This window comes from Eublepharis macularius, chromosome 15 (genome assembly GCF_028583425.1).
Source record: "Eublepharis macularius isolate TG4126 chromosome 15, MPM_Emac_v1.0, whole genome shotgun sequence".
NCBI classification, from domain to species: domain Eukaryota; kingdom Metazoa; phylum Chordata; class Lepidosauria; order Squamata; family Eublepharidae; genus Eublepharis; species Eublepharis macularius.
Window position 1 is genome coordinate 31,522,055 of NC_072804.1, and position 60,519 is coordinate 31,582,573.

At 45.2% G+C, this 60,519-nt stretch overlaps 3 protein-coding genes across 6 annotated transcripts in view; all 3 read right to left on the reverse strand.

Annotated features, from left to right (window-relative positions):
• Window positions 1-265: 265 nt before the first annotated feature.
• Window positions 266-15,870, reverse strand: HMGCL (3-hydroxy-3-methylglutaryl-CoA lyase). 2 transcript variants are annotated; one of them, XM_054999675.1, is made up of 9 exons: window positions 15,798-15,870; window positions 12,567-12,647; window positions 9,657-9,764; window positions 7,821-7,916; window positions 6,369-6,517; window positions 6,068-6,131; window positions 4,680-4,868; window positions 4,086-4,211; window positions 266-1,251 (listed from the first exon to the last, which is right to left on the reverse strand). In XM_054999675.1, exons 1-9 carry the CDS (start codon window positions 15,831-15,833, stop codon window positions 1,150-1,152), a joined length of 951 nt encoding a protein of 316 aa, XP_054855650.1. In that variant the 5' UTR covers window positions 15,834-15,870; the 3' UTR covers window positions 266-1,149. The 2 variants fall into 2 exon arrangements, with proteins under 2 accessions (XP_054855650.1, XP_054855651.1); XM_054999676.1 differs by lacking the exon at window positions 15,798-15,870 and adding an exon at window positions 14,177-14,263.
• Window positions 15,871-19,759: 3,889 nt separating this feature from the next.
• On the reverse strand, window positions 19,760-45,647 carry FUCA1 (alpha-L-fucosidase 1). Its single transcript, XM_054999106.1, has 8 exons — window positions 45,261-45,647; window positions 30,510-30,644; window positions 30,247-30,384; window positions 29,203-29,308; window positions 27,041-27,241; window positions 25,415-25,605; window positions 23,920-24,019; window positions 19,760-21,723 (listed from the first exon to the last, which is right to left on the reverse strand). Exons 1-8 carry the CDS (start codon window positions 45,623-45,625, stop codon window positions 21,583-21,585), a joined length of 1,377 nt encoding a protein of 458 aa, XP_054855081.1. The 5' UTR covers window positions 45,626-45,647; the 3' UTR covers window positions 19,760-21,582.
• A 4,549-nt stretch (window positions 45,648-50,196) lies between these two features.
• CNR2 (cannabinoid receptor 2) overlaps window positions 50,197-60,519 on the reverse strand; it is a 15,000-nt gene continuing 4,677 nt past the window's right edge. The window contains exons 2-3 of one of the 3 annotated variants that reach the window (XM_054999107.1): window positions 57,376-57,469; window positions 50,197-52,360 (exon numbers count right to left, since the gene is read on the reverse strand). In XM_054999107.1, coding sequence (XP_054855082.1) covers window positions 51,203-52,288 — 1,086 coding nt within the window. In that variant the 5' untranslated portion in view covers window positions 52,289-52,360; window positions 57,376-57,469 and the 3' untranslated portion in view covers window positions 50,197-51,202. Of the gene's footprint in view, window positions 52,361-57,375; window positions 57,509-60,519 lie in introns of those variants that run through there. The other 2 variants (XM_054999110.1, XM_054999108.1) reach the window with 2 other exon arrangements.

Consider the following 60,519-nt stretch of genomic DNA (forward strand, 5'->3'; position numbering starts at 1 on the left):
TAGGACACTGTCCCTGAGTTGAAACTTTTAAAAATTAAAGTAAAAATCCCTGCATAGGATCTGCAATAGGGCACTGCTACCCTGGGGCAGGGCGGGGTGTGAGGAGAGCTCCCTATTAAATTATGAACCAGCCCTTCTGGCAGTCATGGGACACAACATTATTTTTGTTAAATCAAAATTTTTTGTCAAAAAGCATTCAAGATACAGAGAACATTTTTAACAGATGGTTTTTGTCTTAGTATCAATATGAAAGAAAAGAGCCAGCTGAAACAGAAACCTCCTTTATTAGGGAACTAAATATTTCTTAAATAGATTTAAAGAAAAAAATAGGTTTTAATAAAAAAGCCTAAATAAGAAGGAAAATTTCCTTTCCATTTAACTGGCTGCCAATGAGCGAGGTTCCAGGAGTAATTCTGTCTGGAAAAGGCACAAGGTCTACATGCCTGGCTGAACTCTCTCTCCCAAACAAATGTGTACTTGCACCACAGGCACAGAAGTGGCTGGAGTTCTCCCTGGGAAACTGGTGATCAGCTAGAGAAAATTGCCAGTACTCTCCCCATCCTTCAGGGAAACCAAACAGTTTTTGCAGCACGGCTGTACTTGAAGGACCTCAAAGGAACATCAATTAAAGCAGTTCCATTCAACAATTGTCCACCCATTTCTGACTCACTGCTGAGATTGCTGTTGCCTGGATTTGACACAGTTGTGCTAGCGTGTGCTGAAACCCCAGGTTGAGGGGGAGATGCTGGACGCAATGACCCTTCGTGGCTGAGGACTACCAGCTTGATAAGCAATTCAGCCCAAGAGCATGTCTTCTTCCATGTAGTGTACCATAAACTCCAAAGACGGCTCAGAAGAGGCAGGTGAAGAAGTCAGAACCGTTTCCCCAGCAACACCTTTGCTCCTCAGAGGCCAGCGGCAACCAGCGGAAACAGACCTTCTTCTCAAAGATGCCAGAGGGATCCGGTGAGGTTCAAGTGCACACAGTGTCCCAGATACATTTCACTGTCAAAGTTGAGTGCCTTATCACCTAGCCCCAAGGCTGGCAAAGAGTGCTTCAATAAAACGAGGCGAGTCAGCCCAGCCTGGCAGATGCTGGCTGCTGTAGGCCTTCTGCTACCAGCAAGTCCGGTACAGGCACTGCCCGTTTCACAGTTTGCAAGATGCCTGAGCCACTTTTGAACTGGTCCTCCTGTTCAAAGCTTTGCAGATAAAGGATCCGGCTTCAAGGAGCTTCGGTAGGTCCACACCCTTCAAAGGAAAGCGGGGGAGGAGGGGAAGAGAGAAGCGTTACTGATTTTGCACGTGAACCCAAATCCTGAGAACAGGACCACTTCCGTCAGCCAATCGTTGCAACGGTGGCAGTAAACACAGACTCAGCGATCCTCAAGGTGGGGCCCAGTGACGCGTTGCCTAGCGCTCGCTTGCTTCTGCTCCAAAGGAAAGAGCCAGTTCTGACTTTTCTAACACTTCACCTGAGCAGGAGATAACTGCAGAAGAGTCTAAGAGGCATCACCAGGAGTGCCTATTGGGAAACTGCCTCCTCCATCACAGACGGCACTTGGCTTGCAACGTTCCAACATTCTGTAATTGGTCCTGCCTGCCACGGCCACCATTTTGTGATGATTCCCCCTTCCTACTCTCAACATTCCAAGGCAGCTCACAGGCTCAACAAGAGTGAGGACTCCTGTGCTAGGGAATAAAGCTATGCTTGCATGTTTTAATGGGTAACTCTATCAGCTTCAGCTGTAGTTGATAAGTCAACTATTGCAATCTGAACCAGAAGGGATGACAACAAGAGGATCAGGTGTCTGCAGTTGTCTCGGCTCTGGTGTGTTAGTTTAAAGTTTAAAGATAGTTTAAAGTGATAATGACGAGTTATGTCTATGTGAATTGGGTATGTTCAAGTGTACAGTTCATATTTTGTTGGTATTTGTATGGCTTATGGCTTCGGCCAGAAAAGCAATAAACATATTATTATTATTATTATTATTATTATTATTATTATTAAGTCAACTATTGCAATCTGAACCAGAAGGGATGACAACAAGAGGATCAGGCGTCTGCAGTTGTCTCGGCTCTGGTGTGTTACCAGAAACGGGAATGATTAAAATGGCCTTCATTTCTAACAATAAGACGTAGCTTCTATTAATTTGGAAACACTGACATTTTTTTCCATTTCTCAGAAAAATAAATGTGGTGTGGTTTTAGTAGCATGCAAATGTTAACTGGTTAAAAGGCAAATCAATGCCATTTTATTTTAATATCCTGCCTCCTTCCAATAGACAGGCTTGCCAACTTTTAAACGGTCCCCTCCCATTGTCCCTTTAATATCAGTCTGCTCTGCAAGAAAGAGCAGGTGATGTTCTTGAGCCCTCCCTGCCAGGAGAAGTTTCAGCTGCCCATTTCCATACATTAACATGCTATTCAAGACTCTCCCGACCAGCTGGTAGCCCAACCAACAAAAAAACTCAAAATGACAGAGCTTGAAAAAAAAATTGTCCAGCATCCATTGCCTGGCAGTTTATGAAAGTATGTATTATTTTACATGCCGCCTGTCAATTCTCAAGGGACCCAGAACAAATATTTTAAAATATGGTAAGATTTACCACTACAACTAAACTGGGAATGCATCTATTGCCTAGACTCCTTAGTGGTGGCTCCCCACTTGTAGAATACTCTCCCTGGGATATCCAGTTGGCACCTATTTTGACCATTTCAGGTGCCAGGTGAAGATGAGTTTACTCTCCCAATCATTTAATGACTGTCACATAATGACTGTCACCCTCCCCCACCCCTGTGTTTATGGCTATGTTTTTGAATGTTGGTTTTGCTGATTTAAGTTTTGTTTAAATTTGAGGGATTTTAATTTTTCATGAGTTTCTGCTATTAGTTGATCTGGGAGCTTTTCAGAAAGGCAGAGCAGAAAGTGTTAATTCAACAAATAAAGACAGACGTCCTGCCTGTGGAACAGACTCCCGGAGGAGGCCATGAGGGCTTCTACCTTCCAGGATTTTATGCTGAGGCTGTAAAACAGAGTTATTCCAGAGAGTTTTCAGGACAGTCTGTTTCTCCTTGGCAAAAGGGAACGTTCTCCTGGCTGTAGACAGGGTGTTTTAAAAGACTGGTTATTTTAATGTATTGTTTAATGTTTTTAAATGTTTGGATACAGTTTTAACGTGTTGTACATTTAGTGTCGTTATCCACCTTGGGTCCTGAGCTGTCAGAAGAAAGGTGGGCATATACATAACGTTCTGCCATGTAAACATTTTTGTGTTTTATTTCTGCTAATTAATATGGTATTTTGAATGTATGCTTGCTAGGGCTTAAAATGCAGGCCTCTGAAGGAAAAAAGAGATGGCTGGATGGGTGAGCAGCGTGTTATAATGGATGGCAGCTGTATCCTGAGGCCAGAGTGAACTGCAGTTTAGGGAGGGTGTTTCCGAGGGATATCTGTTTTTATAATTGATTTTAAGTTGTATTTTAATCAATGTTGTACCTCACCCTGAGCCCGCTTGTGGGGAGGGCGGGTTAAAAATAAAATAAATAAATAATATAAATAAATAAATATGCAGGAGAAGTCATGAAGGGCTGTAGTCTGAGGGAAGCAAGTCTTCCTTCTGTGTGGATAGTATTAGCATAACTGGCAACTGAGGGAAGTAAGTCTTTGTGACCAGGTCTGTTTAGAAAATTATGAAGGAAACCTGTACTTATCTCACAACCTGGAAACTAGTAATCATTCTACCAAATATAACTAAAGCCTTCCTACAGTCAAACAGAGAGAACTAAGGCAAGAGCCTTTGGTGGCAGTAAAAATCTGGGAACACTACAGAAGTCAGGGCGGCAATATAATACAGGTCTAACAGAAGGAATAAAATGCTAAACATATTTTAAAAAACAAATAATTAAAATACAATAAACAGCGCAACGGGCTTAAGCTTCAAGCCTTCAGCATCCGAAAGACTGACAACACAGACACGCCGTCACACTGCCCTCAAAACAATATATTTAGCTCCGGCAGAAAGATCCACTTCCTGTTACTGCTCATGGCTTGAAACCAGCAAAAATTAAAACAGAAGACTTACGGTATGGATCCCAAGACCGTGAAGCATATAAACCATGTCTTCAGTTGCCACATTCCCAGATGCTCCTTGGGCATAAGGGCAGCCCCCAAGGCCAGCCACTGAGGAATCGACCACACTCACTCCCATCTGCAAGAGGAGAGTAAAACTTTCCAGGAACCGCTTGCCAAGCGTCTGTTCAAGAGCTTAAGAGTGACACAGGCTGATCAACTCGACTTTGGAAGATTGGGATCCAGGAAAATGGGTCTCTCCCCATCTCCATGCTTTCCCCCCACAAAACCTTGTTGTTTACTTTGAGCGTAAAATGTTGCCAGGACTGTAAGACACAACTCTGAAGAGTGAAGCTACGCTGGCCTGGGGCACAAACACTCTTTCTGGAAGAGTTTTGTTGGTGGATTCTGTTTATATGCAGGACTGAAATGGGGGCTGTGTATTTGGTGGGGGGTGATCTCCCACCCACCCCACCCCACCCGTTAGAATGGCCAACAACCTGCTTAGGTTATTTTCTTAATGCAGGTTGGCTGCATTGCTTGAGCCACCTATTTTAGCAAACGATGCCTACACCTCTGCAGCCCTAAACACTGGAGAGAAACCCACCTGGAGCGCCACCAGCGTGTTGGCAAGGGCCTGCCCGTAAGTGTCGTGGCAATGGACAGCAAGAGCCCCAACAGGCACCTCTTTCATGACCGCAGACAGCATCTCCCTCATGTTGCCAGGCGTCCCAACACCGATGGTGTCACCCAGAGAAATCTCGTAGCACCCCATGGCATACATTTTCTTTGACACCTGCAACAGAGAACAGAAGAATTACAGAATGGGAGCCTTACTTTCAGGATCCTGTTCCCTCAAAGAAATCTGAGACCATCCTTTGTTACTTTCCCCCTATTCATCTTCTGTTGCTAAGCTGCAAATTTAATCTAGTATTGTTACAACTGGAACCAGCATTCATTCACTTGCTAAAACTACTGTTCCAAGCGTTGCTAATCCGAATGGGAAACACGCCTGTTAAATCCCCTTCTCCGCACACAGCACCAGTACCTGGCTTAGTCCCAATCAGACCTACTCTAGCGACCCCTAATGTCAGACACTGAAACTGCTACTGTGTTAATCAAATAAAAGGTTTTTTTTACAGGACACTAAGAGTATCATGACAGCACAAGGTGAACAACAGGCCGGTGACACCACCTCCCCACAACACATCCATACAGAGTTCCAGAATCTAGAGCAACTTATCCTATGCCCAAACATTAAGCCATGCATTTTCCAATTCCTCATGTCATGTTACTGGCTGTCACTGGGGGAAGGGGGAAGGAAAGCAGAATATTTATATTAAATTTATATCCTGCATTTCTGCCCTGATCAGGGCTATCAAGGCAGCTTACTGGTTGAAAACGTACATAACAAAAACACATCTTAACAACCACTGAAACCAACAAAAACACATCACTAAAACAATTAAAAGCAGCTAAAATACATATCCAGAAACATAAAAACAACAATTAAAACATTGGTCAGAAAGGAGGAATCATTGAGGAATGCCAAAGAAAACAAAAAAGTTTTCAGTCGTTGCTGGAAGCTGGCAACAGAAGGGGACGGGTGAATTTCCCTGGGTAGAGAGTTCCAGAGTTTTGGTGCCACTGCTGAGAAGGCCCTCGCCTTGGTTGCCATACGCCTAAGCTCAAAAGTCATGGGCACCCAAACCAGAGCCTCGGAAGATGACTTAGCAGTTGGGTAGGTTTGAATGGGAGTAGCAGATGTGGGGTAAGCAGATACAACTCCATGCAGGGCAGTCTGCAACACACATTTCTACAAACACAACTTCCTTTTACCACACAAGTAAGAAAAACTTCAAACCTGGAGTGTCAACAAAGCCCAAAGCCAATAGGACTGTGAGCAGCAGAGACGGCAGAGAACATCACCCCCCCCGCCCCCACCGTATCTGAGGCATCATTAAATGTCCGTGGCAAAGGACAGCAGGCACTCACTTCGGCAACTTTAGCAGGCGCAATCTTTCCCTCATAAGGACAGCCAAGGACACAGGAGACATATCTGCAGGCAGCAGGAGAAAACACGTGTTACTATACCCTGTTTGGAGAAACGCACTCCAAACAGCTTTCCCCAAACCAGATACTGCCCACCCCCCTGCACAGAGCCGAGTCATCAACCCAAACAACTGTTATCTGGGAGATGAAGAAAGTGGGCATACTTTTTGAGGGAGGCCCACCACCCATCCCCTTCTGTCAAGAGATCCAGTCCGCAAAGTCGGCATCCAGCCTTCTCTCTCACCCTCGGACTGGGATGTTGGCCTCCTTTGCAGCACTCAGCACATCACTAAATCTCTGCAGGCTTTCCTCGATGGAGCAATTGATGTTCTTCTTTGTGAAGAGCTCCGACGCTGCCCCAAAGATCGACACCTCCTTGGCTCCTGCTGCCACCTGCGCACACACATGTATTTATTCACATTATTTGTAGTCTGCCTTTCCAACTGAGACTTAAGGTGGATCACGCAGTGTAAGTCAATACAGCCAACAACTGGGGCGTTCAAGAAACAACGGAAATGCAAAGTTTCCTGAAATTTGAAAACCAGCAAGGTGATCAATGTACAGAAATACTCAACAACGAACTGAACTGCCTCCCTGGATTTCCAGAGATTCAATCAAAGCCCCAAACGGGGTACCTTCCAGCAAAACGGCAAGATCTTTGCATTTGTGCGGGCTCTTGTGTGGGATGAGGGTGGGTTGTGCTGCTTAAACTAAACTTTTATGGGTTATTTTATATTTTTGTGTCATGCCTTATACAGAATTCTGAATATACAGTTCTCAGACAGCAGGAAACCTAGGTCAGGTTCACTTCTGCAGTAAGGTAGCAGCTAGAACTTCGAGACCAGGTCCTAAACTTTGGAATGCAATTGGCTACAAGGGCAAGGTGTGTTGTGTTAAAGCAAGCACAGCACAAGAGTTTCACTCCCCTAGTCACGCTGGTCAGACTTCTTCTAACCAGAAAATAAAACTGAAAGATTTTTGCCCAACATTTAGAAACGTAACACCACTAATTTGTTTAGATACTTATACCTCACCTTTCTCCTCCAAAGTGGCTTATAATACTATTTTCCTTTTCTCCATTTTCTCCTGTCAGATAGGTTAGGCTGAGAGAGTGACTGGCCTAAGGTCACCCAGTGAGCTTCCACGGCTGAGTGAGGATTCGAATCCGAGTCTCTGAGCTCCTACTCTGACATTCTAACCACTACACCAGGCTGGCTCACAAGATGTCCAAATCTCCTTAAAACCTTTACGAACAAACTATGCCATAAGCAAATGACTCATAAAACAGATGGCAATGAAGCAAGAATTAATTTACTGAACGTTTGCAGGATATGGCATATTTGGTGTGCTGCCATTCCTTCTCCAAAGGGCTCAGGGTTCTCACACCAGTAACTCCCACCCCATTAGACTTTGCTCAGAACTAGATCAAAACAACTCTGAGGGCCCAGATCCAGAGTTCTACATGCACCCTGACCAGCAATGCTGAGAGATTCCATTCGGTTCACCAGAGGAGGAAGGATGTGACCCAGCAGAGATGTGCACCTCTGAATCTGCTTCATTCACTGAAATAAATGAATAGCCCTTGCAGACGATGGAGCTCCACACACAAAAAGGAGCTTCATCACAGCCACAGATCTGCATGTCCCATTTCAGGATCTCCAATCCTTGGAGCTTCTGTTCTGCAGGCTGCCCTTACCGCTGCTTGAAAGCCTTTGAGGTTGGGGGTCAGAACAGGATAGCTGATGCCTGAAACCTTGCGAATCCCTTGCATGACTTCAGAGTGGTCCGCCATCTACACAGGAACACAAAGCGTATTTTAAAGCGTGTGGTTGTAGGCCTCGCTTCCACAACCGTATCAAGATGAGGAGAGAAACAGGCATTGTAAAACATGCAAACAAAAACGCCCTGAAACTGTCAGCACATTCAAGTCAGAGCTCCCCAAAGCCAGGCGTGTTTCTCTGGCTCACCCATTTTCATTCCTTCAGTCCCCATGAGGCGTGCCAGATGTCCTCGATTCCCAACTCTTCGTACTTTATTATTTTGTTTAGTACTTTCTCTTAACCAACCCTTCCTTTAAGGGGTTTATGGCTGTGTACATCCTTCTTCCCTCCTTCATTGTATCCTCACAACAACACGCCTGTGAGGTAGCCCAGGCTGACTGAGAGCAACTGGCCCAACGTTACCAAGCAGGCTTCTACGGCAAAGTGGGGATTTGATCCTGCTGTAGAGGCACATTACGTGCTGTTAGCTCCCACCACAAAACCCCCCACTAAGCCAACCTCAGTGTTTTGAACTTCTGCAAATGAGCATCAGATATTATGGACCATTCAGCTCTCTGAATTTACCATTTTGACAGCAACTTCTTAAGGTGCTCATGGCTACCAAGCCCATGCTTAAGGGGCCCCATGGCGCAGAGTGGTAAACTGCAGTACTGCAGCCCAAGCTCTGCTCATGACCTGAGTTCGATCCCGGCGGAAGCCGGGTTCAGGTAGCTGGCTCAAGGTTGACTCAGCCTTCCATCCTTCCGAGGTCGGTAAAATGAGTACCCAGTTTCCTGGGAGTAAAGTGTAGATGACTGAAAACGTCATGATGCGACGTCTCCCCATGGGTCAGTAATGACTCGGTGCTTGCACAGGGGACTACCTTTTTTAATCCCATGCTTGTAAATGCTACTTGAAGAGACTATGAGAGAGCCATCTCCTAAAGCCCAGCACTCCAGCACAGCCAAGAAGAGCACAGAGCCACTCACCAGGGACAAATGTTTCCAGTCCTACATGAGCACACACAATGCCCTCCAGTGCAGACCCCGAGTACTCATTTGTACTGGTAAGGAACAGAGGCCCTGATTCTAGTCCTAATGACGGCAAAGCTATGCTGGGCTCATATGGGCAATGCCTGCTGGGATCTCAAGGGCTGCCTGACGGCTTTAGAGGATGCAGGCATGGTTTTAGTGCAACTAGCAAAATCCAAACAAAATTATACCAGACCATCAAAAATGCAAAAGGAGAGGGAATGAATCTGCTTCAGTTGTATGATTTATTCTGAGTACAGAACCAGGATTGTTCAGGTACAGAATTTTAATTCCTTTGAAGTCAAAGCTGTGGGGCCCAGCACATAGCAAAATATGTGGGGAACCCACAGTCCTTTCAACTAGAATCCACTAGTTAAGGGCACAGTTGTGAAGGTATGGAAAGAATATGAAAAAACGACACAAATTCCGCTCCCCACCCTCCATTTTACAACTTTTCTCAACTTCTCAAACTGGAAATAGAATGAAAATGGAGGGGAAATAGGTCAACCAGTCGTCCCCACCCCCCACCCCCAATTTCCTCCCAGGCATTCACATCTCTAGTTAGGGGTATAAAGTGATTTTACAATTCACACTCCTAACAACTCAGAAGGAACTTGGGCAGACCAGCAGGGGTTCAAGACTCAACCTCACGCATACAAGCCCATGCCGCCTGCCCTGTGGCAGTATCTGATTCATTTGCTAGCAGCTTTTTAAGGAGAGCAAGTTATATCCACTACTAACCTGAGGGACCCATTTAGGAGACACAAAACTGGTGGTTTCTATGACAGAAAGACCCGTTTCCGAGAGCATATTAATAAAGTCTATTTTCACCTGAGTGGGGACGATGTTCTACAAAGGAAAAAGAAAACGAGATAAACATTATTTTTAGCCTTCTTTTTGCTTAAACTGGTACAAAAATATAGATCTATTTCCCATTCATTTTCAGAAATGCATCAAATCTGAACGGATCAAATTTTAGCAACAGTGAGAGATCTGAGGATGCTAAATATGGACAGACTTAAAAGCTAAGCAACATTTCCATTTAACGTTAAGTCAGAGTATGCAACACATGGACCGAACACATGCTGCACATTTTACATATGGCCTATGGGCTCTTGAAGTCCTAACATTAATAATGTTCATTAAAAAACTATTTTCTAGCCCTGACTGTAGAAGTTTCAAAAAGCAAAAAATATTTACTAAGAAGCCAAAATTCACTGATGTTTCTAAATACACAAAGATTTTACATTTTTTTCATATGTATGGGTATCTAATTGTGAACATGCTCATGTCATGTGTATATCAAAAAATTCAGGGGGGGGGGAGAGTGGCACCCAGAGATAGGTGGCGGGGGGGGGCAGATTCCACAATCCGTGAGGGATCACCCAGGTTTGCTAAAAAAATAAAAATAAAACCAGCCCCAGACACCACAGTAATTAGATTGAGTAATCCACCTTTCTACCTTGTGTGGGTAAAATGACAGTATAATGAAGTATGGGGCGTGATTCAAATGGAAATACAAAACAATCATCTGAAAATATAAAATAATACATCTGGAAACACAAAGTAATTATTTGAATGCTCTGGGCTGTGGAATATCGAGTGCTGCATCTCGATTTGTTTTATTCTATTTGTAGTTTTGTTCGATTTTATTCATATTATGGCTGTTTTATACCCAGACCTGCATAGCCCAGGTGAGCCTGATCTTGTCAAATCTCAGAAGCTAAACAGGGTTGGCCTTGGCTAGTAATTGGATGGGAGACCTCCAATGAAGACCAGGGTTACACAGGCAGGGAATGGCAAACCACCTCTGATAGGCTCTTGCCATGAAAATCCCACCTGGGGTCGCTGTAGGTCAGCTATGGCTTGAAGGCAGCACACACAGACACGGCTGTTTTATAAGTATGACTTAACATATTGTTATCCGCTCTGAAACCACTTGTGGTTTCACTTAATAAAAGAGAGAAAGAAGAAAAGAAAGTAAGCAAGAAAGAAAAGAAAATCCTGAGAAAGGCAGGAAGCATAGCACCAATGGAAGACAGGAATGTGGGCTGGTTGGAAAGGAGTCAAAAAGTGAAGGTCCAATCCCTCAGGAGCAAAAAGGATGAACAAATTTGCGGGGGAGAGAAGCAGTCTTATCAGAGATGAAAGAAGGAACAGGTGGGCAATGTTTTTTATTTTTTTTAGAAGGGCTGTTCTAACTCTTTCAACTTCCTTTCATTTTTAATATTGTTATTCTAACTGGTTTCCTCTCAAATATCCTGCACATTGCAAGTAGTTAACATACAGGGATGCCTACTTTGTTGCTCTTGCATCATCGGAGTTTGCAGACTGGAGGGGCAAAGTTACTTTCTGTTGCAACCCAGCAGTACTTGACTGACTTTGGAATAGGTAAACATAGGAGAGTCAATATTACACAAACACAGGGTATGTTTGCCACTGTTCTCTGACCACTCTAAAGTTACCACAGACCAGAGACTTCAAAGACGTCAGTGCTTATGTTTACCCAACAGAGCAGACCCACTGGTTGAACTAGGAAGTTGCCTCATATCATTGGCCCATCTCTCTGTACTGTCTGGTTGGAATAGTAGCAACTTCCCAGGGCTTTTTCAGCACCTGCCACCTCAGAGCCTTTCACTGGAAATGCTCAGGAATGAACGTGGGAATTTTACATGCAAAGTGACAGTATTTCCACTGAGCCACAACCCCGGCATACAAGAAGTTACAGCTCCACTGTAGCCTCCCAAAGCCCTCCACCAATTTCTTTCATAACTTAATAACCTATTTCTTTCATTTCTTTGGCAGTGCCAGCGCCCGCCCTCCCATATTTTACAGATACATAATCAAGGGTACTTAGGAAGACTGTTTAATGCAGTTCACATTTGACCTGGGATCCCACAGCTATTACATACACCATCACTAGCAAACACGTGAGATGAATTCAATGTATCAGATATCACAAATGTTAGTGCATTTCAGGAAATGAGATCTGGTTTCTACAAACACCCATGTTCTCATCAGCCAAGAGGCAGGCAACACCCACTTCACCAACGATTTTTCTTTATTTTTAGGCTGTTTTATGAAAAGGCTGAAAAGAGAAATTGAGCATGTGTGAATATAGTTTGCTTAAGGGTGTCTGGTGAAGCCATGGCCAAGCTGAGATTTAATCCTTGGTTCTACGCTACCTTTTGACCTACCCTGGCACATTTCTGTTAACCAAGATGTTCGGTATGCATAGAAAATAAAATTCAGGATGCAAGGTAACTTTTGAGCTGCAGCACCTCTTCTAGCTGGGAGGAAAATCTCAGCATGATGTTGTAACAAAGAGTAAGAAAACAGCAAAAGAACACTGCAAGACTGCAGGCACAAGCCATGTTCAATTTGACAGCTATGAGCATAGATGGATTTAAAGGGAGAGGGGCTTAGACAGGTTCACATGCCATCAGTGGCTACTAGCTAAAGGGAACCTCCACATTCAGAAAGAGAGAGTAAACTTGTGACTACCAGTGCCAGGAGGCAGCACTGGGGAAAGCTTTCGCCTCTCTTTGCTGACCCTCCAGGAGACCTGCTTGGCCACAGGGTGAAATCACATGCTGGACTGGACGGACCACTGGCCTGTTGTTGCAGGACACCTCAGATGTGCTTAATTACCTTTTCATTCTGCAGGCCATCCCTTGGACCAACTTCAACTATTTTAACATGCTTTGGAAATGTACCAGCCGTTGAGCTAAGCTGTAAGAAAAAGAGGGGTTGGTGGAGAAAAGCAGGGGTCAATAATATATTTTCTCTCTCTCTCACTCACTCACAATTAACATGCCTTATGCATGACAAACTGAAGAATCACTGTTATGTCTAGTGGCTGAGGGTACAGGTAAACAGATTACAATCCCGGGGCCACATATGAACTACAGCTGCTTAAGAATATGACAGAAGCATCAACTCATCATACTGCAACTTAGCTAATTGTTAAAATTACCAGAACAGGAAGAGATGGTTTCCAACTTGGAGCCTTCAGTAGCAAACTCTTAAATTTTTTTCCTCTCCTACTCTAAGATCACTACCTCAGTAAAGCCAAGCAACAGACTAGAAGACTTCCTGAAGAATTTCTTCACCCAATTCCTGTTTTTTTATAGGGCAAGACTGAGGTGTCCTTACAAGGTCCCAGAAAATTTTGGGCTATTACAGCTATATCACCACTGGGCTCTTATCCTATTCCCGCCCCCCTCCTCTTAATGGACAAGTTGTAACATGAATCCAGCACTTCACAGCCCACAGGGTTACTCTGTTTGGGGGCTATTTGGCCCCCAAGTGCTCTATTATGCTAAGCTTTGGCTGTGCTTTTCTATTTTATAAATGTATTTGCCTCCTACCATGTAGGTGGATCATGTCTGTTACCAGAATGCATTCTCACGTGCTACTTTGAGAGCACGACCCTGTCACAACCATCCCCCCCTACATGTGGGATCCAGAAAGTTTGAGCTGCAGGACCCCAATAATTCTTCTTCACATAGGCTTGGGAGGGAGGATTCGCACAATTCTGCTTCCAATGCAGAGAAGTCCCAATATTTTATTTATTTATTTATGTCATTTATAGTCCGCCTTTCTCACTGAGACTCAAGGCAGATTATAGAGTATGAGATTAGTACAATCAGTATCAAGGACATTTCCATACAGTATCAAGGACATTTCTATTAAACAATGCCATAGAGTAAATAAATACAAGTTTACACATACATAGCATTAGCAAGAATCCAATACAGAAGAAATGCTGAATATTCCCCCTTCCGTATGAGCCAGAGAAAGCTACTATCTCTTACAAACAGGTGTTCACACCTGCCAGCTGTCTATGCATTTGCTTTAATATGTGAACAGGTCTAGTAACTCTAGGTAACCCAGATGGCTTCCTGGCTTGGGAGTTTCATTTAGGTGGTCGTGTTGGTCTGCAGCAGAACAGCAGGATCTGAGTCCAGAAGTACCCTTCGAGACCAACAAGATTTTCAGAGTCTAAGCTTTCGAGAGTATGAAGAAGGGAGCGCTGATTCTCTGACTCTCGACAGCTTATAGACTGAAAATCTTGGTCTCTAAGGGTACCACTGGACTCAAATCCAGGTTTGGGAGGAATTCGAACACAGCTCCCCATTCTCTACTGAGAGTCTCGGGGGGTGGGGGGGAACTGACTCCCCACAACTTAGAAGTGGGGGGGGGCAGAGCCAAGCAGCCCACTTGCCTGCCCGAGCGAGAGCCCCCAGCCCAGCACTCACCGGCCGCAGCGAGGCCGCCAGCCGCGGGAGCGCCCGCTTAGCCAGTCCCATCTTCTGCTCGTCTCTTCCGCTCTGAGCCAGGAGCCGGGTCACATGACTCAACGCCCGAAACGCCCCGGCTAGTCACATGACCACTTCCCTCCCCTCCCACGTGCTCAGCGGGCGGAGCTGTGGTTCCCCGGGAAAGAGAAAGCCGAGTGCAAAACGGGGCTGGCGGCGGCGCTTGGGGCTTAGCGGTAGCGTTTAGTTTCATCTGGGCAGACGGTTTGCAGTATTTCCCCCCCTCCCCTCTTTAAAGTCCTAGTAAACGGCAGCTGGAGACCTGCGGCTTGCCAAGTTATAGCAGACACAGTGGGGAAAGCCTTTAGGATTTATAAGACAGGGAACTCTGTAAAGGAATGCCCCCAAGAGTTTCAGAATGTTGTAAGATAGCAAAGAGTCCAGTAGCCCCTTTAAGACTAACCGACTTTATTGTAGCATAAGCTTTCGAGAGCCACAGCTCTCTTCAGCTGTCCCCTGGGTCAGAATGCTGTGACGCGTATTAAGGTAGGGATGAACATTCATTTAGCGGAACCATCGTTACTGCCCCGCCCTTGAAAAAAACAAGGTGGCTTCTGCCTGCATCCCACACGAATGAGCTACGCTAAGCACCCCCCCCCCCTTTTCCTATGGCTCGCTCTTACTTCCCGTTGCTCCTCCGCCCCCACTCGCTCCGCACGTTCCAGCTCTGAGCCTATGCGCAATTATTCATCCCGCCCCATTTACTACTGTGGACCCCAGATCATGTATGTGAATGGGACTTTGACCGCCTCCCTAGATCTGAAAATCCCTCCCGGAATTCTGCTGTCGTCTTTCCTCCAAATCCTTTGTCCCTCACAATGTCCTTAGGGGAAGAAGAAGTAAGAAACTCCCCCTACACCATATAGCCCCATAGCATTGCAAAGTTGGGGACCCCCAAAGCCCGGAATAAACTCCTCTGGATCTATTAGCAAAACCCTGAACATTTTGCAGTCTTAGAAAATGTTCTCGCCTGTCAAACTAGGAACAGGGAGGTCTTTTGCATATGCTGTAAAGCACTGCACCTATAGATGGTGCTGCAAGAGTAGCCAAAAATACATCATTTTTTAAAACGTCTCTTCCTTGAACCAGGTAGATTGAACTGCCTTGACTCGACTTTATCTGGGAAGGAGCTAACTTTGGCTCTTTAACTGTTGGGCTAGGTCAGAGGTCCATCTAGTCCAGCATCCCACTTCCTGCATTGGTACTTAGATGCTTTGGGGAAGCCCAGGAGGAAGGCATGGAGGCTGCAGAGTCCTGTACTATAAGAGATTGCTTCTGGCCCTCATGATTCTGTCCAGCCATCAGGGCCAATAGCCAATGACCACACTCTTGATTCCTCCTTGCCTTCGCCTGACCCAGAATGGTGCTCCTCCAAAAGCTTATGTGCCAGTGCCCGCTTAAAGCAGGCCTCCCCTGCAGACTTCCTAGGGAATGTCCCACTGAATTCAGTGGGGTTACTTTCCAAGTAGGCATGCATAGGATTGCAACTGAAGCCTGACATGAGGGGATACCTTGATATCAATTGCTTCTATATGACCGTCCTGCTCCGAAAAAAATATACCTGTCCTATCAGGCTTCCTCTGCGCAGAGGCCCCATTTCACACTCTGGCCTGTCTGGCTCTCCAACAGGTTTGCTTGGCTTGCAGGGTTGACTAGAGCACAGCCCAAGGCATGCTTTATACTAAATCAACAGAAGGCTCAGCGTTGCAGCCAGTGTTTGCTTTGGCTGCAAAACGGCTAATTCTATTAGTATGTGGTATTCTTTGCACCAAAAGAGTCTGCCTCTGGGGTGAATCCAAGAGGCGTATCTCTATTCTCCTCCTCTTTCTCTTCAAGAGTTCACAATCGCCAAGGTGGTAGATGTAGCTACCATGTGAACAAATGGCCTTCCATCTCACTGTTATTCTTCCAGGATGTTGCAAGGAACGATCGATGCTAAATGCTGCCAGTGGCGTAAAAGATCTGAAATGGTCCAAGGATCAGGCTACGTTTCCAGGCCTGACAACGAGATGACATCAATTTGTTTTTTGTCTAGCTGGCATCATCTACTTTGCTGAACATTACTGCATGGTGCCAACATTAATGATTGAGCCATTGTGCTCCTTAGCAATCACCTATCCTTGGAATGAGGCAGGCAAAGAGTGGTGTTGTGCGTGTTTGGGTATGACAGAGCAGAGATAGCTTGGAATAGTTCAGCTCCTGAAGCAGAAAATTCCGCCAACACCATCACTGGATGGCAAAAACATAGTAATTGAGGAGTCAAAGTTCATTCAGTGCTGAAGTTCCATGGACAGAATTGTGTGTGATTTGGCCTGAAAAGCAGCCACACGGGAACCTGTTCCGTATTGGGACAGCAACTTTGAGAAAGGGGGTCAATTCCTCTCCCACTCTCCATACTCTTTCCTTAGTTGGAAACGTCTCCACCACCACCCCTCAGTGGTAGGGGGAAAAGGTTGGTAACTTTCCCACTAACTAGGGCTTCAAGCAGTTGCAGGGCTAGGCATTTCTGATCAGGGTAAAGTTATGCTTGTGGGAGGAAGAGTTAATAGCCACTCTTTGCCAAAGTTGTGATCCTGATCCCAATCAGGTTCCCTTCCAGCTGTTTTAGAGCATTGTAAGAGGTCTTAGAGGCCTTCTAGTCCAACTTCTTGCTCAGTGCAGGAAATCAGCTCAGAGATTCTTTCCTGATGGTTCTTTAGTTCCTGCTGGAAAACCTCCAGTGAGGGAGAACTCACCTCAACCCCCTAGGTAATGGGCTCAATTATTGGACTGCTTTTACCATTCAGAAATTTCTTTTCATATTCAACTTAGCACTACCCTCTACAACTGTACCACTGTCTGGAGAAGAGTATGTCTTTTTGTCTTCCTTCAGACATTTGAAGAGAGCTAGTGTGGAACTAGGATCTGGGAGACCAAGGTTTGATTCCCCGTTCTGCCATGGAAACTTGCTAGGTGATCTTGGGTCAGTCACACACACACTCAGCCTAAGCCACCTCACAGGGTTTGTTGTGAGGAAAAAATGGAGGAGAATGACTGTTTTGGGTCCCGACTCCCCGTTGGAAAGAAAGGCAGGGTATAAATGAAGTAATTTCTTTTTAATTAAAGAGCATAATCATGCCTCCTGTCTTCTCCAGAATGAACATTCCCAGTTCCTTCAATTTTTCCTCAAAAGTTCAAAGTTAGGTCCCAATTACACATCCAATCAAATGCTATTGGCCCTAAAAACTATTTGTTTTCCCCAGGTCTTCTGAGACCATCTATCTTGCCGTGCCTAGAGAAGGACTGGTCTTGTAATGGAGCTGCTCTTGATGGAATGGCCTTACCTGCTAACCTGTTGTCATTTCTAATAGAACAAGATACCAAGCCCTTTTACCAGGCAACTGTGGGATGAACACATGTACCACAGGTTGTTTCTTACCTCTTTCAACCTTCCGAAGAGCTTAACCTAGTCAGTAAAATCCCACTTCAAATCTCAGCTTGAAAGGCCTTGGCAAGCGAGTGTTCACTCAGAGCCAAACTACAAGTGATGCCTGACACAGGTTGGACACTTGTCAGCTTCCCTCAAGTTTTGATGGGAAATGTAGGCAGCTTGGCGGAATGTTGGACAAGTGACAGTTGGAAAGTCCATTGGACAGCTGTCGGAGAGCCAAGCTGCAAGACCAGGACGCCTACATTTCCCATCAAAACTTGAGGGAAGCTGACAAGTGTCCAACCTGTCAGGCGGCACTTGTAGCTTGGCTCCCAATCTCATCCCCACATCTGTATAATGGGGCCTACCTAAATTTCAGAATGGCATGTTTTAAGGATTATCAAGCTGCTGCTCCTGCAAATCTGTTCTGCTAGTCAAGTGTTATTTAGAGGGGGGGGAACCTTGCAGACTTGGTTAAGAGCCTAGGGGTTATACTGGATCCATTGCTACCACTAGAAAAACAAATTAAGGCAGCTGCAAAAAATGCTTTCTACCACCTTTCTCTAGCCTGGAAGATGGCTTCTTACCTGACCATGGCCAATGTGGCCACCTGGATTCATGCTATGGTAACCTCAAGACTTGACTGTTGTAATGCACTATACATAGGTCTCCCATCTAAGTTAACTAGGAGGCTCCAATTGGTGCAAAACGCTGCAGCTTGACTGTTATCAGAAGCAACAGCATGAACATCACCCCCATCCTGCAGTCACTCTATTGGCTACCTGTCAGTTACTGTGCTCAATTCAAGGTATTGGTTATCATATACAAAGCTCTTCATAGCCTTGGTACGGCATACCTACCGGACCGCCTCCCTCCCTATGTTCTTCCACGGCAGCTTTGCTTATCTGAACAGAGTTTCAAGCAGATGCCACCCTGCACATGGGTGAAATCAACAGCAGCCCTTACATGGGCTTACTCTGTGGTGGTCCCTACCCTGTGGAACGGCCTGGCTGAGGAACAGCCTAGCTTTCCGCAAATGATGCAAAACCAAATGATTCAAAAAGGCTTTTTACTCAGATGGGAGGGCTGTATTGTAGCGAGGGGGTCTTGAAGAGATGCTAACAAGATAGGGACTAGAAACTTGCCCACTATGTTGCCTTACATACTATCTGTTGCTTTAAATATGTACTCCTGTGAGCTACCTGTGCTTCATGTTGACTAATGGCAGTCCTAGTATTTCTTACGTTCTGCTTCAGCATTTCTTCAACTCTGTATTGGATTCTTGCTAATGCTATGTCTTTGTAAACTTAAGCACAAGTTTACCCTATGGCATTGTTCATGGAAATATCCTTGATATTGACTGTACTAATCTCACACTACGTAATCCACTTTGAGTCTCAGTGAGAAAGGCGGACTATAAGTGACATAAATAAGTTTTAGCAACAATGTAAGGATATCCCAGAATTTTCATCTACTGTGTTTCTCCACAACTCCTTGCAGACTTCAAGCAGGGTAAAGATTATACTACCCTCACGTCCAGGAATCCAGATAGCATCTGGGACTGGGATTACTAACTTTGCAAACTACAATAACAACTTTGGTGCTATGTGTAGCAGTGGGTGTTCAGGTACACACAGGATGAATCTATCTTAGTCTCAGGACCAAGCCTGACCAGCTGTTTTGGGAGTTTTGTGAACAGAGTTCCAAGGATGTTTTATAATTCACTGATCAGACATGCAACACCCATTTAGACTGGGCCTACAGCATGAAGAGAAGATTTAAACCCTACTGGGGAAACACAAGCTATTGTACCCTATGGTTGGGTCAGAGTAGCTCTGTGGGGCAGTGTCAGGTCAGAAAAAAGGCATTGGGAAGGGGAGGCTTAAACCACCTCCACATCCCATCCAAGCCTGCTCTGAATGAGGCCCCAGCATGCCTAGCAACTGAGCGTTTAAAAATGCTGAGAGCTCTGCTCTCTCATGTCTCACCAGGTTTGGCTTCCAACGCCCATTCCATTACGCCTGACCTTTCCCCAATTCCCATCCATGTTTCATATTTCCCCATCTGTTGACCAGCCTGGGATTCAGATCAACACTGTATTTACTTCAGTGCCATTTTTATTTTTTATTTTAAAAAAAATTACATTTGAAGTAACATGAAAAACAGAGAAAGCCCCATGATTAATACACTGTGAAAGGCACAATCAATGGCACAATCAAAGGGCCATCCTCTAACAGAACAGTTCAACCTAGCTGTAAAATATAAATATACTGCGGGCATGTGTACACCCCCTCCCTCCACATCTCAGTATCCAAATTACATTCCTACTTGCAGAGCCAAGCATTCCTTTGCAATGAGGCAACCCATCGAAACTAAGGGACAGACCAGTCTAAATTCTGCACCCCTTGGGCCTTCCTTCTGACTCTGCACTAAACTCTTCTAGTTCAGAGAAATCCAGCTGTTGTAGCTGCAGAGCAACTAAAAACACAACCCCTCAGTCATCTCCGGACTGAACCAGGTTAGCTGCATGGCTCTGGCCCCCTCGTCCCTGACTAGGAAGGCAAGACTATGGCACCCAATAAGCAAAGGACTGCTCTGTCCTCCTTTCAACATCAGCATGTGAAGCAAACACCTCTATTTGCACCAGTAAAATGGAGCCAAATGCTAGGCAAAGAGGAATCTTTGGGCTGACCCAAGTTTAAGAACAAATATGGGGCATGCACTGCATTATTTTGGACCTCTCACTAGCATTTTTACATTCAGATGCCATATATCCTTAAGCAAAGCAGCTACATATACCTGTTTACTTGATTAGTTTAGGCTTTGAGAGCACAAGGTCATTGTCCCATGGCATGAGGTCAAGAAAACCTAAATCTTCCTCGTCTTGCATGTGTTTTTATGAAGCTATGTCATAAGGACAGGCACTAGCTACGTAACAGCAGATTAGAGAAGAGGAGCTCAAAGACAAGATTTGGACGTTTTGGCACAGTCATGCTTCTGAAGGTACTCAGAATGGAGGTGAAAATGCCTCTCTTAAAGAGCCCAGGACCGCAATGCTGCAACATGAGCCTCACAGAACTTCCACGGAGAGCCTTCCTTCCTTTCCAAGTTAGGGTGCACAAAAGTACACACGAGATAAACAACAGAGAACTGATCCTAAGCAGAGCCTGAACAAAATTATTCTATCGTATGTAACTTTCCATTTATTAGTTAAAGTAAACCTCCTTGGTTCTCATTCCAAGAGAGTCTCTGTTTGGCTGCTAATTCGCCTTGGCCAAAAAGTCAACTTTAACATACTTCCAGAAACTTGGCAACACAATGTTCACATCATGGCTTTGTTGCTTTCCAAGAATAAAGTTTGTTTCCCCTGAGGTTACGCAAATAAGATGGAGTAATGGCTCTCTACCAGTGATTGTGTGTCATTCCATCATCAAACCTGGCATGTCTGAAAATCTGACCTCAAGGCTTCTGCCTTGAAGCTTTAACGCAAGCTTCTTCTAAACTGGAAAGAAGAAAACTGTAATTTTAACTAGCTGAAATGTCTAAGCAGATTTGGCCCCCAGTTGGCTGCTGAAAAAACTGCGGCGGTGAACTGCTCCTCCACAATCCTGCACAGCTGCTGTTCAAAATTCTATTTCATCCTTCACAGTAATTTGAGTGATATTTCCCTGAGAAGGTACTGTGAATGGTTCTCATTCCACACACGTCCAGTTAAGCATATCTATGCCAGAACATTTCAGGCCCTGGAGATATGCAACATAATCCTATTCTCTAGTGCGTTGCTATTAAAAAGCAATATTTGGGTATTACTAATTTGGCAAGAGTTTCATTTCATTTAACTGCAGATCCCAAAATTCGATCACTCTACTCTGAATCTGTTCATGCCACTAATCACAGCAGCTTTAACATTTAAGAGAGAAAAGAAAGATGATTTCCTTTATTTCACACCAACTAGCTTGAGAGTCCAGGCATACTGCAGCGGGAGAAGGGAAGGCACCATGCATGGCAGCGTGACCTGCAGTCCTCCGCCCGGAGCTGCCTGCCACTTCAAAGTCTCAGAGAATCCTAACATGGTCACCTACAAGGAGAAAGAAACAGAAGTTGCTGGTCTATTGGTTTATGCAAAATATCAAACTGGTTCATACAGCATGAAATAGTCACAGGAAATGACTATTTCAGGGACTGTCAAAACTGCTGACAATCCAGTGAGAATTGTGTGGAGACAACTGGATGAAACAACACACATCCTCACAGTATGTGAGTGCGCCCAAGCACTACTGTTTGCAAGCTGCTGAGATCATACCCATTCTGGCAGTTGCGTGTCTAACCATGTCACATGAACACACCAGTTCATAGCACCTCCCCACAACCCCAGCAGGATCACAAACCTGCTCATTATACGACGTGCTCACAAGCACCACTGCATGGAGGCCACTGATGGTATCAAGTGTCTCACTGTCTTCACACTATTTGACATTAGGGCATCAGCATTTTGCACAATGATTTCTGTCTCTGGTGGATTCTGAGGGCAGGGGAAGGGAAAAAATGTGAACAGCTGCCTTCTATGAAGGGAAGATCCCTTTGGGATCAAGGGTTACGAGTCTTCTGAGATTAACAACTGCTCTGTCAACCTGAGCAATGGCATCACTGCAGTTTGGTGTGGTGGTTAAGAGCAGCAGGAGTCTATGCTGGAGAACCAGGTCTGATTTCCCAGTCCTCCACCTGACGCCAGCTGGGTGACCTTGGGTCAGTCACAGCTCTTCCGGAGCTCTCTCAGCTGCACCCACCTCACAGGGTGATTATTGTGGGGATAATAATGACATACTTTGTCAACCACTCTGAGTGGGTGTTAAGTTGTCCTGAAGAGTCGTGTATAAATCGAGTGTTGTTAGTATTATAAAAACCAGTGTCGAGTATGCCTTTATCAGTCTATGACAGTTTTCTAAAAAGGTGTTAGGAAGCAATCACCCAAAAGGAAAACCTAGCTTCCCTCCTAACAGCAAACAAGTCCCTGCATCTTCGCCCAATGAGCACATGGACGATGGCTAGTGTGACTCCTCCCTCAAATACTGATACACAAGAAACGGCATCTGTATCCACCCCGAGGAGGGAACATAACCCAAGTGTCTAGACGATAACGTAAATGTTAAAAATGCAAAACAACTTTTTTGACAACTTTTGCTTAACAAGGTGAATTGAGTTTTTAAAAAATTAAAAATGTTGGAAGATGTGAATTCTAGTGCAATTCTCAAACTCTGCATCAATAGATACTTAGCCTGGCTACACCGGGAACATTTGCAGAAATATCCAGGGCCCACAGTGAGTAAGTGGAAAGCATCTTTGATAGATACAATGAAGCAATAAGCTTTTCCTTGACTTTGTAGATTTAGGTGTTTAGAAGTGACAATTTGAAAGGGGAATGGGAAGATGCAGGCAGTTAACAATAAGACAGGAAAGCGCCTTCCTAATACTTTTGAGACACACTGAGCTAGAATATGCCAGGGATGTATGTTCTGGACACTTGTTAAGAAGCTGGGACAATCCAGTATCCTTCAGAGTAAGTCTCATCACCAGCTGCAAGTTCCTCTCATGCACGGCACGCAGGGCCTAGGAACAAATGCGCTCATTGTCTGGAGGCTGAGAAGTGACTATACCTTCTGCAACATCCTCTTAAAAGGAAAAACGGGTCACTTGCCCTTCTTTCTAGAATGCAGATGATGTATAGCTATATCATAAGAAATATGTGAAATGAAAATTGTTATCATTGCTGGTTTTCTTTACAGTCTTTAGATATGAAACTGAGCACAACTTTGTACTGTATCAACAAACATTTGTTACATCTATTGAGTGCTGGGAGGGGGACACACACACACACGCTTTGGGGATCCAAAGTTGGCCCGTGGGCTGCCGTTTCACTATTTCTTTTCTTAATTTATACCCCACCTTTTTCCTCAAGAGGACTCAAAGTGGATGACATTGTTCTGTTCTCCATTTATCCTCACAACAATCTTGTGAGGCAGGCTACGCTGTGTGTGAGTGAGTGAGAGAGAGAGTGATGAGAGAGAGGGAGAGAGGCCAATGATCTAACTAGGCATAAAGGAGCTTTCTACGTCAACTTAGTAAACTCTGGCTGACACTTCAGGTGCCTACAGATTTTTCAAGTCCTTTTGCCAGTTGCAAGTGCCTTAAAAAAACAGCAGAGAACATGAGTGTTTCCCAGATGCCCAGACAGATTTCTGCTGGAGAATCTCTTTTATGTTTCAAGCCTCCTTACTTGTGAGCTTGCTGTTAAGACTGGCGATGGAAGGTGCAACACACTGTCTTGTGGCCAGGTAAAAAAGATAGCGTAAACTGCAGCTTCTTTTGAAGTGTACCTGGGAGAATAGAAGGCAAGGCCGTGAGGACCAGTGTGAAAATACCGAAGCAGACACACAACATCCATCTTTCATGAAGGCACAACACCCAGCTTGCACAGCCTGTTCCACACTGAATCTGGCCAAGGTTGAAGGTCAGTCCTGGGCCTTTTTCCCACACCCCCTCACACCTGGGATTCAGCCAGCCAAGGGTGATGAAAGCCTCAAAGTCCACCCTTACACACACCTTGCAAAAGCAAACATTGCATGACAACCTGTCCTTGTGTTTTCAACTGCTGCCGTCAACAACACAAAGGTGGCTCAGGTGCGTCTTACAAAAGTCCATGCAAAACTTTCCATTTATCGCCTCCTTTACAGGGTTACTGTCATTTTCTAGCCCTTGATGGCTTTCAGAATAGTTGTTCTCAACCCTTCTTTTACTGAGAATTCAATAATGTCCAAGTGCAGCAGAATGAACTGGGAAATTTGGACAGCATGCCTCCATGGGCTCTGTGCCTTGAACAATCGTAGCGCCCAATAAAATGCTTTGCAACCCTTTCAGCTTGCCTGTACTTGACGATGCTGTGCACCTTCACCGTGGCAAAGTCCCTTATGCTTCAGTTTCCTTACAAGCATTGAAACACATGCAGCTTTTTGGAAAAAAATGTTTCTCCTGGAAACCACCCTAGTAATATTAGACCTCATTCATTAAAACTTTCTTTCTGAGGCACTACTTGAGCATTCTTTCATTTCTGCTTTTGTGTAGGAAACTGCAGAAGGAAACAAAAATAATTTTGCCCAAGAGTGCTCGTTTCTAAATTTACAAGGGACCACTTGCTCCTGTATGAACCTGCCTGGCAATTAAGAATATTCTGTAGACACATCTGCAGGTAGGGTGCACGAGGCTTCCAAAAATAAGGTCCTTTTCTTCAGTGGTGCCTTGACTGTGGAACTGCCTCCCCATGGCTGCCTACTGGGTGTCTATTCTCTAGTTATAGGTGCCAAGGCCGGACTTTTTATTCATTCAGGAGGATTCTGCATGTGTGTGTATGCGCATCAGTTTTAGCAATCTGATGCACGTACTACTGCTTTTTAAAAAATATATCCGGATTATTGAAACCACCTCAAAAAGTTTCGGTTAACATAACTTTTTAAAAACAAAACACAAACAGATTCTTACTGTAGTCAGGATTCTACATAATCTCATTCAAAAGACAATACTAGCACTGTAGCACAAATCAGCACTTGCTCCAAATGTGTGCGGAAACTGGCTCAGAGCCTGAAGCACAGTTTTGCCATTGCCCACAAGGTAATAACCTCACCTTGCTCCTCATACCACCTTTTCTTACTGGAGCACCAAAGCTCGTCCGCATTCTGAGAACAAGCATCCCCGGTTTGGATTAGGTGGTGTCATACCATGTCTTGTTGGTGCCGTTCTCCTTTTGCACTCTCCAAGGCTTGGATTCATAAATAGCCTCCCCATTAATATTCAGCCACTTTCCAAGGGCCAACAGCCTCTCTTGGAAGACTGGAGCAATCCCTCCTTCTTTGGTGGGGCCAATGTTGAGAAGGTAATTGCCTCCATAGCTCACAGTGTTCACAAGTTCCTGTGGAGGAGGGTATGAGCAGAATAAAACATTTATGACAGCAAGGGAAACACGTACTTGCAAAGAGAATTTTAACACAGGTTCCGTATGGGTGGATCAAGTCCATACCCCTACACTCGAGGAAAGATACCCTGTAACGCTCTAGACTGATACCTGTTCATCCTTTCAGTGAAGAAAATCCTATAATAGACCCCGACTGGTGGTCGTTGCACTGCTTTCTTATAAAAAGACTTTAAGGACTAGTCCCCCATCCCATATAATTGATTTATTTAAGACATTTATAAATTCACTTTTCTTCCAGGCAACTAGAATTAAATGGATCAAAAAGCATTAAAAAATCACACAATGTTTAAAACATCAAATTGGTTTTTCAAAAGCCTTCAGAAACTTTACAAATAATATCCAAAAGAGACTACTCCCCCTAAGAACCAGCAAACTACAGAAGCCATGAGCAGACTCCAAAGACTCTTTTAAAAAGTTCCATCCCACAGCCCTTCTGAAATCGTGAGATACAGGGGCCTTCCAACCTTCTGCCATTTAAAACCACTTCTTCATTTCTTTCTTTGCTGCTTATTTGTCCCTTCCTTCCTGGGTAGATCCAACTTTTAAAAAAACTCAAGATTTTTTTGTTTTCTTGTCCCCAAAGCTCAGGGATATGTCAAGAGTGATCTCCAACGAAGAAGAATTTTTTAAAATTGGAATAAAGTGAGAAGTGTAAAACTTGAGAATGGAAGTGAAATTATTGGCTTTCTTATGAGCAAGAAGAGGGCAAGGAGTAGTAGCAGATATGGAAGTAGTGGGTCGATCTTGAGACTGTTTAGCAGACGGAGATAATTTTCTCCAGTGGAGTCTTGTGACAGATACACCTTCCCATTGCCTGCCTCCTGGTCACCTTGTCCTTCGGCATAGGCACTTGGGCTTATATGGCCTTCAGGAAAAGCAGCCAAGGTAGTCCTAGCCGATCCGGCAGTGGGTACAATGGGCATGCCTCTTTCAGCCTGTGTTGGTTGAAATACCAACTGTTTCATAAATTCATTTTAAACCACGTGATGCCTATCAACTCAGCCCTTCTTAACTCAATGAGCACACTCTCTGCCATGGAAGCTTGCTGAGGGATCCTGGGTCAGACACACACTTCACTTCTTAACCTACATCACAGGGTTATTGCTGTAAGGATAAAACAGAGGAAGGAGGAATGATGTTCTAAGCAGCTCTGGATCCCCATTGTGTAGATAGTCAGGGTATAAATGAAGTAAAAAAAATTGTTAAAAATTAATTGGACTGGATTCTGAAAGAGCCTAGTCACTCTTGCAGCTTGATCAGAGACTCACTCTGGCTGCCGTCATCACCTGGAAACTCCTGACAAGATTCTGTAACTTCTTCACTAAACAGCTACACTTTCACCAACTCCTGACTGACATTTCAAAGCTCTCACCTCAATTATGCTGGATGTACTCATGAGTTCATCAATTTTCATGTTACTCCGATATCCCCATGACTTTCTGTCAATAGAGCTGCACATCTCCCACTTGTGGGTTGGCAGAGTACCAGGCTTGTATTTATCTTGACAGTTATAATATCCTCCATGGTGACAGGAGCAGTTGATGCCCCACCGATCGTTCACCACCACAGTATCCTAGAAGAGAACAGCAAGGTGGAATTGAAGCCACTGCACCTCTGGACTTTAAGGAGACAAGGCTCTGGAGCTTTACTTACCAGCTGGCCTTAAATGCTCCAAAAAAAAAAACAGAACGGTGTTTTGGGGGAATAAAGTATTTTCTATGTTATTCTTCCTCCACAATGTCAAAGAAGTGAGCAACAAGCGGCCTTGAAGCACACCCCATTTTCACTGCTTCTGGCTCTCCTAGGGCTGGTTCACATATCACGCCCATCCCGTGCCTAGAGCACTGGACTCTATCTAGTACATATGAATTAACCAGCACAGATGGGACATCGCCTCAACACACAGCTTTCCCATGGAACCAGTTCACAGTTTTAGTTGCAAATCACAACAGACATATCTGGAGATCATAATGGAGGGAACCATTCAAGGGTCAGAAGGAAGGATGCAAATTAAAATCAGTCCATATATATTTCAGCTCTTCAGATTTTAAAGACACTTCACGCACAAGTGCAATAATTTCTTAATAAATATATTATGGAGGAGGGAACTGGATATGAACCTGAACTGAACATCTGACCTGTCCCTTTTTGCAGGTAACATAAAGCCGGTGTGTACTTAGTAAGCCACCCTGAGTTCCAATGTGGGAGTATAGCAGAACAAAAATATAAAAACACTACTGTAGAATCAATAATTTTCCTGAGAATATGGAAAGTATGTTAAGCCTTCATAATTAGCATTATAGAGGAACTATGAATGGGCCTATCCCTCAGGCAGCTCAGGGATTTCAATAAAAGAACAGCAAGATTCAACTCCAGTAGCATCTTAAAGACCAAGAAAATTTCCAGGGTATAAGCTTTTGAGAATCGCATTCCTTTTATCAGATACCTTTAAGGTCTTTAATGTGCTACTAGACTTGAATCTTGCTCTTCTATTGCAAACCAACATGGCTACCTACCTCAAAGTAAAGGAACATTAATGTTCCTTAAGCGACATGGAATGGTATGGTATAGCCCAATCTTATCAAATCTCAGAAGCTAAGCAAGATGGATATTTGGATTGGGGTCCACCTAGGATGACTGCAGAGGAAGACACCTCAGCTTCTCACTTGCTTTGAAAGCCCCTTGCTGGGGGTCACCATAAGTATGTATGACAGCATATATATACACCATGTTCCTTAATAGCTGTCACCAGACCTTGGAATGTGATACCCAGAGTCTGAGAAGGTGATATCCTAAATCCAGTGGGGCAGGGCAGAGAAACAGATTGAAGCCAGCGGTGCAATTTATATTCAGAGCAGCGAGTGATTTTATGGATAGTCGATTAAAGTGGGATACAGTCTTGAAACTAGCCATTAAGGAGCTAAGGCAGGGTTAACAGCTTTTGGGGAGTATTATTTGCTTCCAAAAGCTTGTATATATGTAAAAATAAAACAGATTTTAAAAGACACCACAAGTCTCCAGTGTTTGCCCATCCAAAAGAGGCGAATAATCTTCCGCGCTGCCTATGGACAGGATTCTTCAGCAAAGTGAGCACATTACATGTATGTTAGCTGTGGATCTCCTATTCAGGATGTATTTCCAATGTGACCTTCAATGCTAACACACTGCACACTAAGACCGGACATTCCAGACGTTTGTGGAGCAGGTGAGATGAAGGAACAAGTGAAACAGGCTTTTGGTTCACGATACTTCTTTGTAATGTACACAGTGGAACTTGTGTCTACTCTTTTGCAGTGTCTTGCACAGGCCATCCACAGATCAGGAACATCATACCCATCTGACCATGGTTGGGGGTAGGTGGGGGGAAAGAGGCACAAATCACTGTGGACATTACCAACAAGCATAAAACATTCTGCCCCCAATCCCAACCATAGGAGACTACTCAAGGGGGTTTCATTTTAAATGCAAAATACAGGAAAACTCCCCAGTTAAAACACCTTAATTTGCTGGTAAATACAAAGGAAATTCAAATACCTTCACTGGACTTTCATTGTAAAGCCAGGCAAGGAAAGAGGTAGAATTCCAGTATGTGTCCGGAGCCTCCCATTCACCATCGGACCAAATGATATCCGGCTTGTATCTAAAGGCCAGATTAAAAAGAGCCAGAAGATGAAGTCCTGGAATTTGCCAAGCCCTGCCACAGCTGCATCCCTTGGGCTATCAAACAGTACAAACTTAGCTAAATTTCCCCACCTTTTTAATCGGGAGTCACATATATGGCCAACCAACGTTCACTTTAGCAGTATGAGCCAGGCTGACAATACTCATTTATTTATTTATGGCTCCCCAATGGGGACCCAAAGTGGATTCTCCTTTCCTCCATTTTATCTATCCTGCTTCTGTGGCAGAGTAAGGATTCAAATTTGGGTCTCCCAGATCCTAGTCTGAAACTCCAACCATTACACCACACTGGCTCACTGCAGACAACTTCCATTCTTCTTCTACAAGATTTAGCACCACAGCTGCCACCACAACATCTAACAAACCACAAAGGGACAAAACAGACCTCACCCACCAGATGCTTTCCACTGCTTAAAAAAAAGTAGTCTCAGTAGGTCACATATTTAAGTAGAGGAACGTTGGTGGTTGCAAGCTATTGTTTACTCTCCAACCATTTCCCATTAAACATCACACTCGCTACTTTTTCTCTCATGTTATTGAAGTATCCCACCAACGGGAAAAAACCAGCTGAAGGAAGGGGGCTATACTCAGCGGAAAAATGGCTATTAAAGAAAAAGCAAAAAAGGACCTACCCTCTCTGCCATTCCAGTGTTCAAAGATACAACCTATCACAGCTGTCTGCATTTAGCAGAAGGGAAAAAAATAGAAGAGTAACTGAATGGTAATATCTAGTCCAGGCAGACTAGAGGATAACATGGGTGGAACAATAAGAAGGCAAGGTGGGGACCTTCTAGCAGCCAGATTTTAAGAGGTCTTACTTGGAAGCTCCACTATGTTCAATAAGACTTGCTCCCAAGTAGGAGTGCCTGTGGTACTGCAGTCTTTTTTTGTCCTTACCTTTTAACGAGATCATAAAGTTCTGGCAGTGTTTTCTCCAAGACAAAATGTTGGCTCTTGAAACCGTTTTTTTTGTCTACTAAATAGAGGGGATGAAACCACTCAAACAAGGAATGGTACAGTCCATAGTGTATATTCCTAAAAAATAACACAAGAATGATTGGATAGGAGATCAGATAATTCTGTCCACGACGCCCCCGCCCCGCATCTTCATGACATTTCACACACCAGCCCTTGCAACGCACCCATTTTAACCCACATACCTGTGCCTCAAGGCTTCCCCCAGTTCTCCCACCAAGTCTCGATGAGGCCCTGTATCCACGGAGTTCCAGTTCCAGGACACAGGGGAGCCCCAGTTTGTGAAGCCTTCATGATGCTTTGCAGTCAGCACCACATACCTAGGGGAACAGAAGGCAAGGCATCAGAAGGGAACAGAACTTGCCTAAAATATACCCCACCTGCACGCTAACGGTAGAGGGAGGATCCTCCTGTATTATGTATTAGTTCATATTTGCTGGCGTACATACGCACGCATACACAATCAAACCCTTACTCTGGGGTACATTTGGAGAAGCTGCAGCCTAAAATAATCCCACTCATAAAGTAATACTGGTCAGAAAGGTGGGGGGGGGAGTCCTTTTACCACTGTAATGAGCGAAGGGGGTTAGGGGGGGGGGAAATGGCTGGATTTGCCAGGTAATCTATATCATGAACATTACAGCTTAACCTCTGATGGAAGCAGAAGGGGGAAAAGTCTTCTCACATTAGCCACAAACACCTTGGACCAAATTTCCAAGTAAGATGGCAATGCTCAAACTCAGCAGACATTGCTGTTAACCACAAACACCTAGTGGGTCATTTCTCTGAAGAGAGCTAACAAGACTTACACCCACTAGAAGCCACACTTTGCAACTAAGAAATTGGTTGCACTGTAAGGAAAAAACGGAGGCAAGGAGAACGATATAAGCCACTTTAGGTCCTCAATAGGGAGAAAGGCAGGGTATAAATGAAGTAAAATAAGTAATAAATCATAACCATGCCCCAAGTTGGGGGGGGGGCAGAACCCAGGAAAGGAGCAGACCAGCTGCAGGGAGAAGGGAGTGCTGAATCAGCCCCCCACCCCACCCCTATGGTCACCAGGGAGCAGATGGGGAACCTAGCTGCTAGTACTAATCTACTCAGGAGCAAGGTGAATCCAGAAGAGGGGCTTGCCAGGGAGGATACAGATAAAACTAGGCAGTTTCAGAGGAGTTAGCCGTGTTAGTCTGTAGTAGCAAAATCAAAAAGAGTCCAGTAGCACCTTTAAGACTAACCAATTTTATTGTAGCATAAGCTTTCGAGAATCAAGTTCTCTTCATCAGATGCATGATCCCAACTGGTCAAATACAGCAGAGGAGGGGAGATAGGGGAGAGAAGGAGACATATATCAGAAGGGGACAGGATGCAATTAGCGGGGAGGCAACCGAAACATTCCTTTGCTAGTAAATGTAAACATCTCCTTTTGGTGTGGAGTCAGTTTGCCGTGTTAGTTTGCTGCAGTAAAAGCCTCCAATTCCTATGTAGTATAAGCCTTCGATAACCACAGCTCTCCCTGCCAGATGCAGTTCTCTTTGTCAGATGCATCTGGCAGGGAGAGCTGTGGTTATCGAAGGCTTATACTACATAATCAAAAAGAGTCCAGTAGCACCTTTAAGACTAACCAATTTTATTATAGCATAAGCTTTCGAGAATCAAGTTCTCTTCATCAGATGCTGATGAAGAGAACTTGATTCTCGAAAGCTTATGCTATAATAAAATTGGTTAGTCTTAAAGGTGCTACTGGACTCTTTTTGATTTTGCTACTACAGACTAACACGGCTAACTCCTCAGGACTTATACTACATAGGAATTGGAGGCTTTTACTGCAGCAAACTAACACGGCAAACTGACTCCACACCAAAAGGAGATGTTTACATTTACTAGCAAAGGAATGTTTTGGTTGCCTCCCCGCTAATTGCATCCTGTCCCCTTCTGATATATGTCTCCTTCTCTCCCCTATCTCCCCTCCTCTGCTGTATTTGACCAGTTGGGATCATGCATCTGACGAAGAGAACTTGATTCTCGAAAGCTTATGCTACAATAAAATTGGTTAGTCTTAAAGATGCTACTGGACTCTTTTTGATTTAACTAAGCAGTTTGTTAACCATGGTAGGAGGTCTAGAAAAAGGGCTGCCAGAAAGACCAGACCCTCCAAGGGGCAAATGTGATTAGTTTCCAGGCCAGAAAAAGAGCCACCCACAGCCTGCTCCAGCAGGGACAGTGGAGGGGTAGCCACCTCAGGGATTAATCCAGCAGGCAGTTTGTTGAGGTCTGTAGTTGCACTTAACGTACTCTGGAGGAGATCCCTCCCCAGGAAGAGACGTGGACACTGGCCTGCGACAAGCAACGAGGAGGGAAAGGATTTATTATTTCAAGGAGGCCCCCCTTGCTTTCATGTAACCAACTTTGTTAAAGATGACTTCAGACCCACACCTCTAGTGTAGTGGCGCTCACTCTGCAGCCCATTTGCAATTACCATCAGCCAGATGAGCCGTATTCCCTTCCATCCCTGGCACGAGGCCCGCACTTCAAGGAGGCTCGGAGCCTACCCTGTTCCTCCAGCGGCAGCTGTTTCAAGTCGGGAATCACTTGCCCACAAGTTCCACTGGGCAAGGCCCTTGCTCACTTTTCTGATACATGAGACAAGTGCCAGATTGGGGACCAGTGTTCAAGAGCTATGGGTGGCTCCTGAGCCGCTGAGTATATCCTTCTTTAGAGTATCATGCCAGTGGTAGAAACTGGAGGATAAGATTTCCCGGTGGGAATGAGGCCCCTGACTCAGGAACCTTCAGAAGGCCAATACCCAATCCCAACTGAATGCAGTCTGCATTTACTAACTGCTGAGGAGGAACATACACACAGCTTATGTACAGAACCATTCACTATTATATGCCAACATATATCCAGGCTTGAAGCTGAACCCCGAGAAACAAGTTGCAAAGGACCAGCCTACCCTTGCCCAGATTATTTTATAGTGCCTTGAGAAGAGGCTAATGTGGTTTTGCTGGTATAAAGCTGAATGATACGTGAGATCTGGTTTTGAGTTTCCCTTCTGTCACACATTCGGTAAAACACTTTTTTTTTTTTGCACTAGCACTATCTAATTCAACTAAGTCTGCACATCGTGTATTCCATTTTAATCTACAAACTGCTGATTTGGGCTCCTCCACTGTGCCATGAAACAACTTTCTCTCCCCCCCCCTCAATTTCTTGTACCCAGCCTGATGAAAATTTCTGGAGAATTCAGACAATTGCAGATTGTTTTGCAACATTCTGGTTGGTCCTAATGGTGGGTGTTACGCAAGTTTTGTTTTCAGATTTGTTTCCTCCTCTGGACTAATACAGCTAATACATATAATACACATACAATCTTAATTTGATAAACAGGAATAGCATCAACCCGCCTTACAAGGGGACAAAATAAAAGCCTACCTTTCTATTTCTAAGACCTACCTTTTCTATTATAAGCTTCGCAGCATGTTAAGATCTTTCACAGGATGCCTACACTGTCAGAGATAAGGGGAATGGAGACAAAGCAGATGACCTTTCATCTGTGGTACTCTTGGGAAGGTTTCCTCCTCCCCAGTTCTGAGTGCTGATCAAAGCCACTTCAACAATCAGGCAGGTGGGATGCGTTCCCTTTTATTTGTGAGACTGAAATACCTCCCTTTTCCAAAGGCCTTGGCTTTCCAGTCTCTGGGTTCCTTTTGGGGTGTACCCACGCCCAGGTCATGAATCCCAGACTCAGCTTAAGTATAAATTAAGTTTATTAGCTTAAGGAATGTTTGCAAAAAGCATACAGCACTCTTACAGAGGCAACAGACATTAAAATAAGAAAACCTCACTGTTGCTACAGAATAAAATCTAAAAACTTGAGAGCTAGCTCCCTAGGCATCTCTATTTCGCATCCTTTGGCTGCTTATCTCACCTGTTCATTCAGAATGCGAGCCCTCTCCCACGCCTAGCTGGTTCGGCATAGGAGCATGCTGGAGTGATGAACAGCGTCTGCAGCTTTCCGCTTCTCTCTGGCATACTTGCATCATGGTCTGAGCTTGGTCAAAGAAAGCAAGCTCAGAGAGGAAAGGAACGGGGCCTAGGTGAACTGAGAAGCCATCTTTTTCAGGACTTGGTGCATCACCCGACAACTCAAGAGCCAATTAAGGCTGAGCTGTTAATTGGCATTCCAGTTGTGTGAAAATCTAGGGAGTGAACGTGGAGCCTGTCTGAGAACCGTCTCCCAAGGTCGAATCACTGGGGCACTCAGAGACTGCTCCACAGGCGTTACTAATCAGGAAGGCTAGATGGGCCTCGACCAGAGCCAGGGCTTTTTCAGTTCTGGCTCCAACCTGGTGGAACTTCCTTTTGGTAGATACGTGGGCCCACCAAGATCTTTTATCCTTTTGGCGGGCCTGCAAGACTGAGCTGTTCCACCAGGCCTATGGTTGAGACTGGTCCTCCTGTACCCATCTGGACCCTCCCCACCGGTCCTCTATTAGGTGGGTGGTGCAGCTGCTTGGCCCCTCACACAAACTGTAGTGGGGGCAGAAGAATGCCCCCCCTGCACTGTTAGCAGTGGTGGGCTGCACTAAACACTGCTGTAATTATGTTTTATGAAAACTGATGTTGCTGCTGTTTTATTGTGTTTTATTGTAATTTTAAAGCCTATTGAAACTGTTATAACCCGCCCTGATCCTGCTTGTTGGGAGGGCAGGCTAAAAGTTTAATAAATGAATGAACGAATAATCAGCCCAGCCACCACAGATCTGAACTGAGTCTCTGACAACACTTACAATTCCAAACCCGAGTTCATCCATTTTTACCAAAATCTGGCTTTGGGCTGACAATTTCCTTACAAGTACCGTTAATACAGAATTCCTTTCCTACAATTTACAGCTCACTCTATCTATGCAAGCATTTAGCTGGCAAGCAAAGGAGGAATTCTCCCAGAGAGACTTTAGGGTTCTCGAATTGCTATGGTGTTTGCAATTTTGGAGTCTGCTGCTATTCTTCTGTTGCTTGTTTTATTTACGGTTGTTTAAATGGAATAGTTGAACCTGTACAGGATTTTTAGTGGGTTCAGTAAATCAGAAGGTGGCATATAAGTATTTTGCAAATTAAGAACATGAGCCCTACTGAATCAGACCAATGGCCCATTTTCTCCAATATCCTTCACCAACAGTGGCCAAACAGATACTTCTGGGAAATCCATAAGCAAGATATAAAGTCAATGGCCTACTGTTGTAATCAGGCATAGGCCTTATAATATCAAACTGGCTTCTGATTCACCTTTTCATAATTAAGCTCTGAGTTAACCTGGAGAACCAGGACAAGCAGGACAACTGAAATGCCCTTTGCTCTACTTGACATCTCTCCTTTGGATGTTTGGGAAACTGAAAACTTGGAATAACTGTATTGTTCTAGACTTCTGGTACTATCATAAAACCAGAGACTTGAGGAATGAGGGATATATGACAGGAGAGCCAGCTAGCTATGGCAGCTAGGAAAGAGGCTGGATTTAGGGAATTTTTCCTCCCCTCCACCTTGGGTATGTACCAACCAGTGGATACAAAAAGAGCCTGCAGCTGTTTAGCTATGCTGCACTGGTGAAGTTCTGGAACCAGAGGACAGAAGGTTCAACTGGTAGGCTGTTTCCTCCTCCAGGGCACCAAATGCCCATCTCAAGGAGATGAACAAGGTACAAGTTGTGTCAATCCTCATCTATGTGCCTATGGCTTGGTCACATGCTAGAACTATGTACATGCTCAGAAACTGACCAGTTTGCCCCAACAGCAGGTGAAGGGAAAAGCCTATTACAGTTGGGGTGGTGGCAGCCCTACTGGAGGTATTGGGGATCAGACGGAAGAGAGACCCACCCACCCACGCCAATCTGTAATACCTTTCACCATGGTTTGACCTCCAGTGAATTTAAGCAAGAAGTTTAAGGGATGGAGATTTCCTTCCATTTTCTGGCCTCTCTAAGCGAGAGACTGTCAAGAGCAGTCACCACAAATGGTGCAATGCTAAGTAGAGTTTCTCCAGTCTAAACCCATTGAAATCTTCTTAGAATTGCACCAAAAATGTAGTAGCCAAAGGTGCTTATCAACTGCATTTGGGGGGTGCACGTTGACTCAGGCTTGATGTTTGAAAAGCAGGTTAGCACAGTGGCCAGGAGTACTTGGTCGGCTGCATCTAGCTTGGCAACTCTCTCCAAGACTCAGCCAATCCGGCCATGCTGATCCATACGTTTGTAACCCCTCCAGGGTTGTTCATCTGGCTTTTACTACAGCCTGTTGCTTTCCACAGAATGCAGTGTGGTGTGGTGGTATTGCACTAGGATATGAGACACCTAGATGTGAATCCCTACTCAGTCATAGAAACTTGTTGTATGACCTTGGGACAGTCACAGACCTGACAGAGCTGATGTGAGAATAACATGAAGAAGAGAATGATGCATGCCACTTTGGGTGCCCACTGGACAGAAAAGGAGGGTTATAAATGAAGTAAAAGAAATGAGTAAGTGCCCCTCCCTTTATGGAGTGGGCTCCCAGAGGAAGTAGTGGGCTCCCAGAGGAAGTACAAGGGGCATCCTCATTGGAGACTTTTAAAGAAGTGCCACACGGCTGTGCTATTTGCAAGGAAATTTCATGAGGCCAGAGTTGTAGCCATGAAGGAAGACACATTTTATGTTTAACGGTTTTAATGGGACAATTTCTAAGAGTACTCTTCAAAGTTGAACAGGACAGACCGCAATGTTGTCTGTATAGTGATGACAGGCATTTGTGGTGAAGCCATTCTGTATTTATTTAGAAAATGTATATGCCACCCCTCCAGAGTGCTGTTTGAGGTCACTCATAACATCAAAATACAATGAAGTCATCAAACCCCACAAAACTGTATCCACAAAATGTGGAAAAGCAGGATATAGAAGTTTTAATAAATATTTAATAAGTAGCCTCAAATCATTAGTGTCAACGGTGCTCCATGGACTAAAAGTAAAGAATCAGACCATGCCAAGTTCTCATGCTCAGAAGATTGACCAGCATGATTAGATAACTACAAAGAGTAGTTCTGCTGCAATTTTGTTAGTCTTGTGAAGCTCTGCATTTCCTATCTTTTGATCTGGATTTACATATGCTCAGCATAAAGCTAATATTGACCTAGCTTGGCATCAGTGTCACTTATGAACAAGTTTTAGAAGAACCACAAGTCTTGAAGTTCCTGCTGTGTGGATAAGTTTGAGAAAACTCCAGATGGGTATATATAGCCAAGGGTTTAATGTCTTTCTAAAAACTGCTTGCTAGAGGATTTTGACAGCACAACAACAACAAAAACAAAGTGGATTACTACCTATCCAGAAAGTTATAGACTGGAGCTGACAGAATGGCAGTGCTATTACTTTTTATGGAAAAAAATACATTAAGAAAGGTGTATCGAGAAATACCGTTATCCTGCTCAAAAGGATTGGAACACAACCCCAGAATGCCCCAGCAGCTGTTGCTGCTGCCAAAGGAGCTTCTTCCATCAAGGGCTGGGCTTTCTATCTGCCCACCCCTGCCCCTTGCCTGCTCCAGCCTACAAGGCTGCTGCCAGGGGACTGCTTGCATTGCTGTTGCTGCTGTTCATTGTTTTTATATCAAGTGTGTTAGTTATTGTAGTCTATGTGTATTGTTCGTGTTGAAAATTCGGTAGGGTATTGGGGGGGGGGGGGTTATGCATGATTGGTAGCTTAGTTGCTGATTGTTGGTGTATTGTTTGATTTTGGGAGGGTGATGTGTTAGCACTATGACCATTGGTGAGGAGGCCGGCTCAAAGTCGGAGATCCCAGTGATCCAGGGACATGGGAGGCATGGTGGTGGGAGCAGATTATGGAAGGGAAGGGCACTGAGACATGGTAGGGCTTGGTGCCCTTCCAATCTGCATCCCATACCAAGAAATACTCATTGTAGGGCTAGGATATTAAACCACTCTCCGACACTGGTGCTGTGCAATGCCAGGTCCATAAATAATAAGACCAAAATGCTGCAAGATTATCTTGCAGCACTGAATGTGGACCTGGCTTGTGTGACCGAGCCCCGGGTGAGGGAGGGCGAGACGGTCACTGTGAAAAAACTAGCCCCCCCCCAGGTTATACAGTCCTCCACCAGTCTTGGACAAGTGGTCGGGTGGGGGGAGGCATGGCTTTGCACATTCGGGAGTCTTTCTCCTTCAGATCACTCCCCACCCTCAAAATTACTGGCATTGATTGTGTGGGCCTAGCGTTGGACGCGGAGGAGAGGTTGGCAATATGCGTGGTGTACCGACCGCCTACTGCACTTGCATCTTCCCTGTCTGGTCTGTTGCAGGTGGTGGCCGGCTGGGCCTTGGAATTCCCGAGACTTCTGGTTCTCGTGGATTTCAACATCCATGCTGATGACGCCACCTCCACGCAGGCCATGGACCTGGTGTCCTCCATGGCTGCCCCACGACTCTCCCAGTTTGTTTCAGCTCCCACACATCAAGCAGGTTACACGCTGGATTTGATTTTGGGGGCAGGGATGATGGTGGTCCTAGATACCTATGATGCAGTGCCATGGTCGGATCACTTTATTCTGAAGGCTCGTTTGAGCATGCTGCTCCTTTCCCAGGTGGGCAGTGAGCCCGTGGAGACTTATGGATCCAACTGGTTTCCATGCGGGTCTGCGGGATCCAATGCCCCCTGGCAATACGTTAGATGAGCTGGTGGATGACTGGCATGGCCAGCTTTCTGAAGCCATCAACATTACTGCCCTCTCCGAGCCCAGAAATGGTTCACCAAGGAGCTTTGCCAGATGAAGCAGTCTCTGAGACCACTAGAGCGAGTGTGGAGGTGGGGGGCGCGACGAAGAGGCAAGAACATCTTATAGGACATTTATGAAAGCCTATGAGATGGCAGTGAAAGCAGAAAAGAGGGATTTCTTTGCTGCTTCCATTGCGTCCACTAGCTCACGCCCTGCTCAATTATTTCAAACAGTTTGGTCCTTGGTCTCCCTCTCTCAGGGAGACCGCCAAATTCTTAATTTGACTATTGGCTGCAAGGTTTTTGCGGGCAAAATCTTGTCCCTTCGCCATGGCCTGCCACCCACTGTTCATACAGTAAGGGAACTGGAGACCCCTTGGCTATCTTCTGGGTCTGTATTAGATCATTTCAGGCTGCTCTCCCGGGATGAAGTTGACAGGATCCTGCAGGGGATGAGGCCAACCACCTGTCCTCTGGACCCCTGCCCATCCTGGCTGGTGAAGGCCAGCTCGGAGGGGCTATGGGACCATTTGGAGGCCATTGTTAACATCTCCCTGAGCTCTGGGGTTTTCCCCGGAGCGTTAAAGGAGGCAGTGGTGCGGCCCCTCCTGAAAAAACCATCTTTGGACCCCACTGACCCGTCCAGTTACCGCCCAGTGTCGAACCTCCCGTTCCTGGGCAAGGTGATTGAGCGGGCGGTGGCAGTGCAACTGCAGGAATTCCTGAATGATGCTGTAGTCCTGGACCCATTCCAGTCCAGCTTCCGTCCTGGCCATGGGACGGAGACAGCGTTGGTTGCCCTCACAGATGACCTTCACAGGCATCTGGATCAAGACGGGTCAGCGCTGCTTGTGTTACTCGATCTCACTGCAGCGTTTGACTATGACTTGTTGGCCAGCTGCCTCGCCGACGTGGGGATTAGGGGGACAGCCTTACAGTGGCCGGTCTCCTTTCTCCAGGGTCGGGGACAGAGGGTGGCCCTCAGGGGAGATCTATCGCCCTGTCACTCTTTGGTGTGCAGGGTTCCGCAAGGGGTGATACTCTCCCCAATGTTATTTAACATCTACATGCGCCCCCTCACTCAGTTGGTGCAGAGGTTTGGGATGGGTTGTCATCAATATGTGGATGACACCCAGCTTTTTCTGTTGACGGACGGCCAGCCGGCCAGACACGGCTCCAGACAATCTGGCCAGAGCTCTGGAGGCTGTGACGGCACGGTTGAAACAGAGCAGGTTGAAACTGAACCCGGTCAAGACAGAGGTCCTGCAGCTGGGACGGGGGCTGCCAGATGTTGGGATCCAACTCCCTGCCCTGGATGGGATACCACTGACAACTTTGCCAGTGGTGAAGAGTCTGGGCGTGCTCCTGGATGCCTCTCTGTTGATGGAAACCCAGGTCAGGGCAGTTGCCAAGTCTGTATTTTTCCATCTCGGTCAGGTCAACTTGCCGCTTACCTGACGCCCCAGGACCTGGCTACAGTGACCCATGCAACGGTCACCTCCAGGCTAGATTACTGTAACTCACTCTACACTGGGCTACCCCTGGACCTGATCCGGAAACTACAACTGGTCCAAAATGCGGCGGCGCGGGTCCTGACCAGTATATCTTACCAGTCACGTATCACACCTGTCCTGCGCCAGCTGCACTGGCTTCCGGTTGAATTCCGAATCAGGTTCAAGGTGTTGGTTCTTACCTTTAAAGCCCTGAGTGGGTTGGGAACGGCATATCTTCGGGACTGCCTCTCCCTGTATGTTCCCCAGAGACTACTTCGATCAACGGATAAATGTTTACTGGTGGTCCCCAGCCCTAAGGAAGCCCTCCTCGCTTCAACCAGGGCCAGAGCCTTTTCAGTCCTGGCCCCAACCTAGCAGAATGCTCTGTCAATGGAGACCTGGGGCCAGCAGGACATATTATCATTCCGCCGGGCCTGTAAGACAGAGCTGTTCCGCCAGGCGTTCGGTGGTTGAAGGGGGCAGTGCTATGTCGGCCTCCCATCTTTGGGGGTGAGGGGGTTCTCCCCACCATTGCACTTTAATGCACTTGGTTAATTTATTTTATTATTGCTTATTGTATGTTGATTTTAGAATTATTGTTTTCTTGTTATTATTGATTTTAACTGTTGTTCACTGCCCAGAGCCCCTGAGGATGGGTGGTTTATAAATCTAATAGTAGTAGTAGTAGTAGTAGTAGTAGTAGTAGTAGTAGTAATAATAATAATAATTTAAAAATTGTTGCATGAATATCAGTCGACTGCCTCTCCAAGGAGTCCATAAGAGGTGGTATTGTAATTCTTTTCAAGGTCAAAGACCTCCACTGCCAACCATTCTCATCTCAAGAAACAGTTTCTAACCAAAGTAAATGATCAATTATAGCCTAAGAGCACCACATAATGTACTCATTAGCAGGTGATGTTCTAGCAACCAAACAATGCAGGCAATTAGCTATGTGTTGTAAGAGCTTGGCAAAGCCCAGGTTGTCATTGTATGCCAGGCTGCTAAGCTCAGATCCAGGTTTTGCAAGAAGTAACAGCAGTCCATCACAGGCATTAAAAGGCATGTTCTTGCCACATGATCAAAGGGTCAGTTGCAGTTCAGGTACACTGCCAGATATTGCAGCAGCATTTCCTAATGAACAGCATCCAGTGCTGTTATGCCAGATGAGCACAACTAATCCCTGCAGTGATCAAGGTAGCTTTCTTTTGACTGGATAGTTGGAGCAGCTTTCTCTTTGTGCCAAAATGCAGAAATTTAGACAGCTAATCAGCGGAGCTAAAATGAGTGAAGTCTCCCAGATTATAACGGCTTTCAGGTGTTTACATTCACAGCAATAAGAGTGATTCATGTGCATCCTATACAACAGTAACACTTGATAAGACAGATGATTTTTCTTCCAAGGGAAATGAAAATAGCTGTCTTGAGGCCATATAATAATCAAAGCCTCTACCAAATTAATGTGTGGTTAACAGGCTTGGCATCACTGCAGAATATCTCAACTTCTGAAGACTTCTTTTAGACAAAAACAGAAGACATCTTGGCAATCAAAGAAGATGATACCATTAGAAGCAACAGAAAGTTGCAGGAAAATGCCTGTAGGATGAACTTCTGTACTCTCAGAAGTGCTTCTTTAAGAACTTACCACTAGAGTGCACGGCTCTTGGCTATTGCAGAAGAAATTGAAAAGGACAAGTGTCTGCCTTAGGACCCCTTTCCTAAATGTGGACTCTCTCTCATGACTCCATCTTGGCTAAGCTTGCCTTGGCAGTCATTTTAGGAGCTAGCAATGTCTCCGTTTCAACAAGATACAGTCATGGCTCTCCTCGGTCAGGCTATGCTAATAAGTTGCCAAAACCTTGGGCAGAAGACTGATTCACTGATGGGACATCTGCATGTCTACTTGTCTCCGTGAGATCTCAAAAAGCTGAGCATTCAACTTGGTCTATCAACTTCATCAGCAAATACAAGTCCTCCTGTGTGTAAAATCAAATTACTATCAGTCTCCAGGTAAGCCTGATAACTTTTACTGACCTCAGCTGAATGTCTTTTACCGGCCTACCTCAGGCGTGGGTGAAGCCTCCACACTGCAAGTCCTCTTGTCCACCTAGGTCCTAGAATATTCCCCTGCCTCGATGCAATCACCTTTTGTTGCCCTCTGAGAACTCTCCTCCCAATATCTTAGAACCAGGAAATCTGCAGAGACTTATCCTGGACTCTCCCTGAGTTCCTTTAGTTTGGAATCATTTCTTTGAGATATTCTTTGGTACTGCTCCACTAGCCAAAGTGTGGTGGTGGTCTCATTCTCTCTGTCTGTTAGGAGGCTGCCAACTCTGTTCTTTCTCTGGGACTTTGGGATGTTCTTCTGCTGTTCAAAATTTTTATTAATCTTCCTGGTAACTGTGGAAGCTCTTCCTAAGTTCCCTTGTTTCAATTTCTAGATCATCTAAATGGACAATACACTCTCCCCAGTTCAGCAGACTGAGAATAGATTAATTCCTTCTCTTCCATGGACTTAAAGACTTTTCATTTATTTTGTTTAAACATTTCCCTTTCCCTTCTATAATTCCCCCGCTCTCCCAGAAAAAATCTTGCTCAGCAGTTAATCATCTAGCAGCTATGCCTAATGATTTGTGACTTTACACCTTCCTGAAGCGTTTCTGAATATTTGTATATACTGGCTAAGGGTTGCAATTATATCTTCGCCCACATGCTTAGTAAGCAGTTTTTCCTCACAAGGAAGTAAAATGGTAAAAACAAGTCATGTGATTCACAGCAGAATGGTTTTCATATGCTTAGGTTTTTATTATGTATACTTTTTTGTTCTTTCAATATTCTGTACAAGTTGCCCAGAGAACTAGTTATTGAGAAGCAGGACAAAAATATAATAATAATAACATGTGATTTATATACTGCCCTTTAGGGCAACTTAACACCCACTCAGAGTGGTTTACAATGTATGTTATTATTAACATACATTATTAACATACTTTATTTATATTTAAATAAATTAGAGCTCTATGAATGAGTTTTTTAAAAAAACTGCCACATCTTTGTTCTATCACTCCAATCTTCTGCCATTTAGACCATAGCCTATTTACAAGATCATCAGTAACAGTATCAACATATTAGGATCTCAGTAAATACCAAATGCTACAAATAAGTAGCTATGAAAAATTAAACTACAAATTATTCATGGAAAATAGTCAAATAATAAAAGGCAAATGTTCAGTAAAAATTACCATCAACATTAAAGCAATTAATGATATTGTATTCTCGAAGGCTTTCACAGCCGGAGAATGATGGTGGTTGTGGATTTTCCGGGCTGTATAGCCATGGTCTTGGCATTGTAGTAAGAACTACAAGACCACGGCTATACAGCCCGGAAAATCCACAACAACCATCAATTAATGACATTAGATACTTTAATTGCTATTTAAGATAATAACAGAATGAGCTAAAGATGCCGTTCTATAACCATCTCAAGAAGTGGGTTCTAATCTACCAAATCTGCTGAAATAAAATCCTGTTAGTCTGTGAAGTGCCACAGGACTCCTGTCAATTTTTGCTGCAACAGACTGACATGCCTACTCCATTGGACTTAGTAAATGTTCACACTGTTAGTATAATGGCCATCTTCTTAATAAAATAAGTAGGAAACAACTATGTAAAAATCATAGCCACAGTAACACAGCTTCACTAAAACATATTAATAATACCTAACACTACCAACAATGCTCCAACCAGTATCTAATACTACCACTACTTTCACCAACCCTTAATGCTCCCACTACCACTATCTTCTAGTATTTCAACTAATACTTTTACTAGTGAACCATCACAACATATAGCAGCCTCTGCAAGCAGCCCCAAGTCTTCCCCCTAGAGTTCCCAACTCCAGCTGCAGAAATTCCTGAAGATTTGGGGGCACTGACTGGGGAAGGTGGAATTTGGAGAGGGAGGCATGCAATACCACAGGACCCCCTCACCCCCAAGCTGTCCTTTCCACTGTGTGTGTGTGGGGGGGGGGAAGATCCCTGAAATCTGAAGATCAGTTGTAGAAAAGAGCAAGAGTCCAGCAGCACCTATAAGACTAACATTTCTGGTAGCATAAGCTTTCGAGAATCAAGTTCTCTTCATCAAATGCCTGATCAGGCATCTGATGAAGAGAACTTGATTCTCGAAAGCTTATGCTGTAATAAAATTGGTTAGTCTTAAAGGTGCTACTGGACTCTTTTTGATTTTGCTACTACAGACTAACACGGCTAACTCCTCTGGATTTCTGGTAGGGTTTCAGCTTTCTTGAGTCACAGTTCACTGAAGAAGTGAGCTGTGACTTAGGAAAACTCATACCCTACCACAAATATTGTTCGCCTTATAGGTGCTACAGGACTCTTGCTCATTTCTACTGTTACAGACAAGCAGGGCTACCCATCTTGAAGATCAGTTGAAATTCCAGGATAATTCCAGGTGCCAACCTCCAGGTGGGCCCAGGAGTTGTCCCAGACTTACAATTCATCACCAGTCTACAAAGACGGAGACAACAGCAGCTCGGGAGGTGAGGAGGCTCCATGGCATCATATCTCCATTGGGCTCCCTCCCCGGACTCCACCCTCTCCAACTCCAAACATTTCACAATCGTGTTGGCAACCACCCGCCTCCCCGCCCAGGCGGCTGGCTCCGGGCCTGACCTGGCTCCGGCTTCCTGGAAGAGTCGCGCCCACGCGTGGGGCTGGAAGTCGTGGGCGGTGAAGCGGGGGGCGAAGTCGGCGTAGGTGATGCCCGGCGGGAAGCGCGCGCGGACGAAGAGCTCGTAGTCGGGCCGGCGCTCGCCCCGCCAGTGCCACCAGAACCACTCCGAGCCCCAGGCCGGCACGGCGAAGACGCCCCAGTGCAGGAAGACGCCCACCTTGGCCGCGTCGAACCAGCCGGGCAGCGGCCGGGCGTCCAGGCTGGCCCAGTCGGGCGAGTAGCGGGGAGGCGAGGCCGGGGAGGCCTGGCAGGCCGCCGGGCGAGCCGCGCTGAGGAGAAGCAGCGCCAGAGCCCACGGCTCCATTGCTTCCACTCAGCAGCCTCGCGCGGCGGCCGCCACACCCCCATTGGATGCTCCTTCGGCCAATGGCAGCGTCGCTCGCATAGAACGATTTGAAATCAAAAAGAGTCCAGTAGCACCTTTAAGACTAACCAATTTTATTGTTACAATTTTAATGCTACAATAAAATTGGTTAGTCTTAAAGGTGCCACTGGACTCTTTTTGATAGTTCTGCTACCACAGACTAACACGGCTAACTCCTCTGCATCATAGAACGATTTGCATACAGAAGAAGCTGGGCCACCTCCAACCCCGGCAGGTGGTACTGAGGGGCGGGCGTTCCTTTCTTCCCAGGCGTTATTGCCTAATCACGTGGTGCAGCGGGGGGCGGGGGCAGCGCTGGAGGAAGAGGTTGCATCTGCCGCAGTGGGATGCGGGAAAGCAAAGCAGGTTCACGCCATGTTGACCCTGCTGCCTTTTTTGGGGCCCATTTGCTGTTGATCCAGAACCGAAATAGAACTGTGCAGGTGAAGGAGCGTAATATCTAAGGAGGTGAACTATCTATCTCAGGAAATCTCTTGCTGGAATAAATGCTGTTTGTCTTCTCAGGTGCTAATGGAGTTCTGTACTGTTGTGCAGGTCTAGTGGAGTTTACTATTAACGGAGTTTACTATTATGTTTTTTAAAGCAAATCTGGAAAGAATATTTTTTGCAATGTAACTGATTTTCTGCGCAGTATCGTGCCAAGAGGTGCTGCTACTTTTATTTTTCATACCCCTGCATAAACTGCCTGTGTAGTGAGGAGCTTCCCCTCCTTATAGCAAGGGTAAGTAACCCCTGGCACACATGCACCACTTTGTTTGGCACCCAGGGCCATATTTCCACCTAAACAGCCATGCAACCTGTGTCCTACATAAAATAACTTCAAAGTGAGGATCTGATTTGAATAAGTGGACACTAGTGCCAGAATGCTTATGCTGGAATACAATTTTATCCTGTTCAGCTGTTATGATTTTGGCACTCCCAATGGCATGTAACAAAAGGGCGTACAGTATCCACAATCCTCCTGATACACAGTTGCCATTTTATGTGAATAACACACATTTTCCAGCTTCAGTAAGTGTGAACATGTATCCTGAAAAATCTAGGTTTCTGATGGCATGTACCAGAGCTGGAAGATACAAACACTGCCCGGTTCACCCAAAATGACAACTGCACATATTGAAGGTCATGCAATCTCCCATTATGCAGGGCTGGATTGCCAAAATCATAAAGACTGAATGGGGCTGTTAAGGAGCCACAGGATTCTGTTTGTTTTTCCTGCGACAGACGGACATGGCGATGCTCTGGAACAAAAAACCCAAGGAGTCTTATGGCACCTTAAAGGCCTGTGAGTTTATTGAGGCACACATTTCGATGGGCTGGAGCCAACTTTGCAAAATCTTACAGCTGATGAAGCAGGCTTTAGTTCTCGAAACTTACACCACAGTCTTTAAGATTCTGCCATACTCTCTGTTATTTTTACTACAACAGATGGTGGCTGCAAACCTGTGCGCAATCTGTTGAATGTAATGGGACTTATTCTGCCTAAACATGCATAGGATGGTGCTGTAAAATAATTTATGTTGGCTGGATCGTACGGTCTATCCCATCGCCTTAGAAAAAGTTGCCCAGCTCAGTTCTTTCTCATAGATGGAAAATAACAGCATTTTCGTCTTTAAAAAGCAAAATTTACATCTCCCCTGGGAGCCGTGTGTTGCTGGGGCCACATAGCACAATGGGAGTGGTGGCTTATCAGAGCCAAGCTACAAGTGACGCCTGACACAGGTCAGACATTTGTCAGCTTCCCTCAAGTTTTGATGGGAAATGTAGGCATCCTGGTCTTGCAGCTGTAATGGAGAGCCAAGCTGTAAAACCAGGACGCCTACATTTCCCATCAAAACTTGAGGTAAGCTGACAAGTGTCGAACCAGTGTAAGGCGTCACTTGTAGTTTGGCGGGCCAAGCTACAAGCTACAAGTGACAAATGACACAGGTTGGACACTTGTCAGCTTCCCTCAAGGTTTGATGGGAAATGTAGGCATCCTGGTCTTGCAGCTTGGCTCTCCGCCTGCTGTCCAACAGATTTTTCAACTGTCACTTGTCCAACATTCCGCCAAGCTGCCTACTTTTCCCATCAAAACTTGAGGGAAGCTGACAAGTGTCCAACTAGTGTCAGGTGTCACTTGTAGTTTGGCCCTGATCAGTTCTTGAAAGCTGTAGACCTACACTTACCCACCAATGGTTGTATTAAACATCCTGCGCTTTGGCTGTCACTGAAATCCCATCCCTACCCAATGAAGGGCCTAAGCAGCCCTTTTCTGGTTTCCATTGAGCAGTACCTGCAGGCTTTCAAGCTTGTCGCTTTGGGGCCCAAAGGAAACTTTCCTTTCTAAGCAGAAGAAAGAAAGGAAACCTGAGAAAGCTCAATCCTGTGCATGTTGCACAAATCACTGCAGAGGCCTGGTGTTTTCCATACAGGGATGGGCTTGTGTGGTTTCCCTGTTTTGGCACGGCTGCTGAAAGTGCAACAGCAACAGAACTTCTGCATGGCAGGTTCCCCCCAAGTTTCCCTGCCCCAGCCCCCCAGCAGCAGCTACCAGCCTCCACCTCACATCCACATTTTTTAAAAAAATCAACAATTGAATATTGTTACAATATTATAGAAATCTGTTTATCAGGTTTATCTGAATTTCCAGCTTTCTTTTTTTTTTTTACGTAAGCTTCTAGCCCCTGCCACTGAAGAGATATAAGGGATAAGATTTCTCTTTGCAACAAAAGGAGCTAGAGACTTACTTTTCTAAAGAAACAAGCAGGGAATTTAGAGAACCTTATAGATAAATTGTTAAAATTAGTCAATGGTCAATTAAGAAAATGAAAAAGGCCTCCAGTGGTGGGGGTCATGGCCTTGGGGTCATCCTCATGTTTATATATTTTTATTATTGTTATTTTATTTAGATAGTAAGCCACCTTTGAGTTCTGTAAGGTATAAATGCAGCTAATAAATGTTTTGAATACTACTACTGTTAGAAGAGGAGGACTTGTCACTGTCCCTTTCCTCAGGTTTCAGAGGGGGACAAACCAAAGAGTTAGAAAGATAGAAAAGGTCAGGGCATCTATTTACTGTTTACTGCTCTGACTATCCTTTGATGTATAGATTGCTATTTTCAGGACTTCCTTGTGACATTTCTCTTCCTGACTTTGTCACACTTCTCTCTTCTCTCCATCTTGCACCATGCATGCAGGACCTGCCCTCCATATCCATCCTTAAATTAGATAGGTAAATAGAAAACTATCTTTCCTCCTTTCCTATCAGAGTATGGGGTTCCTACAATAAAGAACTCTTATTTCCTTTCTAAATATAAACCAAGTGTAAGTTTGTTATTTTCTCTCACACTCACACCAGCCATCACACACAAGCTCTAGCCACGCATCACATATACTCTGCAATTGATATTGCTCTACTAAAGACCCAACTATGAATTCCTTTAAATAGGTTTCTGGGGCCAACTTATTGCTCTTACTTTTAATTACTACTAATAGTAATGGGAGACTGGGGCAGAGAAAATTGCTCTAATGAGGGTTGTCTAAAAATATCCAGACGCTGCAATGCACATGGGTACCACCTGAGTTTTGCTGCAATCTTCTCAAAACGTTACTGCAGGTTTGGGAAAGGTGGCGAAAACCTGGGAGGAAGCACTCTGATGCTGTGAGGAAATGGAGAGAAAAAAACACTTCCCAACATCATCTAAGTCAGGGCAAACAACCCGTGTGTTAAAATCACTGGTTAAAGATACACAGCGTTACACATGAGCATAGAGAGATTGGGATGCCCTGTGGTGTGACAAAAGATACATAGTTTTTTCCAGTCCTTACTCTGGCAGCAGAATTTTTTATTTTGAAAATTGGCACCCTAAATAGGGATGCAAAATATGATGAGAGTTCAGGTGCTTCTTATTTTTTTTCAGTTAAAGTGCCACAGAGACTGTGTTTGATGTGTGTTTTGGGGTTATTAGGTGTACATATAATAATTAAAAAAACATTCTATTTATATACCGCTTTTCAGGACAACTTAATACCCACTCAGAGCGCTTTATAAAGTATGTTATTATTATCTCCACAACAAACACCCTGTGAGGTGGGTGGGGCTGAGAGAGTTTTGGAAGAACTGTGACTGACCCAAGGTCACCCAGCTGGCTTCAAGCGAAGGAGTGGGGAATCAAACGCTGTTCTCCAGATTAGAGTCCTGGTGCTCTTCTCCACCACACCAAACTGGCTCTGATCTTGAATCTGGCAGACTGACGTTTGAATCCACACTGCAATTGAAGCTTGCTGGGTAATCTTGGGCCAGTCACACACACTCAGCCTAACCTACCTCACAGGGTTGTTGTGAAGATAAAATGAAGAAGAAAATGATGCAAGCTGCTTTGGGTCCCCATGAAGTAAAAAAATGAGTAATACATAAATCACGTCAGTGAATAATGACCTTGTGTTTGGATGGTCCCTCCTCATTTATTGAGTAAAAAGAGGCAAGAGGCCTCATTCACACACAATCCTGTAGTGCAAAAAATTAAAACATCACATGAAACTTTTATTGAATCAGAACTTTGGTCCATCAGGGTCACTGTTGTTTCGTCAGACTGGCAGTGGCTCTTTGGCATCTCAGACGGAGGTCTTTCACATTACCTGCTTACTGATCCTTTCAGCTAGAGATGCTGGGGATTGAACTTGGGATCTTCTACATGCCAATCAGATGTTCTGCCACTGAGCCACAGCCTTACCCCAACCATACACTCAACCAGGCATCCATAACATAGTCATACACTCAAGGAACAGACTACCAAGGAGTTTTCTAAACAGCATTCCAGTAAAGATTGTTCAGGACTTGACCATCTATTTCAATTCCTAGTACGTTTTTATACGGGCCTTCCAGAAAGGAGTTCAGTGCAGGACATATGGTTCTCCAGCCCCATTTTATCCTCACAAAAATTCTGTGAGGTAGGTTATACTGATAGCATGATATTGGATCCATGGTCACCTAAGTGATTCTTGGGGGGCCTCCCCTGCTGTTTCCCCATCAGGGCTACTCCAGCGCCAAGCAAGGGGTGGTCTGTGAGCCAGCTGCTAAGGGAGCATGCATGCACTGCTGAGCCCTAGGGGAGGAGGGAGCCTACTCTCCCTGTTTTTTCCTTCACAGTCAGGTGGGTGGGTGAGGCCATGGCCAGATGGGGGGAATGCCCAGCCTGGGGCAGCTGCTCCGGATTCCATGTGGCCAAGACTGCCCCTGAGATCACCCAGTTACCTTCAGAGCAATGCAGGGGTTTGAATCTGGGTCTCTGAGATCGTATGCTCTAACCACTACAACTGGCTCTTTCTCATCTGGAAGATGAACTCCTTGAAACTGCTTGGATGTGTTGGTCCTGCCATTCACTGGCAGCCTAAATGCTTCTAACCCGCAGCCTGGGAAATCATCATGCTACTAGGCTCAGAGCTGAGCCTATAGAAAATAAGTTCTAGAGTCTGTTCAGACAGGAAGAAACTGTCCGTCTGTGTGTGGTGGAGTTCAGACCTCTGTTGGTTCTGCCTTTGCGTTACAGATGACTTCCTCATAAACGGTTTCTATCGGGCAAGACTTCTGAGTGCTCTCTGCTTCTGGGTTGCTTTCTGAGAAGCCCGGCATCCTTTCCAAACAGGAACAGACTTTCCTCAAAGAGGAACACATCTCCCTACTCCGTAGGGCGTAGATAGCCGGGTTGACCATAGAGTTCACCAGGCAGAGAGTGCTACAGAAGGCAAATGTCTTCCTGATGGGGTCGTCCAGTTTGGCAAACACGCTGTAAGTCATGAGCACCAAGACCGGTGACCAGCACATCACGAGGACCACCAGGACGATCACTAAGGTCTTGGCCAAAGTGATGTCCATTCGCATCCTTGTGTTCTGCTGCCCAGCTTGGGTCTGGTGCTTCTTCATGTACAAGGCATGCTTACGGGCCTTCCAAAGGATGTGCATGTAAGCGTACACAATAAATACCAGAAGGATCACTACCAAAGTTATCCAGCATGAGAGGTACTTGGTGTCGACAAAGGGAAACAACTCAGAACAGGTGGAGTCCAGGGTGCAGCAGTTCCATCCCAGGAGAGGCAGGAAAGCGATGAACATAATGATGACCCAGAGGACCACCAAAGCTATCAAAGCTCTTCTACTTGTTATGAGGACCTTATAGTCTGATGGCTTGAGGATACAGATGTACCGATCAAACGCCATCAACAGGAGGCTGCCCAGGGAAGCTGTAAAGGAGGTGGTGACTCCACCGAGCTTCAGCAAGAAGACTTCCTTCGAGGGATCTGTCCCATTGAAAACATGGAAATTTACAAAGCTGGAGACAAAGATGATACTGGCTAGCGTATCTGCCACCGCCAGGCTGCTAATGAAGAGATAGGAAGGCTTCCTCCGGATCCGTCGGGAAGAAAATATGAGGTACAACACCAAGGAGTTCTCTAGGATGCAAAGGCTCCCGATGGTGCAGCACAGCACAGCAATGACGGTCTTCTGAGCAGAATCGTCAAGGACCATGTAGCACTCCATGGGCATCACGACGGAGCTGCAGTTGGAGGTACTGCCCGTTTTGTTTGTCCTGCATCTCTGCATCCCTAGGAACTTGGAGTGGAAAAATCTTTCTTCAGAACAGGGTGGTCTTCCTTGGCAATTTTTGTGGAGCAACTGTAAAAGAATTGAGAGTTCGGGAAAGTTAGATTCGTAGCTAGATTCCATCAGAGCCCATCTCTGGCCTAGATTTATTCTGTGTCTGTAGCACATAAGCTTCCTTGTGTTTTCTTGGTCACCTACAGTTCTTTTGGAAGGCCAAGGAACTGAGTTTCCCCTAACCTGTCCTGCAGCCATCCCAAAGCTTCCAATGTCCTTTGGGGCTGTCAGGTCGCTCTCTTGAGAAATTGTTTAAATGGGGGCCACAGTCAACTGATTAGAGATCTTGGTCCTTTAACCATGATCCAGTAAGGTTTAATGGTTAAAGTGTTGGTCCAGGATCTGGGACACTCAGGTCTGAATCTCCGCTCTGCCATGGAAATTTGCTGGGTGACCTTGGACCAGTCACACACTCTTATCATAACCTACCTCACAGGGTTGTTGTGAGGATCAAAACAGAGAATGGGAGACTACTGTAAGACACTTTGGGTCGCATTGGGGAGAAAAGCGCAATATAAACGAATTACATTAAAATAAATTTGTATATTGCAGTATGATCAATATAAAGTGCCTTTTGGGCATACTGACTGAAGTGTAAAATAGCTTACAGATCAATAAACATTAAACACATTATTAGAAAGAAAGGAATTCACAGCCCAAAAGGTATGGGCCGTTTTCACACTACTAACCTGCTTCCATAACGTTGTGAAACATCATGCAAAAAATGCGGAAGATAGCGTCTTCTAAGATAGCGATGTCACGCAAAACTCTAGCGAGAAGAAGCTATCTTCCATGTTTTTTGCGTGACGTTTTGCAACGTTATGGAAGCAGGTTAGTAGTGTGAAGATGGCCATAGTGAGGTCTGTAACTTTTAGAAAGTACTGGATAAATTTGTGGAAGACAAATTTATCATCAGCTGTTAGGTAATGACTGCTAAATAGAGCCTCCATGTTTAGAGGCAGTATAGCTCTGAGCATCAGAAGCTGAGTTAGCACAAGTGTAGTGTCTCATCATTACCACGCCCTGCTTCTGAGCTACCAGAAGCATCTGGCTGGCTGTAGTTGGAAAAAATGTGCAGGGTCACAGAGACCTTGACCTGACCTCTTATGTTCCTGTGCAACAGCTAGACCTAATTTATTACCACTCCTCTGCCACACATGCTTTGAAAACATTTTCTGACCGTACAGATTCGTTTCCCTCCCAGATCCCCTTCCCGAGCACATTAATTTCCCTCGAGATCCCTCAGAAACTTGTTTCTCCTTCCAAATACTAATTTTGCTCTCAAAATTCATCTCCCACCAGATTTCCCTTCCCAAGCCCTCGTTACCCCAAATTAATTTTCCTTTCAAAATTTTATTTCCCATCAGAACTTTCTTCCAAAGCAAAAAAAAAAGGGGAGGGGGGTATTTTTCTCTTTCCCTCCCCACTTATGCCATCTCTGTATCAGTATTTAACTGAACTTGTATTCGATTAACGTTAGAATGTTTCTTTATCCCCCCCTCCCCACCATCTTTAGCTTAAGAACACAGGTAGGTGGCAGGGAGAAGGGGAATGTTAAAACATTCCTGGCAGCATGCTGGGGCCACTTGGTTCCTGGTCACCAGTGGCCCTCCGGACAGTGACCCCCCAGGGATTTTCCCAGTAGGTTAATGGGCCAGTCACCTCTGGCGGAAGGGCTTGGAGGACAAAGGCTTGACCTGGGAAGCTGCTGTTGAATCAGCAGCCAGCCACCACAAGAAGCCAGCTAGCCCTCTTACCTGGTGGAATAATGGAGCAAATGCAGCCCTTGGGGTTGATCATTAGGTACATGCAGATCTCTTTTGTGCACAGTTCCAGTACACCAGCACTGCTTCTGTGAGTTTTTTTTTAATCTACATTTTATTTAGTTACTTTCTTATTTAGGTCCTGCACATGCCCAGTAACATAAAAGTTCCCTTTTGCACACATGCACGTTGATTTTTACTGAATAGAATCATGGAGTTGGAAGGGGTCTTACAGACCATCTAGTCCAACCCCCTGACCAATGTAGGAACAGCTTAAAGCATCCCTGACAAGTATTCGTCCAGCTGTTCCTTGAATACTGCCAATGAGAGGGAACCCAACATATCCCTGGGCAGCCAATTACTCTTAACATGAAGAAGTTTTTCTAATGTCCAGCCGGTACCTTCCCTCTTAATAGTTTAAATCCGTTGTTTCGAGTCTTGTCCTATGTTGCCAACAGGAACAGCTCCCTTTTATCCTCTAAGTGATAACCTTTTACTCTTTGAGAAAAATAGTGGTGTGCCATACTTAGGTTTCCATATCTGGCTTGGAAAATTCCTGGAGATTTGGATCAGTGCTTGGGAGAGGGAACCCGTCAGGTATGTGATGACATAGGGCCAAGCTACAAGTGACAAATTACACATAGTGATCGAGTGGAGTCACTGCTGGTGCCAGGGTCTCTGGCACCTGTGGCACCCCCCCCCCACGTGCGCACAGAGCGCGTGCGCCACGGACTGCGCGATGACGTCATTGCGCAGCGCAAGCTGGGGTGTTCACCGACGGATGGCTGGGGTGGCGGGCGGAGGCTGCTCTGTGCTCCGCACACCGCCCCAGCAGCGGCTCGTGGCTGCTGCGCCCAGCTGGGGGCGTGTGGTGGCGGCGGAGGCAGCGGCACGGGGCTGGCTGGCTGCAGCAGCTGCTGGCCAGCCACGCCAGCTCTGCGGCACGCGCCTCCGCCCCCGACACCCCCTCTGGTGCCTCTCCAGGGCCCTCGCGCCTGAGGCCACCGCCTACCTGGCCTCTATGGGCATGCCGGCCCTGAGAGGAGTACAAATGGAGCGCAAGTGAACAGGGAGGAATACGCGTGAGTCTGTTCACTTGCCATTCAAGTGTCATTCATCACTTGTAACTTGGCCCATAGATCAGTCTGTCCTGCAAAGCCACCCTTTTCTCTAGGGGAACTGACCTCTGGAGGTAATTTGTAATTAGGGTTGCCAGGTGCTTGCTGGTGACAAGCAGACTTCTGACAGTTTGCCCTTATGCCTGGCGGGAGAAAACAAGCCACCCAGTGATTGCCCGCCACTGGCAGGCAGCCCAAGCAAATGGGTGTGCGTTCTCCTGGTCTCACGTGCGATGACATCACTTCTGGAAGTGGGCTTATCACACAGAGCATAACATAGCCAAAACCCTATGTTTCGGGCTGATTCTAAAGGAATCAGCCTTGGTTCAACATGCACATGCACGCCTGAGCTCCATGTAATGATGGCATCCCTTCCAGAGGGAAATCCAGGTAAGTACCCCCACACACACACACACCCTTCTGCCAATTGCCAGAAAGACACAGCAACCCTGTTTGTAATTCTGTGATAACTCCAGGTCCCACTTGGAGATTGGCAGCCCTACCCACACTGTGTATAATCTGACATATAAAATCATTAGTACATAATAAGGTTGCCTTGGGAAATTCCTGGAGATTTGCAGGTGGAGGCTGGGGAGGGTGGGGTTTGCGGAGGGAAAGGACCCCAGTAGGGCAGAATGCCATAAAGGCCATGCTTCAAAGCTGCCATTTTTTTTTCAAGAGACACCGATCTTCATAGTCTGGAGATCAGTTTAATTCCGGGAGTACTCCAGCCCCCTCCTGGAGGTTGGTAGCCATACCCATATGGTATATCCTACACACAGAATCACTAGCACAAAACAGGGTTGCCAACTCTGGTTTGGGAAATTCCTGGACATTTGGGTTGGTGCTTGGGGAAGGTAAAGTTTGGGCAGGGGAGTGAGCTCATCTGGGGTATGATGCCATAGCGTCCACCCTCCAAAGCTGCCATTTCCTCTAGAGGAACTGATCTCTGCAGTCTGGAGAACGGTTGTAATTCTGAGAGAATGCCAGGCCTACGTGGAGGTTGGCAGCCCTAGAACAAAACCCATGGTAGCGACACAGTAGAGAGGAAAGAACTTGCTCAAGGTGTTTTCTGTCCAAAGAGGAAGTCATTTCTATTTGGTTTCCTGTGTTCACAAATATGCTTCTTTAACTGGAACGGCCGTAAAAGCAAGATAAGCTTGCTGGTTTACTACCAGGGCCAGATTAAAGGCGTTGAAGATCTTATTCCTCATCTTGATATCTGCAACCTTATGACACTGCCCCCCGCCCCCAGCGGTCTCTGCCTTAGTGCCTGTTTTTGCTCTCATTGGGCTCTCATGTCCAGTTCCTACATTTGGGCTCCCATGACCAGTCCATGATTCTTCTACTCTTGTTTTATTTTTCTAGGCACACAAAGTTCTGGATAGATTCCAGACTGCCATTTGGAACATTGCAAGGGGGAGGGGAGGAATCAGGGTGCACAGCTTCTAGCAGCAGCACTGTGAAAAGGAACCTCCATCTTCAGAGGCAATATACCTTCAATTATTGAGTGTTGGCAAACAAAGGGAGACAGCTGTGCCTAACATGCCCTGCAGGACAGCTTTCCAGGAGTTTCTTCCTGGCCATTGCTTGCAAGAGAAAGTCGCATTAAAGGACCAGCTCAGCAGAGCATCATCACGTCTTCTGTCTTTTCCTATCAGGAGGGAAGAACTTGCTTCAGGCGTATACAAGAGGTTAGCTGGAGAGACTTGAGAACATGAGTGCCCTGTTAAGATCCCTGATTTTCTTTGGGGGGGAAAAAGACATCTGCACTCCTTACAACAAATAAGGAACAACTGGACACTTCTTACACTGAGACCCTGACCTAGAAAGACAGGTATGAGAACTCAGACAAGGGTGACAATCTGAAGAAGTGAGCTGTGACTCACAAAAGCTCATACCCTACCACAAATTTTGTTAGTCTTAGAGGTGCTGCTAGACCCTTGCTCTTTCCCACTTCTACAGACACATTAATACGGCTATCCATCTTGATCAATCTATAGGCAGTTTCCATGTTTTCCCTTTCAGTATTTTCCATGTAAGAAATTCATAACATATCAAAGCAGCTTTCATACTTTTGTTTTCCACTACAGATCGCAGACTGGGGACTGTAATTGTATACTTGAGAAGGAAATATTGACCAAGACCCTACCTGAGTGACTTCTTCCAGTTCCTTCACCAGCAGCGAGAAAGCTGTGGAAAGCAGCCCGAACGTGGCTCACTGCTCTCTCAGGAGAGGCGAGGTTCTGTGGAAAGAAGAGGTATCTAGAGAACTGCAGCCACCAAGCCATGACAAGAGAATACCACGGAAGCAAGAAAACGATGAATCATGGCTATATGAAGGCAGAGGGATGGAACAGAAAATGTGTGAGAGAGAAGATGTTCGATCCCGGCCTGATCTGATGGAGGTTTCTGGTAGTCGTGCCTGATTCGTGTCTGGTTTGCTCTGAGTGGCCTTTCAAGCAAAAGGAAAGGGAACAGCTGTGGCATGAAAGCAGGTGGCGGAATGGAAGGCAATGGAACAGAAGCCTGCCACCAGGAAAAGCTCGAGTGCAGAGAGTTCTGCTTTGCAGTTTCTGCCGGCGGGGTGGGGGTGGGGGGATGTACAACTGGAAGCAAGCAGAGAGTGGATGGCTGCACAATAGGACATTATTACTTGAAGCATGCCCCAAGTATTGCTCCTCTAAGAGGGCTTGCACGCATTTCAAGCACCACGTACCCACTGAGGAAATGGGACAGAAAATAAGAGTGTGCACATCACAGGCAATGATCACGGCACTTTCAGTTCTTGGTGTGGATAAGGTGGGGGGATAAAACAGTATTGTTTGCCTCAGTTCTATAGTCAACTGATTGACTCTAGAACTGGTCCATCTGACATCTCTGGGAAGCTCACTCACAATGGCGTGAAGGAAATGGCTTCTCCATTTGGTTTCCAGCATCCGATATTCAAAGGTAGACTGCCTCTAGTTTAGTTTATCATGGCCTAGTTCCATCCCCACCCCCATCTTTGGTAATGCAAAAACTTGCAGAAATCTGTTTAATGACTAGTTGGGGAAAATTGGATGTATACTCTAATTGACAATTGTGTTCCATCATATCTCCTCCATTATTATGAAAAACTCTCTTCTGTCTTTAATCCGGATTTTCCACTTATGCTGAAAAGTGTATTTATTGTTGAGGCTTGGTGTTTGTGAGAATTCTGAGAAGGCAGAAGTTGCTAAATAGAAAAGGAACTGTTGGGTTTTTCTGTGGAATGGGGAGTGTTCTGTTTAGCTTCTCTGTTCCCCTCCCACAGAAAGCTCTGTGTTGTTAATGCAAGGAACTACAGCATGGTTAAAAATCAGCTGGAGTCCCACCATGCAAGACAGTGAGAGAGACAGAATTCAGTCTAAAAATGCATCAACTCTTAGGCTAAATATATTTCAGCATGCAACGGCTGCCTTTGCAGCAGTGAGTGACTAGATGGGGAGAAACGGAGTGCATTGAATTGGCAGAAAAGGAGACAGGGGGAACTTCTGAGAGATGGCAGAGGAAGGGACAATTCCTGGAACTAGGGTGGGGCAGTGAGTGGTCCCAGGGCACGTAGGTCAAAGAGATGGATGGAGGTGGTGGTAAAATAAAAGCAGGTGAAGAGGGCTCATGTCCCAGTGAACAGATGCAGCAGCAGGAACCTCCTTGTTGCTGAGAAGCCTGATGTAGAAAAAAAAATGTGGATCAACAGCGCCTGTATTCAGGGGCCTCCAAATGACCTCTGCCAGGATGCTCCAAAAAATATGGCAGTGTGTAAAAAAATAATGAACTGTTTGACCTCTGTAGCAGGATAATCCCTCGCCTCCTACATACCAAACGTGGTTTTCCCTGTTTGTATCTGATACATATTTGTACATTGGAGGGGGAATTCTTGCAAGCAGAATTGGCTCAGAACCTCCAAAATTTCCATTGCTGTATCCAGGAGGTTTCAGATTAAAAGTCTGGCTGCATTAATAATCAACCAGTCAGGTAGCTAGTTAGGTTCAGCTATCAGGAGCATGTGACCCTGATACTACACAGCAATTACACTGGCTACTGATCCATTCCCAAGCCCAGTTCAAGGTATTGTTTTTGTCCTTTAAAGCCCTACATGGCTTGGGACCAGGGGATCTGAGGGATTATATCCTCCCATATGTTCTTGTCTGAGAATTAAGATCACAGGGAGGGGCCCTCGAACTATAATAATGATAATGATAACAACAACAACAACAACATTCAATTTGTATACCGCCCTTCAGGATGACTTAACACCCACTCAGTGCAGTTTACAAAGTATGTTATTATTATCCCCACAACAAAACACCTTATGAGGTGGGTGGGGCTGAGAGAGCTCCGAGAAGCTGTGACTAGTCCAAGGTCACCCAGCTGGCTTCAAGTGGAGGAGTGAGGATTCAAACTCTGTTCTCCAGATTAGAGTCCTGTGCTCTTCTTAACCACTACACCAAACTGGCTTTGGCTCTGATGGCTATACCATCAACCAAATTCATCTGGTGGGTACAAAAGAGACGGCCTTTTTGGTGCCTGCCCCATGATTACGAAACAACCTCCCTAGTGAGGTATGCCTGGATCCCTCATTGTCCATTTTTAGGAGGCAGTTAGACAATTTTATTTAGGACTGCATTTGATTAATTTAGTTTTTCTATATATTGGTCGTCTTGAATTGTGGTTTTTTAATATATTATTATTATTCCATTTATATTTTGAGTCACCTTGAGTGCTGCAGGCTAAGAAATGTTTTAAATAAACCAACAACCCACCCATTTGCCCATCTGGTTGGGAATGTGACATCCACCAGAAGGCCATGTGCCTTCACATGTATGGGAATCCATACAAATAAATCTGGCTTCCTTGAGCCAATTCCCATTCCAAACAATGTTTTTTTAATTGTAAGATTATAACACATGATTAATTTTTCAGACTGCTGGGGTTTTTCTAGATCATTTATCTGTTTTCTCCTTCCTTGGTTTTAAAATTGGAACTTTTCCATTTCTAATTATGTGCTTTTTTGTTGCTGCTTTTAATGATTTTTCTGCTTTTTTAAAAAAAAAACTGCAGATCTTTACACAGAGTCTGTTATTTTGATTTTTTAATGGATACTGTCAGGTGCCTTGGAAGCTTTTTTACTGACAGTTCAGGACATAAATATTCTTAATAAACAATTTAAATATGTGCATGCTCAAAAGGGGATGAACAGCAAGTGATTCCAAGCAGGTTTCACTTTAAAGCTGTCTGATCTACTAGCATCACTACTTCCAGTGGTAATGAG

Excerpts from the sequence above, each read along its gene's own strand:
- HMGCL (XM_054999676.1), bottom strand. The coding sequence starts at position 14,227 with ATGGGACTGGCTAAGCGGGCGCTCCCGCGGCTGGCGGCCTCGCTGCGG. Across the intron at positions 12,648-14,176 it reads TGGCGGCCTCGCTGCGGCCG|CTTAGCTCAACGGCTGGTAC; the intron begins GTGAGTGCTGGG and ends TTTTTCTTACAG. Across the intron at positions 6,132-6,368 it reads GCCAACATCCCAGTCCGAGG|ATATGTCTCCTGTGTCCTTG; the intron begins GTGAGAGAGAAG and ends TGCTGCCTGCAG.
- FUCA1 (XM_054999106.1), bottom strand. The coding sequence starts at position 45,625 with ATGGAGCCGTGGGCTCTGGCGCTGCTTCTCCTCAGCGCGGCTCGCCCG. Across the intron at positions 29,309-30,246 it reads CTTTATGATCTCGTTAAAAG|ATACAAGCCGGATATCATTT; the intron begins GTAAGGACAAAA and ends TCTGGCCTTTAG. Across the intron at positions 27,242-29,202 it reads ACAATGAAAGTCCAGTGAAG|GATACTGTGGTGGTGAACGA; the intron begins GTATTTGAATTT and ends GTTCTCTTCTAG.